General features: G+C 41.9%; 1 protein-coding gene across 1 annotated transcript; it reads right to left on the reverse strand.

Moving 5' to 3' along the window:
* Positions 1 to 18206: 18206 nt before the first annotated feature.
* LOC117544452 (anosmin-1) lies at positions 18207 to 60324 on the reverse strand. Its single transcript, XM_034213476.1, has 14 exons — positions 60069 to 60324; positions 53403 to 53450; positions 37807 to 37869; positions 37289 to 37511; positions 32843 to 33027; positions 32350 to 32479; positions 29953 to 30158; positions 27324 to 27468; positions 26208 to 26354; positions 23575 to 23663; positions 22282 to 22453; positions 21646 to 21866; positions 20809 to 20950; positions 18207 to 19415 (listed from the first exon to the last, which is right to left on the reverse strand). The coding sequence occupies exons 1-14, from the start codon at positions 60258 to 60260 to the stop codon at positions 19363 to 19365; spliced, it is 2016 nt and encodes a 671-aa protein (XP_034069367.1). The 5' UTR covers positions 60261 to 60324; the 3' UTR covers positions 18207 to 19362.
* Positions 60325 to 60948: the final 624 nt, after the last annotated feature.

The following is a 60948-nucleotide window of genomic DNA, read 5'->3' on the forward strand; positions in this document are numbered from 1 at the left end:
GCCCAGATATTACCCTTTGTACAATTATGGACCTCTGGATGGTATTGTTCCTGCAGTTCAAGTACAAACATGCTTCTCCTTCTAGACATCCTTGCATTTGTGCCAACCAATCCAGGACACCCTAATTATATAGTATGAAAAGATAAAAGTGGAATACACCTCTGAATCAGGTGTGGTGATGCATTATCCCTACATAGTAAACTTAAAGACACAATACACCGATACATATTTATTTGCTATTTATGTATCTAGAATATTTTGTAAGAGAGTGTTGAAGTAATCAGCCTAAGAAGTGTCTGCCTTATTTTGATTGTAATGGAACTAGATCACATTCTGCTTGTGGTGCTCCAAGTTAAAATAAGTTTGAAAACTCAACAGCAAAGTTTCCTTCCAGAAAATCATGAATTTTATGAAGGAACTATTTTCTTTCTGTCAAACACCCACCACCTGAAGGAAATGTGCGTCTACTCCTAGACTCCTAGAGGCTTGTGACAGCATGAGATGTAAACAGCCTCCTCTTTTACTGAGCTGTAACCTTAGCTAACTCAGGAGAGCCTCTCCTCCATGAGCAGATGCACGCTTCATTCTGCAGTGTGTTAAGATTGCCAGGTGTAGTTGGAAAGAAAATACATCCTACACTACATTATATTTCATTTAGCTGAAGCTTTTATCCAAACCAATACGTGCATTCATCATCACTCAAAAAACCAAAAATCCTGCAGGTACATTGGCTATCAATAAGTCATGTTAATTTACAGAAGAGCAATTTATTTTTATTTTTATTGGCCAAGGCGCTGTAGGAACCATTGGGTCACATCATGAAACTGCTCATTGGATCATCTTTAAAGATATATAATAACTTATAACTGGGTCATGATTCTCTCGATCTCTCTGTCTGTACACACAAACTGTAAGAGTGACAATAAAGTTGAGTTTGACTTTGAATTCTGGAAAGAGACATTTCTGTTCAGTTAAAAATATATATTTGTTTAGATTTGAGAACGACCATCTAAGTGCCATATAGGTTCATTATATTCAAGAGAAGACGGCACCAAAACAATCTTAATACATTGCACGACAGGTAAGAGGAAGAATATGTATTTTTGCTTAAGTGATGAACTGTCCCTTTATCCTGTAACTATGTTATATTTCATCGTACAAAGAGCTCCAGCTCTCCACAGTGACAGCCAGAAGCCTGCCACTGTTGCATCCAGAGAGCTGCCTCTTCTAGGCCAACAACAAAGCCCTAGCAGCTGCATCGACTGTCATAAGCTCATCCTGTTATTTATTTTATACAAATCACTTGCACATGTTTTGCGCTGGCTTGCCCTCAAGGTTAAAGCTCCCATCCGAGGAATGATGTTGAGAGGACAGTTGGCAGAGTGATAGACCTACTCTCAGCTGTAGCCACTACAACGTTGTTTCTCGTTTCCCATCCAGACCTCGCAGCGAGGTCCAGACGCTAAACAAATGAGTTCCAGAGATATGCATGTGAAACACTGCGTTGATTCTGGCCTGTTTGTGATCACACCGTTAGGCTCAGATTAAAGTCACATCAGAAGTAATCCGAGGGAGCACCTTCACATGGCAAACCATTACAATCAATGTCATTTGTCTGAGTTGAGCTGCCTGATGTGATGGGAAGTGAAGAGGTGACGAGTTGTGTTGTTTCCATATCAAAGGAAAACTGGTAGTTTGAGGATCACTGTACACCAACTGCATGTGGCGAAGGGTCTAGCTGATGAATGAAGAAACTAATTACAGGAAGTCGACCTGTGGTGCTACACGCCGGCAGAAGCTTGAGGTTCGGACATGTTACCAGGTTCGCAACATGGACCTGTCAAGACGCTCTGTGGTTGGTGCAGACGCTGGACGGACTGACATCATGCTCTACCCTACTCATGTGAGACGATGAAGGGAAAAAGTTATTCACATCCATCACAAGCCTTTTTAAAAGTCAGCACAGAAACTGCTGCATGCAATCAAAGGTGAATCTAAACAAAAATAGGTCACAACCTGGATTCAATTACAGTATAGAACTGTGCATTAGAAACTCTCCAGTATCTGGGCTGTGCTGTAGCTTCACTTGCGTCACTTTGGCCAGAGTGAAAGATCTATTTGTGTCTGCCTTTTGATATAATATAGGCCTACTAGGGTCATCTGAAGGAACTAAGGGTAACAAAGTCAATGACTCATGAACAATGACACAGACTCTGAATGAGAAATAACAAGATGTTTTTGATGCAATTCCAAGTTGCCTTCCAGGAAAAATGTTATGACATTTCAGGTCAATGGCACCGTTTGTTCGTGAACTTTTCATATTCAGGGAAATATATTGATACCAAAAGCCTTTCAGTGCAAAACGACCGGAACAGATTTCTCTCTTAAAGTGAAGCTGTTCCACTGGGAATGGCATATCCACAGGTTCCTTTCCTTGACATTCTCTTTTGCTTTTTAACAAGCTCTCAGAGACACATAAAGGCCTCTCCGTCTTTTTTCTTCCAAATGCAAATCAGATTGAACAAAAAATAGATCATGAGCTAACCATCATAGCATGGACAACAGCTTATAAAAGGATGTTTAACATTTATACAAACTGTGTGGGTTTAGACGGTAAACCTTGTTGTTATATGAAACAAGTATCTACTAAATACAGGCTTATTCATATTCCGTTGTATATCAAGTATCACTAAACCCTAAAGTTGTTGTTGTTCCTTCCTGTTTGAAGCTCATTTCCTCAGTGTAACATCATTCATAAACGCTGTACAGACTAGGATGTAATGATTACGATAAACACTTTGATGGTTTGCTTTTGTTTTGAAATAAAGATCTATTATAAATGGGCTCCTGACAAACAAACATATGCCTGGTTTCCCCCAGATGTCCTCAGAGGCTCGCACAGTTTAGACAGAAACAATGCCACAGCAATCATGAAACGGAATAGCAAATCCTCTGCATGTCATGTGCTCACTCACACCATATCCATCAGCTTGAAAGCGCTGCTTGAAAAAAGGGTGGACAAAATATACATATCCCCGGATTTGACATGGAATTATTTGAACCTCCGCTGGGACATAAATCCATCCTAATCCTGCGGTAACTCGTAAACAGTCTACTGCTCACATGACGTGCCTCATGCACGCTGAAGTCTTTTTCAGCGTCTCACAATATACTCATGTTTTTACAGTTAAATCTGCCACGAGATCATTTCAATTTGAAGACATAGAATTGTGGTTTTCATCCAAATATCTACAGAGCTTTCGTGCTGTGTGTCTCACAGTATCCGAGGTCCCTAAAGCCTGACTCAGAAAGTGATAGGTACTGTATAGTTGTCTAAATAGTGTCATGGATGGATTACTAAATGGACTATGGGTACAAGCTCAGGGGTGACCAGAAGCTCTGTATTAATTGACTGATATTTCTTGTTAGTAAATCAATTTCACATCTGCAGAGACATGCAAAATAATACACAACAATACTAAAAAAAGACATTAAACCACTAAATAGTGTTAAACTACTGAAGAGTAAAAGAGAGACATAAAACATCTAAAGGAGACATAAAATGACTCTCCAGTCCTTTTATGTCTTGAGAAACATTTATAATGATTAAAAAGACGTACACAATCTTGAGACATTAAAATGAGTAGCCTAATTACATTTAAAATGACTAAAGAGAAAAAGAACAACAACAACAAAAGTAAAAAGACTAAAGAGACCCAAACGACAACTGACGCAAAACAACCATTAAACTATTAAAATGGTAGTTTAATATAGCTAAGAACCTGGGTTTTGGATATGAGTCTGAACTACACTGAACAAAAATATAAACGCAACACTTTTGTTTTTGCTCCCATTTTTCATGAGATGAACTCAAAGATCTAAAACATTTTCTATATACACAAAATAACCATTTATCTCAAATATTGTTCACAAATCTGAAAAAATCTGTGATAGTGAGCACTTCTCCTTTGCCCAGATAATCCATCCCACCTCACAGGTGTGGCATATCAAGATGCTGATTAGACAGCATGATTATTGCACAGGTGTGCCTTAGGCTGGCCACAATAAAAGGCCACTCTGAAACGTGCAGTTTTGCTTTATTGGGGGGGTCTGGGGGTGTCCAAAAACCAGGCAGTATCTGGTGTGAGGGGTAGGGGTAGGGTTAGGGTTAGGGTTAGGGTTAGGGTTAGGGTTAGGGTTAGGGTTAGGGTTAGGGTTAGGGTTAGGGTTAGGGTTAGGGTTAGGGGTAAGGTTAGGGTTAGGGTAATGTTGTGAATCGAGTGGCCCATGGTGGTGGTGGGGTTATGGTATGGGCAGGCGTATGTAATGGACGACGAACACAGGCCACTCGATTCACAACATTACCCCTTGGGGTCTTACCTTGACTTGAAGATGAAGTCCATGCTTTCCTTCTGGACAACAATCTCTATTACTTTTTTGTAAAAGTCCTCCTTATCTTCCTCTAGTTTCAAAAGTCTAGTTTGTTGTTTGCGTCGCGTCTACCGCCATGGTCTACCCCGTCTCTACGTAGAATAACAGAAGCAACAAGAACCTGTGGGCTCACTTGCGCCCCCTTCAGTGCGGCAGAGGTTATGGCTGCCTCCCCTGGTGCTTTTTTCATTGCCGTTGTATGATGAGACCAGTGAGCCTAAATATCATACGTGAAATAAGTTATTTAGAGACTATGGATGGCGAGGATAAATGTAATAAAGGGATCTACAAACATTACATTGGTGACATACAGTGACTAGGCATGCGCGTAGGGCCTGCTTTCCAGCCAGTTTCTGTGGGGTGACGCATTCTGAGGTGAGGCAGAGCTCATCTGTGCCTCACCTTACCCCACAGTAACTGGCTTGAGCGCGCTCACAAAATAAGTGCCCGCGTTAAATTAGTGCCCGCGCTCCAGCCAGTTACTGTGGGCTTACGTGAGGCAGAGCTCGTCCCTGCCTCACTTCTCATCGCTACCCGTAGTTGTAGCGGAGGAGCTCTGCAAATTTGCTGATTTTGACTATAAAAAGCGATTGGAATCATACATAAATCACATTTACAAGTTACAACACAGATCAGTGGAGACATTTTATTATTATTACTATTTAGTTTTTCTTTAGTTGTTTTTCTGTTACATTGATTGGAGTATGACAGGTGAGGCTCTGCCTCCCCTGCCTCCCCTGACAGCACGTCGCTGCCCTACCCCTACCCCTACCCCTCACACCAGATACTGCCTGGTTTTCGGACACCCCCAGACCCCCCCAATAAAGCAAAAATGCACATTTTAGAGTGGCCTTTTATTGTGGCCATTCTAAGGCACACCTGTGCAATAATTATGCTGTCTAATCAGCATCTTGATATGCCACACCGGTGAGGTGGGATGGATTATCTCAGCAAAGGAGAAGTGCTCACGATCACAGATTTTTGCAGATTTTTGAACAATATTTGAGAGAAATGGTTATTTTGTGTATACAGAAAATGTTTTAGATCTTTGAGTTCACCTCATAAAAAATGGGAGCAAAAACAAAAGTGTTGCGTTTATATTTTTGTTCAGTGTAATTGTACTCATATTAAAATTAAGAACCTTTGCCTTCCATTCAGAATAATTCTAATCGCTGCTCTCTCACAGAAACAGGCTGCGCTGTGTCCAGACTCCTTGGCCCCGACCTTGGCCCCATTCATTTGAATCAGAAAGAGCCTTTCACTGGAGGATGTTGTAGTCACAGAGAAGCTGGACTCAACTGCCTTCTCTCTTCCCTTGGACTTAACAAAAACCCATCACCAAGGGACTTGTTCTTTTTTTTACTGCAAGTCTTATATAAGCTTGCGCTAGGATAAATGATTTTCTTGCAGAAGTTAATGTATGCCTGACTTTTATGATTTCATCTAATGCACATGTGGAGAACACCTACAATTATAAAGCCATAGCTTTAAAGTGAAACAAAGCGTGATGTTTATTTGTGTGGTCAAAGATACATATATCATATATTCAATGACGAACTCTTTTGCATTTGGCTTTGTTGAATCTCACATGTCTCAATCTCCACTGTCGATTCACGAGGGAAAACCTGTGTGTGTTTAGAAATGACGAAAGCACAATGTCTCTTCAGGCATGCCCCTTTTTCGAGAGTCCAAGTTCAGATCAGCTGCAGCGAATGACTCTTCCTCAGTATTGTACAGGCGTCATAGCACAGGCCCCTCTGCCCTCATAAACACATCCAGCAGGGAGTGATTATTTCTCAAGATGTGGAGATCGAGGACTTGCCAGTTCATGCCTCTTTATGAGTGTTTTTGCATGACGGCCTGTTCCGCTTCACAATGCTTTTGTTCTTCTTGTTAGAGGAGATGCTTACCCCACCCGCCCTGTGTCTCTGTCACCTTGAAATCAGCAACTGGGCGGAGAGAAACAGCGCTGTGGGTTTCTGTGTTTGTGTCTCCCTCTAATGAAATGCACCATATCAAGTGTCCCCAAATTAGTAACAGTATTGCAGGTCATAAAATGTGGCATCTCCTTTAATCCACAGTGACTCAACCATGCCTGCCTTCTCTCATGTTGCAACATCAGGAATGCATTTCCATCTGATGTGGGGCTCCTTAGCCATGTTCATGCATTTTTTAGGAGACCAATTTGTCCCCAGATTGTGAAATTTGAAGATGTAGTAAATCAGGACATTTCGCAGGGATATTATGAGTGGTTGAAGTGTGGGCTTTGGAAAAGGATGAAAAAAAGATCAGTCATAAGAAAGATTTTTATTTTCCCTTCCTTGGATAGGACCTCAGAATGAATGCCAAGAGGCAAGGTTGTTATTTAAAAGTCAAAGATAAGTGAGTCACTTCTTACAGCTCAACTCTGTACTTCATATTTTCCCCTTCAGATCTGCATTTAGTGATCCGATTGAATTGTCCTAATGCTTCCTACCCAACACAAAGAAAATGTCATATCTTTTTATTAGGCTTTATTTTTGAATTATTCCTTTATAAACACACCTGCAATGTATCATTTATATTCTCTTTATTGTGAATGGTGGAAAAACCTTGAGAACTGGCCATCTCCATCTGCTGATTATTATCATATTATATGATTTAAGGCTCCAAAACTTAGATTAAATGGACTTTGTTGAAATCATTTACAGATTTTAAAAGAAATATAACATTTCTGCTTCCAGTATGAGAATATCTTTGTGTTCCATTCATGCAATTTAAATTAAAACCTATAAGAAATCCATCAAATAAAGTTATATATTTGAAGTATCCCAGTGTTTATTCATCCTGTATGTCTGCGTGAGTCAACAACACTGAACAATAATCAAGACTCCTCAATACCTATCATTTTAATTACATTGTAGAAATCCAACTGGCTGTTTTCCCAGACCTATATGTACAGAGTCAGCCACACAAGATCAGGCTTGGTAAATGTTTATTTTTCCCAAATACTAAATAGGACCCTGGGGATATTATGCTTCATTCCACGTTGTCTCTCACTTCAAAGACACTGCTGGGAACTGACATATTTTACTCACTACATCTCATAACTACCAGAGGCAGATAAGAAAACATTATGTAACGTATCACTGAACCATTTTTTTTTTTAAACTGTAAATGAACAGTATAAATCCACACGCAACCCAATAATATATATATATATATATATATATATATATATAAGAAAAAAACATAATTATCTATTCTATTTATCCTTATTTCCCATGGCCAAGCATTATTCCCTTAGCATCAACATTAGGGAGGAATGTCCTGGCTCCATACCTACATACCTCATAAATTAAAACATGTAGACGAATTGCACATGAAAAAATTAGACTACAGAAATGTGAGCTGTGTGTTTAGCAACATGCTGTTTGACTCTCTGGCTCTCCAACAGAGCTTTTATTATTCTACTTCTTCCTGGTACTCCTCAAACAAACCCTCACACTCGCTTGATTAAATCTTCCAATGATAATGTGTTTGTGGAAAGAAAGAAGATATTTTGTGCTGAAAACACTTTGCAGACAATTCACAGCCCTTTGTTTTCCCAGAGAGGGCTGCACTTACCAGATTGTGTCTGTTTTTGTTGGTCGATAAGTGATTGAATGTATTTCCATCAGGCCTTTTTTTTAATCTTACATTGCTGTAAGATGACAGTCAAACTAATACCCAGCAATTCAAATACTCATCGAGGTTTAATTTCCTGACATTTTGATGGGATTTTATAACCCTAATAATGTAAACTTCTTTGGAAAAGGCTGATTGTTGGTTTGTTGGCAGCTCTCACCACCTCTAACTATTCATGTCTTCCAAATGGTTGTTTGTTTGAGCTAAGATGAAGTTTGTAATATTTCATCTGTTCCCAATACAGTGTATGTGATGGTTGTTTATGATCCACCTTGAGCTAGCACCTTACTTTGCAGAACATTAATATCTCTTCTCTGTCAAAATGATTTATCTCTACTTTCTAGCAGGACACGTCATCTGTCTTAGTTTACATTTAGCTTTCAAGTGGGCTGTTAATATGGTTTGGATGTCATCAAATGCTAATGCAGACTGAACAAATAATTGATGATAGCCACTTGATATGAAGATTAAAGGCATTCCTTCTGTATTATCATACTGGGGGCCTTCATCCAAGAGCAAGAACCCACAGACTAAATCACGCATAATGTTGCTTTCTTCCACATTTTATTGGTTTGGGACCATTTCAGCACAGCAGACTAGTGAGTCCACGGCAGTCTGTCATGTTGTAGCGGCGGGCCTGTTGTGATTGACACATCTCAAGTGGGATTTGGCGGGATTGAAAGACCATGAGTGCATTAGGAGTGGAGACACAGCGCCAAAGGCAACACCTGTAATACGAGTTGCATGTTTCAAACAAAGTAGCATTACAGTCACTTCCAATCTCCAAGAAAAGGAAGCATAGTGGGCAGTTCAAGAAATATAAACCTGCTAATGTTTTCCCATGCTTTGACACTATGTCACTTGTGTTTCTGGTCATTTTTTATTTACCAAAACGTTGAGATGATGGGCATTTTTCTTCATTCAATGCATTAAGGCTTGTCTTCAGAGGGAAAATACTGTATAGCCACTGTTAGTCGGAGTCCAGTTGGGTGGGGAGCAGGAATGCAGTATGGATGGTAGCTCTAAAAGTGTATTTACTGTAATGAGAAGCAGACAGGAGGACCTCTGAGCTGCTGTTGTTTCACACAGGTTTGCCCTGGATTCCCGTCTCACCCCTGCAGGGTAGAGGCTCATGAATATGTAAATAGAAAAGGGACTTCCTGTAAACATCAATCACAACTCTAGCTATTCAATTACTGGCATCAGATCTGAGATTCAGAGATTCAACAGCAGTTTATGATGAGAAGAAATTCTGCCTGTGGCAATGCACCGACCATGTGGACAATGACACAATTAAAAACAGAACCACAATAGCTGGCAGACCTTCAAGACAAAAGTCACTGAATGTAAACACTCAGTGACACTGAACTTGGAAGAAATTCATAAGAAGTTTAAGTCAAATGAAAGAGGATCAGAATGCAGCAGAACATCTCAGGAAAGAAATATAATTCCCTTTTCTTGAAAAGAAAAATACCTAGTATGAAAGTTTAACTCAATTCAATATGTTCTCATAAAGTATGTTGACAAGGCTCAAATTCAAAGGAGCACTCTCTCTGAACACATTTCATCCTTGATAAATGCCAGAGACCAACACTATACTTCTTTAGGAAAAGAGAAAGCAATAGAAAGCGGGTGTGTGGGGGTGTCTGTGAACGAGTGGACTCAGATACACAAACAGCAATCTAAAAGAAATATATGAAAAAGGAAAAACAACAGCTTTGGACACCTGTTCAAAGCTGTTTGCCATGAGAAAAAGATTACTCACACTGGCAGAGGATCAGGTGATTGGAATTGTGTCATTTAGCAACCTCGACATCTCTGTCAGTGAGCGATTGAAAACAGTCCCACGGTCATTTTCCACCACAACAACAACAACACGGCTCAGTCAGTGGAGAAGCTGTGCTTGACACAAACCTATCCTCCGCTAACAAGAGCCAGACACACATCAGCAGACTGCTGTTGTTGGCAGTCAGCACTATGAAAGACAGATCGTGCAGCGAGGCCAGAGGGCTACAAGAGGGATTTTACAGCGACCACTACAGTGGTTTGTTAATATAATGTTAGCTTTTTGTATTATCTTTACATATTGTGGTTTTCTTTCCTTGATTTGGTCATAATTATTGAGGTTATAAAGTATCAGAGCAATGTGCCCTGCAGGAAATGGTTGATTTACTCTTATTTTTACATCAAAAAAGTCATCAAACTTAAGAAAGCAAATACGCAGATTTAAAGAAATTAAGACACATTCCTGTTAAGGTTGTTTTCAGTCTGTCTCTGCATATGTGGTCAGTAGATCTCTTTGCCATACTCAGTGAATGTGGTTTCTCCAAAATATTTAAATATAAACATGGCTCCGTTAAATGCATTATTTGTGTTTTTTCGCCTGTAATATTGTTATAGTATATTAGTTTTATCCGAGCTTTACCTTTGAACTATTGATTTGAAATCCTACACTTTCTACTGTTTTCAATTCATGTCATTATTTCAGCACATATAGGAATATGAGCCATTCATTATGTCTACTTGGTTTGAAACAAAGTTTGCTTTTACGTAAGATTGATTGAAACTCAATCCAGAAATACACTCAAAAGATGGCAGTAAAATATTGTCAGGGCTGAAAGGAATCTGCAAAGCATTAGGAGCCTCGCTTGGAGGAGCAGATGAAAGGCACTACCCTTATATTAAAGGAACTGCTGGGGAGGTGAAGGATTCTCCTCAGGAGAAATCAGAAACACTCTTCTCCCATGTGGTGCGCTGACAATAACTCACCAGGCTGTCAATCCATTTTAATCAAATTACTGTGCTGATTCAAAAGGTCTATTTTAAAACTGGAATAACACAAGTCTTGCTAGTTTCACATCATGGAGGCTGTTTTCAATCAGATCTGCACAATATTTCATTGTCTTTGCAGCTTAGCTTGAAAGGCCTGCGAAGAGATGAGCACAGAGATGAGTTGTGTTGAGGGGGAGCTCGCAACTTTTACAGACGTGAGAAAAGAGAAGGCTTGCAGACACAGTACGCATCACATGAAGCAGTAAATCTTGTCTGAAATAAAAAGAGAAGAGTGTTTGTTTGTTTAAATAATTGAGCCTAAAGGGACCTATGAGGTTTTTCAGGAATCATCTCTCTTGAGGTGCTTCACTTCAGATAAATGACAGCTAATGTTTCATAAGAGAGAGCCCTTTGTGTAGAGTGATTAAACATCCAGCCATTACAAAAAAAATCAAATGTCGCAGCAGTCATCAGATAACAGGATAAAGGATGGAGAGGGAACTGAGTCTGGAAAATAAGCTGTAGGTTTCTTTCATGAGTGATGAAAAGCAGATTGTCCTCAGATAAGTAGCTGATAATGTCATTTATCCCAAAGGTGGACGTGGTTAACAGCCACTTACCATCAAAGCGGGGGGAAAGAGAAATCATCCCTCGTCTTGCCGTGCTGTGCAAACCTTCCTAACATGTATACCATATGTTTTTTCTACTCCTCTTGAGCGTCATAAACATGTTACAGGCTGCACGGGCACAGTGGCCTGTCCTGACACTGAATCACAGCATTCCCTCAGCTCACCTAAATCTCAGCTCCACTCAACACCTCAACACAAACGGAACTGTTTATGTTGCACACAGGCTGGAAAAGCACACTTGCCACGCTGCATTTAGTCAAGGGATTTATGAACAAGATGTACTGTTTTATTTTATATCTCTCTCTGTCACCTTTAACATTGTTTGAGGATATTAACACCTAATGTCCGGTTATAACCACTGCAGATATCCCTATTTTCCCGTCAATAATCAGTATTTTTTCTGTGCAATAGTATATCGACAAATGCTTCAGTGGTGTGACTGAGATTAATATATTCATCCTCATGTCTTCCTCACAAACAATACCAGGCTGTGCCTTAATGCTGCAGCAAAGGAAATGGTCCGCCATCACTGAGGTCATAAATTGAAGTCATGAAAGTATCAGAAGTAGCTTGTATAGTGTTTTTTTAATTCATTATAATGGTGTTAATGGCTATGGTTAATGGCTATGCATTAAAGAAATACAAAGGTCCTCTTTAAAATATATATTTTAAGCCTTTTAAGGACTTTTTTGGAGAGACCAGGTAAACAATAACAACAAATAACAGGAAACAACGGGAGAGTGAGATGAGTAATGACATGCAATATATACATCCCCAGCCAGAAGCAAACCGGAGACGTTTCAGTTCCTGGTTGGTGCATAACCTCTGTATGACCAGGGCGCCCTCGTGGGCTTCTTGATGAATTAAACTTAACTAAAGACAAAACAAGGTATGCTGTAAGATGATATGCTTAAGCCCGCAGGGTATTTCAACAATTTAGGTCTGTCATGGTCACTCACCTGTCTTTACAAATTGATTAATGATTTATTTCCTCCACAAAAGTGATCTAAACACTTAAATATTAAATAAAGCAGTATTTACATTGAAATAGAATGGAATAAAATATAAAATATGTGCAGTAAAAAAAACATATATTGTCAACATTATAATATTATTTTGAAAATGGCAACCATTTGACAGATATGTGAAATCACACACTATGAATGACGTGTTTACAAAGAATAAAAATGCGTTCAGTGTGGGTAATGCTTTATATAGGGCAATATGTTTAAATTGTACAATCACGATGTACACACTTCCTTTTTTAAATTATTTTCAGGACATAACTGAAGTCCATCAGGCTGAACGGCTATCAGCACGGATGGCGTTCGCAGAGAGACACCGGCGACCAGAGATGGAGAGCGGTTGACTTTCACCAGCAAGGCCCTCTGTTTGACATCATGTTTTGTTAATGAGAGCCAGCTGCCCGCAACATCAGCATTCAACTTCATACCAGCATACAAAAACATGAAAGTTAGTGCTTTAAACATGTCCAGATTCCTCTGTACGCCACAGGCAGAACTAGCCTGCTCGTCAGCATTACAATCAATGGTGCCTGTGATCATCAAGGGTGGAAATGAGCTCTTAGCCTTTGAGAGCACACACACACACACACACACACACACACACACACACACACACACACACACACACACACACACACACACACACACACACACACACACACACACACACACACACACACACACACACACACACACACACACACACACACACACAATACTGCATATTCATTATATAAACATTGTGGTTGGCTGAGCCATGTGCCAGCTTTGTTTTTAATGTATTTGGATCAACGTCTTTAAAAATAAAAACAAGAACATCATATTATCCCGGTTAATTTATTTGTGGAGTTAATTGCTGCGCCGTGTTTTCGGGGGCCTGTAAAAGCTTTTGTGATTGCGCATATAAGCTGCTCTTTTACACTGTAATTGATTTCATGCTCCCTTTTCAGCTCATGCCTCATATTGATTTTGTCAGGAAGTCTAAAGGACTTAATAATATTTTGGAAAAACATCCAGTGAATTGATGTGTCCAATAATTACCTCTGATGTGTCCTATATATGTAAACAAACAGGGACATTTATTGTTTTGGGTATGTACCAGAGGTTGATTCATTGCAGTCCTTTCACAGCAGACAGACAAATGGATTGCCTGTTTATAAAAAATTGTCTGCGCCAATCCAGAACAATCAAGATGGAGACAGAGCTGATTTTCCTATGAGAAACATCTGTATAAAAAATGAGCAACTACATTTGAACTGAAGTGAGAATCTTTTGTTTATTTTAGAAAGACTGCATGGATCCCTCAGAACACATTATTCACAGCTCTTTCTTCTATCACGCAGGTTTATATCAACACACCGAGGAAGCAGAGGTGCTAAAGCGTAGTGTTTGCACATCAAATTATCGTATCGTCGTAATTTCGTCTTTTACGGTAACAGGCACAGCCACTTTGGATGGAAGATGCATCATCTTATTAACACCTCTGAAATAGTGCAAAGGGCTACTGATGTGTTTACAGTCTCCGATGCTGTTCCTGTGTGTCTTCAGCGGCACGCCAGCAGGAAAAGTGAAGGAAGCTCTGTTCTCCCCTGACAATATCTATTTCCTCTGTGTGGATTCCATCTGAACTCAACCCCTGACCTCTCCCCTTGTCCCCGAGCCGGGCCCACGCCGACCTCTGACCTCTGCCTCGCCTCTGAGGCCCCGGCTACCGACCCCAAACACCGACTTCACAGGAGAAAAAGAACACAAGACGGAAAGTTGCCTCTCATTGCTAGTCACGCCTGGGGGGTGTATTGTATTGTGAAAAAAGCCCACACCAGCCAGCAATCCCAATTTGAAAGTGTCAGCGGTTGTATTTTGAGTTATTACCTACAGTATATCGTTAAACGCTTCAATATGAGCTCATGTAACAGTGGATTGACCACAGTGAATAGATGATAGCATTCCAAACTTCATTAATTAGGAGCGGGTCACTTGGGTCAACATGTGTTTATTCTCAGGAAGGAGCATTAAGGGGATTAACACTAATCAGAGGGGATTATAGACAGCTATTTCCCAGCTGGATGGTACTTTCCTCAAAAGATCTCGCCACTTTGTACGCCTGTGGAGGAGGATGTTTGCTTTGGAAAGAGGGATCTGGATAACTATTCCTCTGGTGACAATTTCTTTGTAAACACAAACACGCTGGACCTCTTGCTTACCTTTGACCCAACCTCCAGAGAGGGGCAAGTCCTTTGAACAGTGTGTGTTTCAGCTCACGTTGGTTTATTGTGAAGCTCTTCATGTTTAGATAGTTGACACCGTTTCAAAGAGGTGTTGATTCAACTGTGTGCTATTCTTTAGCCTTGTTGTTGTATTATATTACATTTAACTGTATTCAGTGGTGAAAAGGACTACATTAATCCTTGTCACGTAACCTTTTGGTATTTTGTACCACTTTATACTTCTACTCCACTACATTTCAGTAATCATTATTGTCCTTTTTACTCTTATCTGACAACATGGTTACGATGATAGATTAATATTTCACATGGAACACGTATAATTGGTTTAATATGGTATAAAGCATTGTTATAAATCAAAAACCAAACATTTTCAACATTTAAAATGAGCTCAACCTCAACCAGATGTTCATAGCTTAATGAAATAAAAATATTCAAGATGTATATACACATCTTCTCATTCTTTCTTTTTACATACTTTGTAGACATTGCTGATAATGATTCTGTTATTTTTACTCAACTTTTAAGTCAATTATGTATACATATCTTGTAGGATATTTCAACATTGCAATACTGATACTTTTACTTTAAATAATTGCAGTCCATTGTACATCACTGGTAATACTGAAAGGTCATTTATTATGTTGCTGTCTACAACACATCTCTCTACAGTAGTCCAATATATCTCCAATAAAACGGCCTCAAGAGAGCTGAACCAACAGCTTTTTGACACAGTGTCAACAAACAGGACCATAATTGGATTGATGTTATTGGAGAGCTTTAGTATCGGGCTGCATTTTGGTTTGCAGAGGTTCACTTTATAAGCTGACAACTGTGTTTATACGAAATTATTTTTGTTTGGGTATCATTATAGCAGCTCAGCCGCTTGCAGAATTGGAAATGATATTCCCTGCGGAGACACAGAAGCAAAGGAAGTTGTAGATAAAATGAAAGGCAAAGAAAACAAACACATTATCTGTCTGGCCTCGGATGTGTTTGTACATCAGTGTCGTGGTAGAACTGCTTTTTAATCACAGCTCACACATGCTTATCAAGCTTCTCACTTTGTCAGCGTTTAGGGAACAGGAGGCGAATGCTAAGCTTGTCAACAGCGCTGTAGCTCTTGTGCTTGTGTAACGTGTGGCATGTTCTCAGGTCTGCCCATGTGTTCTGGACTTCATTAGACTTAGACTGAACATCTTTTGCTGCCTGTCAGCGAGATCCTTTCATGTGTCCCCTGCCTGGTCCCACTCACCAGAGCCTAACCAGAAACATGCCACTGCCCAGGGCAAGGTCAGATTTCTCACCATGCATTGAAGCAACATTGCCTTTCCTAATGGAGGGGAAAAATACCCTGGTTATTTTTCATCAATCTTACGGACAATATATTCCATCTCATCATATTTAAACCAGTACAAATGGATGTCGTCCATGTGGAAGTAATCTGGAGGGAATGCATGGCTCTGTTCGATGATCTCACTGACCTGAAACTCACATGAGAGTAACGTTTGCCTTCAAATCGTTCAGGTTACGATCAGTGTCATCTCAAAGGCAGGGTAAGGTCCATCAATTTTTTGCCTCATACTTCAAAGTCATACTTGCATCATCAAAACTTTAAATCCACCCATCCTTTAAAGAGTAATGGTACAGTTGCTCAGTCAACTACCGTAGTAGGATGACCCATAAAAGTAGCTCATATTTGACAAACAGTAATGCATGGCTCATTGCAATGTTAATCTGCAGAACGGATGCAAGGGGGTCACAGGAAATGTGTGGGAGAAACAGCCTATCTATGTTGCCCTCTGCTGAATGGTCTCACTGTTTTATTCTCAATGCGAATAAAACCAGGGTTAATGTCAACCAGCAAACGGAAATATTTAATTTACCTGGATTATTCGAAGAGTCAAATGAATAATATTGTTTCAGAAATATGTGTTCAAATGTGAAAGCGATATCCCCCGCCTGACTCTCACAATAGGGATGTAATGTCATGCAAAGTGAATAAGCCCTTACTGGCCTTGTACCATCAGAGACAAAGCGTTTGTACTGACGACTGGCCCATTATTTAGTTGTTGCAGTTTTTTCCTTTCTTTTATGTCCTCGGAGACTTGGACGTCTTGCAACATGCCTCAAAAGAGGCTAGAGGCCCTTTTGTTTTGAGGTTTTCACACTTGAGGGCCATGGTATTTGGTGTGTGTAGAGAGGGGCTGTGACAGGCTGAAAGAGAGAGGGGCTGGGCTGGCTCACACAGAAAGGAGCCTGGGCTCAACACTGGCCCTGCTCCCAGAGAGAGAGAGAGGGAGGGATTAGCGTGCACAGACCAAGAGGAACTAATCTCCTGCGACATAATAGAACTGTACATAAACAACATCCCTGAGAAGTGAGCGACGAAGCATTGACTGACTGAAGAGGCTGAGTGTGTGAAAACAAGAGGCCAGAATAATTTGTTGCTCAATGTGGAAAATGGTGAGAAGAGACTTCTAATCAAAACAGCTGGACAGAAAACACTCTTCACAAACATTCAGTTGTTAAAGTAAATTAGAATTGACCCCGATTAACCTCCAACAGCAGAAGAGGTCATTTTACAGTTACCTTTGTGGCAATTCTTTAAATGTAATCGAATCTTGGAACTTTTGTTTTATTCTATTTCCTAATTTTTTCTCAATAAAATTCAATACTAGATGTTGCCATAATACAATAAACTGAAAAGTATGTCCTGAAGTCCATGATAAGTTTAGCAGATGCAGTGGTTTGTCATCTCAACAGATGAGGATACAGATATCCATTAGCAAGATTTTGTTCCATTGGAGGATGATTGCACTTCTAAGTTACTAAGTCAAAATGAATGAATGTAATGAAAATGACCACATATACAGTATGTCATTCAAGTACCCTTTATAAGAATGTCATGTGAACTTGCCTGAATACACATGATAAAACATTTAAATGGTATACACTTTTAACAATTTTCTGCATGCACTCCCTTCAAGATGAATGTGTGTGTCCTAAAAGTGGCTTTCATCCGACATACAGAAGTAACTCAGCTTGTTGTTTTAAACACAGAAAACATACTCCGCACTTATAGGATGAACTATCACATGTCACGCCTAGCTTTATTTTCTTGTAAACATTTCCACTTTTCATTTTATGGGGCGAAAGGTTGCCGAGCATGGGAGGGTTTAATGCTTTTCAAACACACAAGTGCTCTGAGAAGCTGTTGAGAGGTGCCCGACCTCAGCGATGGTAAATTCGCTGTGGCTGTTGAGCTAGATGACCTGTTTATTTGGACTTGCCTGTCTCAGGCTTCTGGACCGATCAGTGAATATGTTGTACACAGTCAGCCATGATGGCTTCTACAGCCAAAATAAGCAACAGTAACTGCCAAACGGCTGAGCACTGGGAGGAGAAGCCTGTCTATTTACTGCTCGCAGGAACCTCAATTAAACAAACAGCCAAAGTAACTGGTTAAGGATTATTTTATTACTTAGGATTTTGTACAGTTTCTACCATGGAAAAATAACATGTAACATAAGACTGTATTTACAATTCCATTTTTACAAAATGTCTTTACAAGATTTTTTCGCCGGTTCAAAAACTTGAGACTAGAACACACGAAACATTCACATTCACACACATCCAAACCAAACTTTGTAATACACACATAAATAAATATAGACATTCACTGACTGTTCCACGACAAATATTTCTACAGCCAAGAACATGTACAATTCATCATTTCCACACAAGTTATAATTTCATTAATAAACATTACGTATTACTCCCAATATAATTCTTTGTTAATCTGTTAATGAAATATTGCTAACATAGTGAAAAGAGGTAACACAGACATTATTTCATGCCAACAGAATGCTAACGGTTGTCATGCAAAACCATTACAAGCTTTCAATTTAAAGCAAGTAATTCATTTACAGTTCAAAAATCAAATGTACTACATGCAACATACTATGTGAAATATTCTGGGTTAGACAACAATGACTTTAGTTACATTATCCATCAGTACTGACTGTTTGCCTAAGCGCCTCTTTAATGGGTAACACAAAATAAATAGATGAATTTTTACTTTTCTTTCTTCATGAATAAACAATTGTTTTACAGTTTCGGGCATTTCCTACCATTCATCTTCAACCATCTTCAATCAAGTATGTGTTTCTTCAAACCATGACATAATTTCTTGTTATTTATCAACCTTTTGTATTGAAATGTTGTTTATATAATTTACAGCTGTGTACGATTACAGCTGGATCACTATTGGGTCTTAACTATTACCTGGAATTTATAACTTCCTGATGAAATGGGCATGTGTTTAGGGAGCTGTGTACTGAAGAACACAGAATATGAGACCTTGCTGTATGAATTTCACTGTACAGACCAACCCGTCCGCTGACATGCATCAGTCGAGGGAGAGGGCTTCAGAAGGAATAGCTGATGTGTTGTAGAGCCTGGAAAAGATGGACCCATATTTCACAAGCAGGGGGGGTCAGTTCATGGTCTGGTGCGCTGTGTTTCTGTTTGGTTCCACACATTCCTTCCCCGATGCACAGGAGCAGAGAGCCACCGGAGCTTCTCTCTATTGGGTTTTCCTCGGCCTGCAGCTCAGTGCCTCTCTACTGATGGCTTCTGGTGGTGAGGGTGCCGGAGTCTGGGTCCTAAAGGAACACATGTAGGAGAGTCAGATCTTGGTAATATTTTACTTTAAAAAGGTCCCCTATTATACTCTTTTTCATCAATATGTTATAGTTCTCAGTTATATACAAAACATGTCTGTGAAGTGTTTGGCTCCAAATACCAAACAGATCATGCATTGTAGCATCCCATAATCCCCTCTGTTTCAGCCCTGTTTCAAAAGAGCTGATTCTGTGTCTGTTACTTTAGATGAAAACAAGGAGCCACTCCCCACGCCCCTCTGAGAGATATTTGGTTAAAAAGAACACAATGGTGCTCTAGGAGGAGATGCAGGTGATAAGGGGGGTGTTACCTTGGTTGGTTATTGGCTAATGGTTACACAAGCCAAAACATCATTATGATAAATCACAAAGTGGCCAACATTTGATCAGCTCATTTTCAGACAGGTTTTTATATAAATGGATCAGGACAAGTTTCAGAATCTCTTTACACATGTTGATGTATAAAAGACATGGAAAAGTGGATTTTGCATAATAGGTGACCTTTAATTTCATGAAGTAAACATATGGTAGTTTTGCTCCTTGCTCTTGCTGAGACATTTTTTCAACCTGATATCTAGGTCATAAATACTTTTAATCTGCGGGGCTAAAAACCCAGCTTTTATCTTTTCTGTAAAAACAATGCCTAAATGATTACACAAAGTGATGCAATGAAAGCACAGCATCTATTCTTATAACTGCAGTGTAAACATTGAAATAGTATCCCTTTATAAATGTGATGTGTTCAACAGTCGCATTTCTGGAAACCTGATGAATGTAAGATCAATATCTAATCTCCTTTTTAGCTCTGTTTTGCTTTCCACCAAGCCATGAGGGACCTTTTTAGCCACTAAATGCTCCACTGTGTTCCGTAGTTAGGCATGATTTTGTTGTATTGAAAAATGATGCAGGCAATAAAACCAAAAGAGGTTAGCTGAAATATGCCAAAATGCTTTGTAGAGCCGAGGCAGACTGCTGTAATTCTGTGTGGGTTCATCACTATGAACGACCCCTCTTACACTCAAGTAGACGTGTGATCCTTGTGGTTATTCAATAATATATTGATCATACTTTAAAGAATAGTTTGACACTATGGGAACTACACTTTTTTGCTTTCTGGTGAATGATTATATGTGCCGGTTTATTTATTGGCTCTTGCCTGACAGCCCGTTAATGGACTAGCTTTGAAGGTACAGATGGATTGATCTTGTAAACGTTGGACAGAGCCAAATTCAAAATTTAAACTAAAAAAACATTACTTTAAGAAGAGATTAAAGATCTACAGTCTACTCTTAGCACCACTGAATGAAACAAAAACAAAATCACATTCGTGGATAGGATGTAGCACAAAAGACAGTTGCAGTTATTTAGTACTTACGGTGTTGAATGACTGGTAATGTGTTGGGGGTCTGGAAAGTCTTGACAGTGGCAGGACCTTCCCCCCCAGTTGTTATGACCTGCACCTCCAGTCTGTAGTAGGTGGATGCTCGCAGGTTGGACACCACAAGCAAGTTATGATCCTGTCAGGTGAAGGAGGAGAGCAGCAGAAAACAGAAGATGCAATCAGTGAGATACGACAGAACATGCCTTTGAATGAGACAGGACTTGAATTGGCCGTATATCAGGGGAGTATCAGCTGCGGAGCTATCAAGCACAAGCCACAGACGAAAACAAAGACTTTGTTTTCATAAGGCTCGCTGTCTCCCCTTTCTTTTGCAGCCAGCTTGATAAAGAGTGCGGTGGGTGGTTTTATTTATAGACAAGCTCCAGAGGCTGGGAGGTGCAGATAGGCGGAACGTGTTGTTGATTGAGCAGATTATGTCAAAGCGCTGCTTTTTCGAAGCTCTCACGGAGGATAAAAGAGGAAGACGTGAAGGCAGATGAAAACAGAGGAGGAGAACTTCCAGCAGGACACAACACTTCCTCAGATCTCTCCATGTGCCTGTCTACACACCATCGCTTAACACAAGATTCATGCAAAGAGGCCACATCAGTGTTATCCTCAAATCACCCTCACCTCTGACATGCTGTGAAACAAAGTGCTGCAAATAGAACATATCTTTCTACTACAGGGGACATTTACAGATTATATATGACAGCATTATCCAGTGGGATATGGACACATATTCAATCTGAAAACAGCCCATACTCTATGGCTGTATCGCGACTCAACATTAGATAAACAGCAATCCAGTTTTAATAAAAATAGACTTACAGGAGGCAGGATCTGGGACTGGGAGATGATGCTGTTGGGCAGGCTGTTTTGCCGGCTTTCAGTGGTGATCTCGGCCCAGGTGACCTGGAAGCCTGTGATTCGCTGATTGGGAGCCACCCTGGACACACGCCACAAGAAGTTGCCGGTAATATTTCCCTCGATGATGGAAAAAGAGGCCGTCAGGTTCTCTGGCTTAGCCAAAACCTTTGGAAGCCCTGGAGCTGTTACGAGAAAGGTGGTTTAAGTCACAGTGTTGATAGTGAAGGAGTAGCTGGGTTATAAACAAAATTAGCTTTCTTGCCGAGAGTAAGATGAAAAGATGGATTCCACTCTCATATCTGCAGCTAGTGAGCCTTTGTTACCTTTGGAGTCAGGTTAGCTGTTTCCAGTCATGTGCTAAGCTAAGCTAACTTGCTTCTGGCGGTATCTTCATATTTACTGTACAGACAGTGGCATCTACCTTTCGATCTAACTTTGGCAAGAAAGTGAATAGGTATATTTCCCTTAAACAGTGTATAGGCCTACATGTATTCCACTAATATGATAACAATATGCTCACGTGTCTGATTACTGTGTCCACACTTAAACACATCGATTTCAATATGCCCCTTACAAATCAAAAGGCTGAAGACTCACCTCCCTCCCCAGGGCAGGGGATGTGTTTGTGAGTCTTGCTGCGGATGGTAGCACAGGACGGTGTGAGGAAGGTGGTGCTCTCGTCCTTGGAGCGTCTCTTGGACTTCAACATGTGAACGGTGACTTTGTACTTGCAGGAGAACAGCAGGCCCGGGAGGTTGATGTAGTTCTCCTGAGCCAAGAAACACATTATTCAGCCATGATGACTTTGACATGTCACCCAGGTCAGGTCCCATGGAGCTTCAGAGATAATTAAATACACAGCGGCGGGGCAGATCACATTCCCGCTCATGCCTCAGGAACATCACAGGAACACTTTGAACACTCACATGGTAGAGGTTAAACCACTATCCTTTTATTCAACTTACGATACAAATATGTTTATATAGCTTCCACATGTGGCACAAACACGACTTAATTAAGAAACAGTAACCAACGTGGATTTATGGGTAACTTCTAATAAAAAGGAACCGCACGTAAATCTATCTTAATTAATTCTGTGCTACACTCATATAGAACTTGGATCATTTATTGATCCTAACCAAAACAAGAAAAGCGCAGTTCTCATCGCATTTGAGGAAACAAAAAAAATCCTGCTGACTAGTGTATTTGGATCTTGCATTTGTAATAAAGAGGCTCTATATTAATAGGCAGTCGCTCCCCAGAGAGAGGGTGTGTGTATATTCTCTCTGATATGAAACAGCTTTGATTAAAAGTGAATGAGGCGCTGCGCTCACATAAAAGCAAAAGCCTGGAATCCTTCCCAGTGATCTATAGAAAATTGATGTATATTTCCTAGCAACGTGAGCGCTGGTCCCCAAAGAATGTGTTGATTGCCAGGCCTCTGCCATCCTGTATCAGCCTGAGCCCAGGCAGTTAACCCCCCCACCCACCCACCCCACCCCCAGACTCGACATACCCCTACCCAGCAGACCCTGCACTCCACAAGAAAGCCCTACGCATGCAGAATGCAGGAATAATGGCGGTGAATGATCTCCCATTCCGGGAAACATTGTTTAAGTAAATGTGTTTTATTGGCCAACATGCCTGACCACACGACTGACTCATAATATTCAAAACAAAAGCCAGAGATTTGCCCAGTGCATGTCCGTCACAACAGGGCTTCAGGCTCACTCAGTGGAGTTGTTTTCTTTAGCGGAGCGGCTCTTTCTAAGCATCAGACAAAAGGTTAGGCGCGTGCTTTGCATAGCGTGGAGCTGCTGATCCAAACATCGCTCTGCACTCCAGGACCCCGCACTTTGAAGGTGTGTGAAGCAGCTTCTGGAGACTAACCTGTGTGACAGATTTCTCTGGTCCTCGGGTCTCGTTGTGGGCGCAGTACTCCGGCATCCACTGGACATGGTAGCGACTTACAGCGGGGTCTGAAACAAAGGGAGGAGGTCACATAACAACAAAGACATAACATAGTATCCAGATTTTCAGAGCAATAAAGACTAATCTTTGAATATATTCGCTCCTTTTATTAAACATAAAAGGAGCAGTGCTTTGAAAGCGTTGAATTGCTCTTGTCAGTGTTTTATTGTATAGTTAATAGTGTCAAAGTCATATAAACACAAAATCTACTGACAACATTTTTTATATGCGATGACGTTTTATTTGATTCTTTCAAAAAGGAAAATGGCAAATATTTATTGGTTTCATATATTTATTGGTTTCATATTCTCAAATGTTTTTTTAGCTTGTAACAAATTGGGCATTTGATTAATCGCCTTCAAAACAAGCTGCCTCTAGACGGGTATTTCTTTCTACGTTATAAAATCAAATTATCATATTCAAAATAACCCTTTAGCAAGACACTGATGTCTAATCTGCTCTCTAGTACTGAATGTATTTGCATAAAAGTGTAATTGCTTTAGACTAAAGCATCGAATGATTACGATGGTCAAATAAAAGCCAAGTAAAACTATAACATATTGTGGGAATAAAGTATAGAGTAGTCTTAGATATCCTGAAGAGCGTAATTTACATAATTTACATAACTATGGTAATTTACAGTTGCGTTATGTAACTGCACCCACTGTACATTCATTTGGATATCAAAAGTCAATCCGACAGGCTGAGCTGATTAACTGATGAGTATCTCACATATTACAACTCTCCCTTTCTGAGATCTGATATCACTCTTTCCATTATTGATGATCACGATAAAATAACTTCCTTCTCTATCCCTGCATTAGTTTATTAACATGATTTTTCTGTTTCCTTAACCTTCCCTTTTGTTCCCTGAAAGGCTCAGTTCTCAATCCAAACGTTCCTGCTTCTCCTTAAATGTTTCTCTTTCTCATTAGTTGAGTACTTGGTCATGCTGGGACACTGCAGTCCCGTTTTGCTTCATTACTGTACAGTAGCTCCTCATGAGCTCATTGGCAGTGTTTATCGGCCTCATCTTGTGTTACTAGATTTATTTTTCATTCAACTGTGTCGCTTGGATATGTGAAATACTTCTCCGATTAATAATTGAGTTATGCTATGTTCGCCCCTCGGCGGGGGCCTGGGTTGTGGTGGGGGAGATAAAAGGGGGCCTTTGAAGGCTTCGACACAGATCTGGCACTTGGAGCCCCTGAGCTCTTTGGAAGCAGAAGAGAGGAATTACAGGGAACCGGGAAATCGGGAAAAAAATAAACAAGATATGCTTAGCCCGCTTTGACAGAGAGGGGATGTGGTATGTAAAACAAGAAATCGGACATGGAAATCAGGTAGAGAACAGAACCTCAGCAGTGTTCGATAAATCATGTCTGGAAGCGAGCCTCAGAAGTGCCGCCACTGCTGGACTGCTGTCTATTGTCTGGGTGTTGGGCAGACAGTGATAAATTATCTGAGCCGGTGTACAGTAAGGTTCACTTTCACTGCTTGAGAAAGCCCAGAAGCCGGGCTGCTTTGGATCACAGAGACAATGAGTGAGGGTTTAATCACGGTTCAGTTAACCTGTCCCTTCTTTCTGTCACACAAACCAGATGTCCAGAGACTACAACTCTCCAGGCCATCTGTACGTCCGCGTGTTTACAGTAGTGGAACACAGGTTGTCAGAGTCAAAGCCAGGGTCATACCTCAGACTAATGAGGGGCAGTGACACGCACACACTGCAAACAACACACAGAAAAAAGAAGCTGGACTAGGATTAGCACTGCACTGCAACACTGTGATTCCCAAGCCACGCTTGATCCCCGTCAGCATCACTCAGCCCTCTGAGTCCAAGCCAAGCTCGCTAACAGCTCTGGGCCAACTATATCTTCTCCCTCTCCCTCTCTCTCTCTGATTCAGCAGTTGGTGTCTCATCAGGCCTCTGCTACACCAGGGTTTGCATTCTTGACTCTCAGATGTGGAGTTTGGCTTAGGCGATGACATATATTAGTAACATAACATAGACCAGTGAATGGGACTTGACAGGTTACCCTGAGAGCATGGCTTTCAAGGTTTCCATATTTCCACTCTGGTATTAACAGAAGGGCTGGGGAATGGCCGCCGCTGGGACAGGCATTCCTATAGGCTTTAACCCCTTGCGGAGCTGCATCCCACGACCGTTTCTGTTCCCCATGACATCAGGTCTTGTAAAACAAAATGGAGCGCTCCAGCACTAATGCGAGGCTGAGGATCTATTAAATACAGCTGTCCATAAATCCCATTGCACCGCTCTGGCTCTGTGTGTTTATTGTTCTTTACTAAACGGTGGATCAGCTCTACCAGTCCGTGGGCAGGTTCACACCAATTTGCCCTGCATTCACATTACTGAGCTCTCACAATGACACATTTTTTCACTTATTTCATTTACACCATTTTATACCACATAACTGAGAATCAGTAATAACACTTTATTATGGTTTACATGAGTCATAGTGATTGATGGGGATGATGGGGTGCTAATTAGATTCTAACAAAGCTGTAAATCAGTGCAGTGGAGTACGTACCTCCCCGGTTTTTCCAGTAGACACGAACCTGCAGCTGGCCATCCTGGTAGAAGGGCGTACCGACCTCGAGAGGGCCAGAGGGGCGTTTGGCCAAGGTCGAACCGAGAGAGGATATCTCCTCCTTCTTTGACTTGATCACTGATTTTACTGGGAAGAGAAAGTAGAAAGGTTGGCTGCTGTAGCTAAGACAGTGACTATTGTTGTGGCAGACTCTCCAGCATTGTAACAGAAACATTCCTTTGTAATATAACAGCCGTTACAGCACCTTCTTTATGGATTAATGTGACGTCACTCGATGGGCACACATAGTTCTGCATAACACTGCCAAGGTTAGAGGTTCAGTTCCCCCTAGGCCACACATGCTCAAAATGCACACACGCATAGTGCTGAGGTTTGGTCTGCTAAACACGCAGGAGCTTCAAATGAATGCAGATGTGCTGTAAGCACACCTTGGCCATTCCTGCTTTTTGCAATTCGCATGATGATTGTTTGCCTGAAGAAAGGTTCGCATAGCCAGATCTATCTCCACACTTTGTTTTATTGCAGAGCCAGCACTGAGGCCTGGAGACTCTCAGTAATTTAGAAAATTGGAATCGTCAAGAAAACAAACAAACAAAAAGCAAAGTGGATTCTTCTTGATTGCAGATAAAGGATTGGATTAACCAAACACAAACACTCGGGTCCTTCCAGGTTTTTATTTGTATTTCAGACACTGTATGTTTCTCTAAATTGCACCTACTCATGATTTGGTTCTTACAAAGAGTCCGATTTTGGTCCAACCCTTGTAAAAACAAAGTTGCTTTTGCTAAAAGCACAAACTACAGGTGAGGATGGTGGCATTTGGTATAGTTATGGCAGGGGGTAGGTCATAAATTGGACAATCCTGAGAGGGACATGGGTTTCTGTCACATATTTGTTCAATTTCAAAGATCCATCCAGAAGCTGTCTATTTACATTTCCTCATAATATCATTTTAGTGGTAGAGCTAAATTAGATGAACAGCAATGTCATAAGTGTTCATTTAGTTTGGAGTATGAATATCTCTCCAAAATCTCTTGGTAATCTCTCCAATCGTCTGACAGTTCAACAAGACAGGAAATTAGCACCAATGTGTACCTGAGTCATTATTCTGGGAGGTGCTGAAGTGGAGGGAAGCCTTGGAGCCCTTCAGGCGCACCTGTCCCCAGTACGTGACGGCCTGCAGCTCTACAGTGTAGCTGCTGTTCTGCTGCAGTCCCTCTAGATCTACCCAGCTCTGAGCCTGCGAAAACAGAAAACACTTGTATGTTAGCACACTGACACCTGAGGCTCCTTTCAAAGCCCTGTCACTGTCCCAGTCCTCACTCAGCCTGGGCCCACCCGGGCCTGTGGGAAAGCCCTATTTATTAAGAACACATGTGGAGCAGAGCAAGGTATCGTGGCGAGGAGATAGCCTTCAGGACTTTGTGAGGGAGCCGTGTTATCAGAGCCTCCCAGGGCTTCCTCACAGTGTTTGACTCGCAGCATTCCACCATCAGCGTGAGCTTCATGAATTCTTGTTATTGACTGTGCGTGTTTTGACATTCCTCTGCCAGCAGGCTGCTTTTAAAGCCCTGAGGTGCCAAAGTGGAAACCAGTAGTACATGTGTCAATGGGTGTCTGGTATCTCCCACCTCTATCTCCTCTGTGCCACATCTGCTATGCATTTCATACACTAATTTAGAAGAAGACTCACTATAGAGGTGTGTGTGTTGACTGTCTAGACATTCTGTCTATCTGCTCGAGTCTGTAATGAAATGTCACAGATACTGAGCCACAGGTATCAGGTCACATGGTACTGGATGTAGTGTGCAAAGGACTCACAACATGTTGATTTATCTCTAAGGTCAACTTATGTGCTGAGAGACCCTTTTTTTCAATTTGTGGCAGTATCATCAAAATTTGCTTACAGAATTATGACATTTTTACACTGAACAAAAATATAAACGCAACACTTTTGTTTTTGCTCCCATTTTTCATGAGATGAACACAAAGATCTAAATAAAAAAATTCTATATACACAAAATAACCATTTATCTCAAATATTGTTCACAAATCTGAAACAATCTGTGATAGTGAGCACTTCTCCTTCGCCGAGATAATCCATCTCACCTCACAGGTGTGGCATATCAAGATGCTGATTAGACAGCATGATTATTGCACAGGTGTGCCTTAGGCTGGCCACAATAAAAGGCCACTCTGAAACGTGCATTTTTGCTTTATTGGGGGGGTCTGGGGGGGTCCGAAAACCAGTCAGTATCTGGTGTGAGGGATAGGGTTAGGGTTAGGGTAATGTTGTGAATCGAGTGGCCTGTGTTCGTCATCCATAACATACGCCTGCCCATACCATAACCCCACCACGGGCCACTCGATTCACACCATTACCCTAACCCTAACCCTACCCCTCACACCAGATACTGACTGGTTTTCGGACCCCCCCAAATCCCCCCAATAAAGCAAAACTGCACGTTTCAGAGTGGCCTTTTATTGTGGCCAGCCTAAGGCACACCTGTGCAATAATCATGCTGTCTAATCAGCATCTTGATATGCCACACCTGTGAGGTGGGATGGATTATCTCGGCAAATGAGAAGTGCTCACTATCACAGATTTGTTCAGATTTGTGAACAATATTTGAGAGAAATGGTTATTTTGTGTATATAGAAAATGTTTTAGATCTTTGTGTTCATCTCATGAAAAATGGGAGCAAAAACAAAAGTGTTGCGTTTATATTTTTGTTCAGTGTATCTAGAAGCAAGAACAATTTTGTAATACTTTCAAAATATTTCTGTGTGGCTTTCTGAGTTGTCCAAGCCAGGAAGTTTTATTATGTCAGCTCTTAACTTGGCTGTTTATTTAAGCTTTTATAACAAAATTGGCTTTGTCTTGTTGACATACGAGACAAAGGGCCATGAAAGCTCTTCATTCTGGATGGACCAAATAGTTGAGAATGCTCCAGTATGCAAACTAAATTGTTTCAACGCATTAACAGTAGGAAATCAATAGTATTTTCATTTTAAAATGATATTGACACCTTATTAGAGGATGTTTCATGTATATTTCTATCAGATCGGTCCTGTTTTACTGAGTTTTCCCCACAGTTTTAACACAATGTAGGAATTATTGTAACACATAATAATAGGGTAGTAAGTGTGAGTATCCTTATATACCAAAGGGACCTTGAAACTACTGAGATAAAAGATAAAAATAAGACAAATAAATAAATCAAGCCGTGTTCCTCTCCAGAAATGAATAGCTGAATTACACAATCAAAAGCGTGGGTAGAAAGAGAGTGGGAGAAAAGCTCACAAAAAGCTCTAAAATACCAAAATCAGAAAAAGTGAATAATACAAATTGAGATATTAAAGAAACAGACTTTTGAGATTGTGATTTATCACTATAAATACACCCATTCATCACAGTTAATGTGTTTTCTTTTAAAGCTTAACAGCCCATTGAACGGTTCTTTCATCAGTATACATAAGGCATTAAAACAATGAAGAACACATTGCATCAATCTGTGTGTGATTGATAGCTTTGCACATCTATATAAATAACTTCCATTCCATGTTTATTCTTTCTTCTACTGCAGGCCTGCATGGAAAATATTTACAGAGATGTGTTGAGGCCAGAGGAGAAGATGCTGAGATAATCCTGGAAAAGACCCTGTCGTCTTAGAGAGAAGAAAAGGGAGAAAAAGAACACATTGAGAAAGGCTGGGAAGATTACCCCGTTGGTGGTCTTTCTCCTCTTTTTCTTGGATGGCACTATCGACTTGGAGGGCACAGTCCAGCTCCAGAACACTTTGTAGTGATGTATGGGAATATCGGGCTCCTCTGGCAGGGTCCAGTTCAGACGGGCTGTCACCAGACCGTCCTCGCCCACCGTCACGTTGCTCACGCGCAAACTGGCTGGCCTGGGAGGGGCGGATGGATCTAAAGCAACAACAAGAAAAAACAGTCAGCGCCAACAGATTTCAGTACAGCTGTAGACATTTAGAGCAGAGGACGAAGAGGGCCTCTTATTCTTGTATGTGACAAATCTTGAGCCAAGTATAATTTCAGGTTCTAATTCATTTCAGGCCAAGACGCCTTTCACTACTTGTGGATCAGCATAGCAGTGAAGGAGGGGGACTGGTATAACACTGTGTAAGGTAATTAGTCCTCCGCTGACAATATGCCATTAGATGTTATGACAGGTGTCATGTCACATCCATGACGGCGTTCAGCAGGACGGGGAGTGCAAGTCAGGGGTTAACAAACACATGCTGCTCTACACTCAGCATTCCTGTACTCTAGCTGATGTGTGAGTGTGAGTGTAAAGCTGGTTCTGAACATCATGTGTATGCACTGTGACCCAGCTGATGTCAGGAGGAGAAGCGAGGCCACATGCCAGACCAGAGAAAATCTCCCCGTAATGAGAAAATGATTCACGCCACAGCTCTGTTCCTCTCCCACCTGAAACACATTTAATCCACTCCAAAAACACCATCGGACACATCGGTTCACTATACCAGCTAATGTCGGCTGCATAAGATGAATAAGCAGTCAGTTCTTACAAATTGCCCTAGCAAAGTATGGTAGTGCAAAATTGCAATCAGATGATATGGCCGTGCTATAAAAATAACAATGGCATGACAGAATGGCCAGGAGCTCATCAAACCCATGACAGCCCCCATCAATCTATCAGCGTTTTGGCACTGATTGGCCCGATTGAAGATCGGTTTCCATCCCTGCAGCAAATCTTATTCCCACCTGGTGTCTGGATCTGTCTGACAGCCACCCAGAACGCTCCGGGGAGTAAATGTATGACGAAGGATTGACAGGGCAGGTCAAGACACACGCCACCAAAACACACTAATACTTTTTGTAATTTGCACAGGTTTTCAGAATTTGGCAGAACATGGACGTACTCGGGATGTCTGCAGTGTTTCGCTGCTAAACATCTTTAAATCTATTATTGATTAAGTAACAAGTTTGATAAAGAATGTGCACGGTACGTTAGACTGCGTGTTGAATACATGCAAGTGATGCAGATACTTTTTTACATGGCAGACAATGAACTCTGCATAGGGCTTATCTGGCAGGCACATGTATCTGCCTCTGCATGTCAAACAAACAAGTGTATTTAATTTGGATTAGATTAAATCTCAACACATTATATTTAGAATCTGTAATCCCTGGGAACCACATAACAATTGGCCATTGCTCTAACAAATGCCATCTGCAGCACAACACTGCGATTTAGTGTCATTAAACTCTGAAAGTGCAGGGCTACAGGAGCAGAGCAGCCGCACAGGAAGCCATCAGAGCTTGTCTGTGGCAAAGATCTGAAGTGCATCTAGGTTACGTCAAACCCTCTAGGAGCAAGACAACACTTGCATTCATTTAAAACCTGCAATATCCTGACTGATACAGACATATTACAGTTTATATGACTGTAAAGAGGGGGGAAGCCCTCCTTTGAAGTCATAAATGAAGATCTAGTTACAAGACAAGAAGAAAAGTGTTGTGCACCACAGTCTCTCCTCATTACCAGCACTCTACCTGGCATCGGCATGAATTACCCTTTCCACGTAACTCGCTGTGTAAATGTGTAAAAAGCTGTGGTGGGGGAACACTTATTTACAATTCAAATGTACAGGGTAAACTAACAAATAGAAAGGTTTAATACCTGAATACAGTTTTAAATAAACATATCCAAACAGTGTGAACACCATCAGTGAAAAGTGGTCAATATATAATTGATGTTATCATATTACAGTAAATGCATATTACAGTCTTGTGTCGCTGTATGAAGCCTTGGGGATCAACTTAGGACACACTTCTGTTGTCACTAAACATATTTATCTTTTAGTCCTCTTAAAAGATGCTATGTTCAAAGTAAAGATGAGATCAGATATTTTAAAGACAAACCAAATGCAGAATTTGCTTAAGTCGGTGATAAAGAAAGCATCACCACTTACTCCTAAGTGAGTGGTGGAGTTTGTATGTTCAGATAAGATCTCTTCTCAAAAGCTCCACCTGTTCCAAGGTCTTAACCATAACAAATGGAGGGCAGTGGGTGTCAAACAGGAACTTAAGGCCACACACACACACATGCATAAATACACACACACACACAGACCTCTGGAGGAGCGGAAGTGTTTGCTGGGTGCAGTGAAGCCGCGGGTCCCGTGGACATTGACTGCAGCAACTCTGAACTGGTACCATCTGCTGGCTCTGATGTCGGCCAGTTGGACGCGCTCCTCTGCAGTCTGAGGGACAGATGGGGGAGAGAAAACCACAGGGGTCAGAGTTCATGTGGGGTCACAGCCCCATGTGAGTTTGCTACCACATCAGTCATCTGTGTGTTTCTCTTTTCCAAACTTTCAAAGACACTGCGACTGAGGAATGTGCAACAGTGTGCAACAGTCTGTCAGCACGCTGCAGCACTTTCACAGCTGTAGCATGTGGCATGCTGGGACATGTCAAACTGACATTGCTTAGTGATATAAATCCCAAATGTGTGATCAAAAGAATCACTCCCATAACATCAATTGATGAGATATTAAGCGGAAAACCTTTTCATCTCACTGACAGGCTTCAATATTTTGAACGTATGGTATTCAGATCCCTACCTGTGCAACAGTCTGCCACTCTGTGGCATCGTCCTCGCTGGGGTGGATGCCATAATTCCAGCGGCGCTGCACCACATAGAGGACGGGCTCCACAGAAATGTTGAACTTGGAGGACCAGCGGATCTCCAGCTGACCTGACGGCTGCTCCAAAAACACCAGCTCTTTCCTCGGCTTGAGAGGAACTCCTAAAAGCACAAAGGAGAGAGATGATAGCGTGACAGGAGTTACTAACACCTCCACTGAGAGCACATTTGTAGGTGAACGTCAACAAGAAGTGTGTTGTTTTCCCAGCAAAGATAAATGACACCATCATACTTGGACAGCTACATATTTAAAAAATGAGGCATGATCTCACTGCAATAGATTTAATACAGGGTCAGCAGCATGATCTTTCTACTGTAACAGGTTGTGACATTTCCTGGCCAGTGGCCACAGTGATTAAGAGTGTTTAAGAAACTTCTTAGTAATGACACACACTATTGGATATAGGTATTTCAGATGACAGGTTTTAACGTCTGCCATTCCAGCAGACACAAGATACACCAGTGCAAACATACACACAGGCATGTAAAGTTCATTTGCATCATGGCACTTCAGCCTTTTACACAAAGCCTATGTGGTCACATGCAATAAATTAGAGATGTATTAAGTGCAGGACTGGCCCAAGTGCTCAGCCAAGTCAGACGGAGTCTCTCAAGTAAATGTATTGCAGCGGAGACATAGTGAGTTGTTGATTGAGCATTGGGCACATAATGAGATGGAGATTGGAAAAGCAAGTTTGAAATACAGGAGAATAATACATCTCGCAGTTCTCAATAAATCACCTAGCATTTCAGACCCTTACGCTGTGGCTCTGTCTCTGCAGAGCGGCCCACCACTGCTCTGCATTTATAAACAGCATCAACATGCGCTCAAGGCTACCGTGCGGCGTGTTGGTAAACAACATAATCAAGACTGTACGCAGAGCGCTCGGATCTACTTATATCACTATTCAGTCTTCATACAGGGCATGTAAATGGGATTGATTGGTGCGTATCAAATACTGGAAGATAGAGGAGGTCCTTGAGCCGCATGCATATGGAGTTAGTACTTTGTTTTGTCCCGCTGATCACAGCTCTCTGCTCACTAACAGCTGGGGGTCATTGTGCTGTGGTTTCACAGCTCCACAGTCAAGTGTGTGTGTCTGTGTGTGCGCCAAAAAACGTGTCACATTTCCTGCGCAACACTGAACACCAATGTAACCACAGCATTCCTACTTCTCCCTCTGTCTTAGCTCATCTTCCCACCAAATCACATAGGAACTCCTGCAAAGCACAAACCACACACAAATACACACACACACACACACACACACACACACACATATAACCTCTCTCTTCCACAATAGGTGGGAGGGCAACAAATGTACTTTCTCACTCCCTTTGCTCTTTCCAAAGATAACTTTTGGTCAGGTCTGGTCCAAGAATCATACACCGTTCATTTTTCAAGTGCTGCATGCTTCCTCCAAACTGTGATGTAACTGCCGCTGAAGCAAGAGTACAGCATCCATTCATGTCTTAATCATGCCGGCAGTTACACTCCAGCAATATAATTCTCAATACTCACGCACATACTGTCATAATGACTGCTCCAATTACAGGGGTTGAAGAAAAGACTACTAATACTGCGTGTAGCACGAGGACATAGCTCACATAAAGTGAGGATGGCAGATGGGGCGATGGACTCACTGACTTGCTGTGACAGTGTGGAGATGACTCTTGCTGAATTCAATTTCTTTCTGACATGTTCATTTTCCAATTTTTTACTTTTACCACCCATCAAGCTTTCTTTGCCAGCTTCACAGAATAGTGTAAAACTATGTGCCGTTTCGACACACTTGGAGTTAATCAGATAGGGTGCTATTTTTCGCGAGAAAAACATAAACATGAAAGAAAAAGAGTTGTGTTAACAGAGGCACATCAAATACTTATTTGACTACATTACAAGGCAGTGGATGAGATTGAAGCATCAGGCTGAGTTGATAGTAAAAAAATAAATAAATAGAAGAAATATAAATTAGAAGCTTTGTTACTCAGCACAGTAGGGGTCCAGTCCTGAACATTGACATTTCTCTTCATCATACACGTGTGGTACTGGTACACACACACCTCTGAGAGTAACACACACACACCTCTGAGAGTGATCTCGGTGGGGGAAACGCTTCATTTCTCCCCGCTTGTGTTTGCTAATGGCTTCCAGCATCACAGCTCATCATGGCTAAGACCACACACACCACACACACACACACACACACACACACACACACACACACACACACACACACACACACACACACACACACACACACACACACACACACACACACACACACACACACACACACACACACACACACACACACACACACACACACACACACACACACACACACACACACACACACACACACACACACACACACACACACACACACACACACACACACACACACACACACACACACACACACACACACACACACACACACACACACACACACACACCACACACACACACACACACACACACACACACACACACACACACACACACACACACACACACACACACACACACACACACACACACACACACACACACACACACACACACACACACACACACACACACACACACACACACACACACACACACACACACACACACACACACACACACACCTAATTAGACCTTTAACACTGAGGACCCGGACAGGAATTCCATCTGGACTTTCACCAAAACGCTCAGTGTAATTCAGTGTAAATGCAGCGCTGACGGCGACCCATCATCATGAGCTCAGTGTTTGACTAAAAATCTGCGTGCAGGCTGCTTGATTTGAAGGTCTCGCAGTGTGATGAATGCTTTTCATTGTCCGGGTCACTGTATTGAAATGTTCAAGGTTACGCCTGCTTTAATCTTTTCCCCGAATAACGTGCTGTTCACCTTTTAAACATAACATCCACCATGAATCCCTCGGGACTTTATCAAATCGAATATAAATACTAGCATGCTCTTCTGTGTGCATAAGCTCAAAATCGCATGATCTCGCCTCTCTCAACTTTACACAGTAAAACTTGCTTACACAGACTGCAGTGTGATTCAAAGCATACACAGTCGATTACAGCTCTGGTTCAAAGCTTGATTTAGACTTCCACTGCTCTTGCTTCAACATCTCCTCAACTTTGTTATGGCCTCAGGCTGCCAGCAATTGTGTGCTGAAAATGTAGTTCCAGCTTCCATCTCCAAGTTCAGAGGCTCTGGTTTGCTCACATAACAACTCTGCACCCTCAGAACATCAGGCCGCCTTGGGCAGCGCTATTAAACTGTTTCAGTAGAGCAAAGACTCTTGGGTACAGCTGTGTCTGTCAAACCCTCGAGCTTATGCAGCAAACCCAAGGCTGAAGATGCTTTCCAATTTACTACAGGAATGGAATGAAGGATTTGTGGGCGAGGTGCAACACAAAGAGATGAAATAAAGATTTATGATTCGAAACAAGTTGTCAAAAATTGTTCAAATTAAATCAGCAATTTGTGTCATTGAGATTGGAAATTAATGTTTGGCAGAAAGGGATTAATTGGTTCAACACTGTTTGTGAAAATTATGCAAACTGCAACAGTTAATCACATTAAAAACATGATGATCACATTGGACCATAACCAGAGATTAAACATCATTTATTGAGAAGAATAAATAGAGAGGGAGGAAATATCCATTATTCAGCTGATGAACCGTATAAATCCGGTCCCTCCTGGAATCAGTAATGAACAATGATTGAATGAAGAGATGAGTTGCTGACTAACGCAGTCTAACGTTAAGTCATTGAGTGCATCCTAGTCTGTCAACTTGTCACACTCCCTTATTCTTAAAGCTACGTCACAGAATCAGTCCCTGCAAAAACAGGGCTGGAGTACAGCAAATAGAGCGAAATGAGGCATGGCTAAAATGCAGGATCTGTTTGGTATTTTGAAAAAAAAACTTCACAGACATGTTTTATATAGGTATGGCCCTACAATATATTGTTGAAATATAGCATGATAGGTCCACTTTAAGTTGGTATTAACTTAAAAGATATATCAATGTTGAGTTGTATGCAAAACTTGTTATCAAACAGTTGCTTTTAACAGTAACAGAGCAACATTCAAATTCATAAATCACTCTCTTTTTAGCTTAAAAAAAAACTATTCATCAGCTTGTCGCTAAGGGGAGTTGCATTTCAAGTCGCTAATTATGTGTAGATTTGTCACCATGAGCGACCTCTCTAATGATGTCTCCATATTTCTATTTGTTAAATGAATATTATAATAAGAAGATTGATGATAGCCCAGGACTTGCATCCTAAGCACTATAACTTTAAAGAAAATTCAATTTATTGTAATGCAATGTGGAGTTTTGACCTTTAGAATTACCTTTGTAGAGGTTCTTCGGCAGCTGGCAGGTGTGACCACAGCCGTTGGAGCAGCACTTTTTCACGGCTGAACATTCTCCATCTTCCTCACAGCTCTCCACGCAGGCTGCTGCGAAACCACTGGCCTTCTCGGGGGCAGGACAGTCACCTTGTTTCCCTCCCTCTACTGACTTTAGGAACTCACAGCTCGTCAGACACTCGTAGTGCTTCTTGGGAAAGAGCGGCTGAGGAGTGGGGGAGGGATGAGGAGGAGGAAAAGGAAAATATACGTCAGATTCCTTTTTAATTCCAACCTGGCTGTAAACAGGCAGCTGTGAACTAACAGGGATTGTCCTGTTTACTTTTCAGATTATGACTCACCGTAGCAGTGGGTACATTTACTTTGACTCACAGAATGTCATTACAGAGAGTTACTTCACACACCTCTCAAACTTTCCTCTTATTGAATTTTCCCACTAAGTATGAAAAGCTCAAACACTTGAGTCTGAGGCGACGACAGTAGTTGTGGTAGTGACATACCTCGCATAAATCCTGGCATTGGTTTTCCTTCAGGTCCCAGGATTCCTTGCAGGGCTCCAGGCACTGTGAAAATGAGAGAATGGTGTCAGTTCTTCAAAGAGCCAGCCACATCAAAGCGCCAATGCTGCGGAGATGCTTTCTGTGCTTGAGCGCCTCACTCAGCCACTTCCCCTGCACATTCACAACAACCAGTCACACCTCTTTTTGTTACAGAAGCCTGGCATACCTTCAAAGCGCATAAACAATCTTCAACAAAAGCAAGCATTAGGCAAAGGGGGGGGGGGGGGGGGGGGGAGTCCATTATGAGACAGACACACCCTAACTGTGTATAGAAATGTTCTGATGCTTGGATCTAGTGTGCCCAAGCAGATTCTTTCTTAAATACTATTAGCCTCCCATACTGTCTACGCCTCATTCTCGTCCCCCCACTTATCATGCCTGTGTCTGAGCCTTATACACTCTGGCACTGGTACCCAACTTTGTTTCTTTTACCACGCTGAACGGAGAGTGCTTAATAAATGGTACACTTGGTTTAATGTTCTTGGGATTCCCTTTTCAACACGTGGAACACATTTACTGAATGGTTGGCATAGGCATGGGATAAAAGCAAAACCTCAGCGAGAGTGCAGCTCAAAGTCATTTTGCCAAACATAATGGGATGGTAAACTTTCATTTGAAAGTTTACCAATCTAGTCATACTTCTTTTGCTTTAAATACTATGACCGACCCTGGATGAATCAACTTCAATAAAAGCAAGAGGAATGTTCAATAGAATCGGGCAGATGCTGCTGCAGGAAAGGGAATACGTTCAGACGGGACAGAGAGAAGCGAGAGTTTGATATGCTCCCGTTGCTCACCACGGACAGCTGGTGTGAAAGAGAAGAGCAGGCTCAGTCAAACAGTCAAACCACTGCCAGGCTGCTTCTATGCTGCACTGGGAGCAGCCCAAACCACACCAACTAGAGACCTGCCAAAGTCACTCATTCAACTCCATTTAATGTATACTCCTGCCCCCGCTACAGTAATAAGACAGGGCACAGCAGTGAGTTTTTCAACACATTCACCTCCATTCTATGTTGGTAAATGGGAGATGGAGATATTGTACAGTAGATATGGAGATCTGCCATCAGCGGATGTACACTTTTAGCCCAGTTTCCCTAAAAAGACAGTAAGTACCGTATCACCTATAAACTCCTTCTTCTGACTTACAAATCCCTCCATGCCCTCGCCCCCCAATACCTGTCTGACCTTCTCCGCTACCACACTCCATCCCGGAAGCTAAGATCATCTGGACAGGATCTCCTCTCCACCCCCCGCACCAGGTTGCGGACTTTTGGTGACAGAGCCTTCAGTGTGGCATCCCCCACCCTCTGGAACTCTCTCCCCGATTTCCCCGAAATCCGCAGCACCCCAACCCTGGACATTTTCAAAAAAGCCCTCAAAACGCACCTTTTTACCAAGGCTTTCGCCACTGTATAGTTAGTTTAATAGGTTTATTTTTCCGCTACTTCCGCCCCCCCCCCCCCCCCTTAACCTGTCTGCCTTTTTTCCCCTACTCCCCCCCCCCCCCCTACCCGACTTGTAAAGCGACCTTGGGTTTCCTGAAAGGCGCTATAAAAATATTATATATTATTATTATTATTATGTAAGGTACTGTACAAAGCAGTGGTTAAATGAGGGCACCTACTGTAGAAAGTGTATTTTAAGTTGATTTAAAAAAATTCACATTGCAGGCAGGGGGCACAGTTTTATTTATGACTCTTTAATTCACTCATTAGCGAACTCTGTCATTATTATGCCTTTGCCAGTGCAAAGTGTATTTGCTTTTTATGGAGTGCGGTGGACAAGCGCATGATGAAACATAAACCTTGCTTCTGGAGGAACATGGTGCAATCAGGGAACACGCACACGTCTGCCAGCGCTCAATTACACTCACCCAAACGAGAAGCCCTGTGTGGACGGTTTGTTAAGTGTTGAGCAGCCAACTCCAGAGGGCGGAGGAGGCAGGGAGGGAAGGTATTTTCTTAATGACTTTATATAGCAATAAAGACATCCCCGTAATGATGATATAAAGCCTATAGTACTGCCAGAAGGATTATTGAACATCTTGGAGGGAGAGCGCATAGAGGAGCTCCAAAAGAAACTAATGTGGTTCCTACAAAGCTGATTGGGTGAAACCACTGCAACACCTCAGAGATTTAAGATGACTTACGAGCTTGAGTGCACTGTCCAAGTTATGTCTCACTGTCCAGAGAGTCTATCGATGCAGTTTTATCATCATCTGCTATTAATATTATGGTGACCTTATATCATTAATTCTGTTTTCAATTGTGTCCTCTGAGGGTAGAGGCGAAGACGCGCAGTAGCAGCAGCCTCAGCATCCCAGCCTCACACAGGCACCAGGAACAATGAGGTGTTGAGGCCATAACTGCGTGCCGCACCAGTGTCTAAAGGACATTCTGCCAGTAGACGCACATGTTAAAGCCCCCAAATCCCTCCTACAAATCACTGAACATACACTCATAAGCCAGGGGATCAAGCTCATTTTACTCATTGAAAGATCTTGTGTGCACGGACTGAATGCATTCCATGGGCTGTTCATGTGGATGAATCTTTTTCTGGTTCACCACAATCACAACTATACAAGTGAAAATAGAATCATCGTTACTTCGAGATGCTCGGGCTTGCGTGCCAAGAAGCATGAATTAACAGCACATTGCATACCAAGGATTTTGCAACACTTATCAGAAAGCTGGCTGTGTGTTTAGTGTTATATCTCACCCTAAGAGTTCCAGTTTTTTCCTTTTAACTCTTTGAGGGAATAGTAAGTAACAACAAATGCTGAATTCTGAGAGGAAATTATATTCAAAAACAATTATGGCAGTTATTTTTGCTGAATGAATCGGAAATGGTACTCTTATAAAAGATAAGCATTTGTGTCGAGGCACTGAGAGCTCCTTGCAGGTGTGCTGAAACCTGACAATCTGTCAGCAATCCTACCCAGCCACACCCACAACCTGACATTTAAGGAGGGAAGAGGAGGGCCGACGACAGATGTCTTGCCAAAGCAAATGGGACGGCTGTATATAATTACAAAGGTGCTCTCATCAATCAAATGCCTGAATCCTATTTACACAGTTTGGTGCTCCATCTAAAACCATAGAACTGATGCCGCCAAAAGCATGCTTGGGAGAGTGCCATCAAAGATTTTGTGCAATTTTTTTTTATTTTGATGGGTGGGGGGAACCACCTTCACCTGATCACATACAAATACACACCCTTATTGCCCTGAAAACTTCCCTCCTGTTTTTACATGCTGAAAAAGGCAGAACCGCTAAATTGAAACAAATTACAACAAACCAATATATGCTTTATCACTTCCAAACCTAATTTAAAGCTTTATTAATGTATGAATGGCACATGAAACTTTTCTATTAATGAGATCTCATATCTGTGGTCCAGCTGTCAGTAATACTGAGTCTAGAAGCTTGGAGCCTTTCAAACATCTACACAGATACGCCGTTGATAGCTGTGCTAGTGTTTGACTTCTGAGATCTAATCTTGAAAAACACTCCATGGAGTTGGAGTAGGAGACATAATTGAGCTGGACAAAGTGTATCTGCTGGGTATGGATGCCAACGTCTGGGTCTCCCTGAAGCAAATCTCTCCAGCTGGCAACACGGCTACCATCTGTTTGAGTAGCGTAAGGAATGCATGTAGTCATCCAATGTGATGTTAACATATTTCTGTACAAATTTCACCTAAAAAGACACAAATTTACTCTGGGATGTAAACAAGGGCATGGGCTTGTTTCTATGGACTTGCGCTGTTAGTCCTAACAAAAGCATTTGAGCGGCTGATTTCCCCTTTGTCCTCTTATATTCCCATCCAACAGTGACACATTCTGCATGGTTAAGTAGGAACATCCATAGCGCTCTTTCACTCCCCATTTCACGCTGTAATAAAACGCAGCAGTTGTTACTCTGGGGGACCCTGAAAGGCATTCTGTGGGGCCGATGAGAGAGTCAGGCTGAATGGCAGCCAATGCCACAGCCCATCTTCACTTTGTCATGGCTGGGACGAGGCGGAGGGGAGGTGGAGGGAGTGAAGAGGGGGGGAAATGGGGGAGGAGAGGGAAGTGAGAAAGATTGGGGGGGTCGGTTCTTGTGCATAGAAGTGCCTTTCTTCGTCATTGGAGCATGGTTATCTCCACCCATCATAAAAATGCTTACAGCCTCAAGTGAGTGACTGAAATAACATAAACTATGAAAAAGTGCATATGGAAAATGTCACGCAAGTGTTTTGTTTTAGTTAATGAAGCATGAACTGCTACCAGTCGAGATTGCCCCCGGCTTAACAATACACAGTGTATACAAAACAAAGATGGGTAATAAATAATTCATACTGATGGAGATGACATTTAGCAATTTCGCCAGAGCATATTTGTACACTCATAGCAGGGCGATGAGTGAGAGAGCTATGACTGTTCCTATTTTGTAAATAAGATATAGCACACGCTAAACCACGCACCAGTACATGTGGGTTCCTGTGCGTTCCCTGAATCTAAAATATGGACTTCCCTTATCTCTGTGTGTTACCGAGCTAAACGTAATGTTTCCAGCACTGGTGGTCGGTGTGAAGCTTGAATGGTGTCAACAGATATTTACAAGGTGCCTTTGCAGCCCCTCGGGACGGAGCAGCTGTCTTCTTCCCTGGGAGACTCAGATATGGAGGAATCTCTGTTGTTGATCACACACATTGTAAATCTCACCTCCAATCTCATTGAGTTATGGCTATTTTCTGCTGCCCCGGCGCTTTTCACACTCCCAGGGACCGGACTCAATTATTCCAGCAGCCATCAGCCCTCTGCTCATATCTATCGACCCGTCCAGAAGCAAATCACCGGGGTTCTGCTCTCCCCTCTATTGAAACAGGCACTTACTCCACATATTCACTCACTTCTCACTCTATTTCACTTTTATTTGGCCGCCGTCTCTATCATGAATTTCCCAGTTTCTTCTCGGCTCTTTTCTTATCTGCCTTTCATTCATACCACGTCCGCTCTAATCCAGATACATTTTAAAACTAATCTTTTCTCTCTCTGTTTTGGCCTTCCATCTGCACTAACTAAGCCAGCGAGATCCTGCTCAGAAAAGGGATGTTTTCCAAAACTCTTTATGAAGTAGATCATTTGAAAACACCAGCCACACGTCGCAGCATGGTCAGAGAATGAGCTTTTTATCATGTGATATATCGTTCACATGACTAATGCACTTTCACTTGCCAGAAATGTTATTGGGCCATGTTTGAGTTGCCTCCAACTTTTTCCAATCCTCATTTTCTGTGTGATTTCTAAGCCAATAGCCAACTTCACAATACAGGAGATGTCACTGACGCATGTGGTTTATGTATGTTGCAAGACAACAGCAAAAACCTATCAGTCTGCTGATAATGTAGAGACATTTTGGAGTCTGGTTTTGAGTTTACCAAATGGTTTCAAAGAACCTTTTACTGAGGATGGCTGGGAGAATTTCATCTTTTGAAGTGCCATTTACCTAACGCTGTCTATGCAGAACGCACTGCATGTCTGAATAAGAGCTGCTTTTACAGTTAGCCTTGAACAGCACACAACCTTTATGGCAAAGTCTCTTTTTATACTGCACTTGTGTATTTATCAAATACAGAATGAAATAAAGATGTTCACAGACAAGATAGAAAATGGAACATAGAAGGTAAAAATTTGCCTGCCTTTTAGAACTTATGAAGGATTAAGATGTTCGACATTGGAATTATAATGCACATGACTCCTCGCTCTTTGTCTGTCTGACATTTGTTCCTTTTCACATCCTCGTTAAGTGGAAAGCCATAAAGAGGAGCATTATCTCAATAGTTTTTATGCTTTCTCCTGTATTCTCATTCATGACACAGGCCCTTTTCAAGCTATCTTTTAGAATTCAAAGTCAGCTTACTTTCCATTTAAAAGTGGAGGTCTTTTTTGAAAGGCAAAAAAGAAGAAGCATGCCTAAAATCTCTAAATGTAGTTGCTTTTCAGATGATGCCCATGGAGACTATGATTATAGGTTAAGCAGACTGAAACATATGTCATCAAGTGCTGGAGCCGTGATCTGACTGACTGTGAAATCATAAGCTAGAAAGGCTTTTCAATCATCTCTTACGTGCCATTAAGTTCCAAAGGACTGTAAAAATATGGCGAGTAAATCAGGAAGAAGATATCCCCGTCCTGAGCTGTTATGAAGTCTAGACACGCCATGTCCTCAACCTTGCGCGACCTTATAGTGTGTTAAGTCCATGAGATATCGAGTATTTAATTTCGTGGCTGCTGTAAATCAGCATGTGTTGAGCAGACAGTGGAGTGGATCAAAAAGATTAACCTTGCTGACTTGAGATGGGAGACTGCAACTCAATATGCAGCAAGCTCACGTGGCTGCTGATACATATGAATTAAATATTTTCCAATGACCGCTGGGTTGCTTATCTTAATTCCACGTATTCCTTTAGTAAATGTAATAGGGCTGCTGGAAGGATTCCTAGTCAATGTTGATGTTTTATGTGCAACTTTAACTAACAGTAAAAGCAGTGTGTGTCAATGAAAGTGCGTCTTGAATATTCATTAAAAGCTTTGGTCGGATATTTCAGAGGGTGCAAGGATAAAATTATAACGCAGTGGTTGCTGTGGGGTTTCTATTCTTCAATTACATAATCATCTGCAAACTAACAGGAAATCCAAATGTCTCTGCTGTATTCAGAGCTAGAAAAGACCACAAAGTTGCATGATGCCTGTATGGGGTGCCAGGTATTCTACTATGTGTGTGGAGCAAATTGGTTGCCGTCTCCAGTGTCTCCCTAAGGGTGCAAGTGTCAAAATTGAATGGAAATCTGGCATTAGGTGCACTGGGTGTATGTCAACTCTGTATCTGTTTAACACTTCTGTCATAGCTGGTCTAAGGATGCAGGATAACGTTGCCACTGGCCAGATCCTGCACTATCCAAACACCTAAAATAAAGAAAAAGGTGAGGAGAAACAAAAAATTTAATTTATATATTTATTTAGTTAGCTCTGCTTGTTAATTCAAGTTTTGCGCTGTGCCAACCTGAATACAGTTATGCAGGGATGCCGGTAACAGCAACTCACTGACTACATTTGTTTTTATTAATAAGTAATGTAAGAATCAGGTATTATGACTATGCCAGTTTATTCACACCAATATTGATACGGACTTTAACACTTTAATGACACATTTTCCAAATCTTCAAGTGTTTTAAAGCCCTGAGACGGTCATATGCTGTGAACGATTCCAGAATCATAATTCCTTCATATTTACAACCAAGTGAACACTGTAGTATTCCAGCTCTACTGGGGATGAGCTCAGACGTACACAGATCGCAACTTTCTGTTTTGTTTCTCAAAACTAGGCTCTGCGACGGTGAGTAACCTAGTAGGTGGTGTCGCAGACATTCTCTGAGCATCACTTTAATTATTAATTTAAATGCAGTTGAGGGTGCAGACAACAAAGAGCTGAAAAGGAATAGCTTGGCAGAAAGTGAGAAGGAAAAGAGGAGGAGCAGGAGGGGCAGTGCATGAATTATACATTTAGCCCACAATCAGAGGTGCCTGCCTTATTTATGAGCAAAAAAGCCCACACAGCTTAGCCAGAATTGTGCTTTGTCTGCTGTGGAATGCAATAGCAGTTCACTTAATACTTAATGACTCTGAAGTTTCACCCAGACACACACAGACCGATGCCCCCCTCCTCTATGAGGGCTCCTTCTCTTGCCATCTTATGTTGTTATGTGGCGCAGTGGCAGGAGTCAAACTTACAGTGGCTGTAACCAGAGCTTCAGCTATCATCTACCTCTGAGCTCAGTTTACATTTCATGACAATTAGACTCAACAGGAAGCATCCATCATGTGGGGTCAGATTGGTGATAAAGGAGGCCTCTCGGTGACGTGGCATGGGAAAGCCAAACCCTTTTCCCTAGTTCTCAGAAGACCCATGTCAGACCTGCCCTAACACATGATTTACTGTATTTGCTCCCACACCACCACACTGACTAATGTTATGATGACAGATGCTAGGAGTGGAGTTGAAAATGCGATCATATGATAAAACACTTCCTCATTGCCAGAGCCATTTATTTTAACCGTCTATAGAGTTCATTTACAGCAACGATAATGAACTCGCAGAGGATGAAAAATACATTTCTGTCATTGCAGATTGAGGAGACAGTAAACAACATGAAAGGATGTCAGTGACCACTCAAGCCGTCTCAATCCCCTCCCCATCTCAAATGAACTGAGACTTCTCTCGATATAGGCCAACAACATGTAAAACAAAACACGCCTTTGAGGGGAGTAAAGCCGTCCCATAATCCCGTGCTGCAGTCACATTCCACCACTATCTCCACTTGTTTATTTGGGTCTCTGCAACACTTGAAATTCACTAATCCCACTTGCCCTCTCCAGCCTCCACTAACAGCCCCTCACACCAGCGCAGACTGATAAACAATGTGCCGGCCAACAACAGTGATATAAGGCTTTCTATTTCTCGGATGTGATGATTGATTTCTCTTTTATGAGCATTTCAAAAGCTAAGAACAAAGACTGTTCAAAAAGAGGGTAAACCTGGGTGGGAAGACTTTTGGAAACAAATTGAAAACAAACAAAAGAACCAATGAAGGCGTTTTTTCCATTGCTGATCTGTCAGGAAATCTGAAGTAAAAATCACTCTGCTGAAGGAGTCGTGTCCAGGGTAAAGGTAAAGAGAGCTGTCGATCATCATCTCTTGACACACATTCTTGTTTTTAAATCGTCCTGAAACTGTCACAAACAATCTATGGGATTTATCTGCAGGACGCAGCAGATCTGACTGGAGCTGGAATAAATTGATAAGCCCCCATCCACTAAGTACATCAGCTTTAAGATTCTTACATTTTAATCTTCTGTCCGTCAATGTGACCATTGCCATGATTAGTTCTGTAACGATATATTAACAGAGACCATAAATATAGCTGCGGATAATTTCTTGCTGTAGCACCTCTAAACATGTGATCTTTGGAGTTAAATGACAGCGAAGTCAACATGAAAGTTATATTGTAATCTACGATATTTAGCCAATACATCCTCAGTAAGAGAAAAAACACTTAGATGACAGCAGATTGTCACACTGGTCATTACTTTTAAAAGAGGATTTCACAGCCGCTTTTATTACATTAATCCTTCAAATGGAATGAAATCCCGTCTGACAGGGAGAACATGTGAAATCAGGCTATCTGTGAGAGGTTGATTAACTCGAAAAGGCTCTGCGGGATCAATATAAACACAGGTTGGTGAGTGTAATTCTTCATGGAGGATTTCCTGGAGTGCTCATCACTCAGATACAGGCAGTGTAGCAGAGAGCGGCTTTAGATGTGAGCTTTCACTGCTGGGGAAATACAAACTGCAGTTCCTCTGCCTCCTCGCCTCTTCTCCTGTGGCCACGTCTTTGGTTTTCTGCTGTGGGGGTTCATTCTCTGCCACCCACCATGTGAATAATGAGCTCCACAGATAGCAGCCAATGAAGCGACCCCCCCATTAGCCAATGAAACTTAACAACCATGTCCAGATCAGGTCCTTCCTGCTGGGACTGACCAGCCCTGCTTCACACTCCTCCGCCACCCACACACACTAACACTCACACTGCCTCAAACTAGATAAAATATAACAAAAAAAGGCCTCAGAGAAAGTACAGCGACAGCAGGATTTCCACAGCAGAAATCTTTCACATATACAGTGGGGCAAAAAAGTATTTAGTCAGCCAGCAATTGTGCAAGTTCTCCCACTTAAAAAGATGAGAGGCCTGTAATTTTCATCCTAGGTACACTTCAACTATGAGAGACAGAATGGGGGAAAGAATCCAGGAAATCACATTGTAGGATTTTTAATGAATTAATTGGTAAATTCCTCAGTAAAATAAGTATTTGGTCACCTACAAACAAACAAGATTTCTGGCTCTCACAGACCTGTAACTTCTTCTTTAAGAGCCTCCTCTGTCCTCCACTTGTTAACTGTATTAATGGCACCTCTTTGAACTCGTTATCAGTATAAAAGACACCTGTCCACAACCTCAAACAGTCACACTCCAAACTCCACTATGGCCAAGACCAAAAAGCTGTCAAAGGACACCAGAAACTAAATTGTAGACCTGCACCAGGCTGGGAAGACTGAATCTGCAATAGGTAAGCAGCTTGGTGTGAAGAAATCAACTGTGGGAGCAATTATTAGAAAATGGAAGACATACAAGACCACTGATAATCTCCCTCGATCTGGGGCTCCACGCAAGATCTCACCCCGTGGGGTCAAAATGATCACAAGAACGGTGAGCAAAAATCCCAGAACCACACGGGGGGACCTAGTCAATGACCTGCAGAGAGCTGGGACCAAAGTAACAAAGGCTACCATCAGTAACACACTACGCCGCCAGGGACTCAAATCCTGCAGTGGCAGACGTGTCCCCCTGCTTAAGCTAGTACATGTCCAGGCCCGTCTGAAGTTTGCTAGAGAGCATTTAGATGATCCAGAAGAGGATTGGGAGAATGTCATATGGTCAGATGAAACCAAAATAGAACTTTTTGGTAAAAACTCAACTAGACGTGTTTGGAGGAGAAAGAATGCTGAGTTGCATCCAAAGAACACCTACTGTGAAACATGGGGGTGGAACGGCCCGTCCACACAGCGGCGTGCGTTGAAGCTTCCAACGCTTCTGCCCATTCACTTTGAATGGGGTGACGTCACTTTTAGCCGAACTGCATCGTGGGAAGCGACGCGGAGCGTTGCTGGCGTGGCTCGCTGCAAAAGTTGAGCAATGTTCAACTTTTGACGCCTCGGCAGAAGCGTCAGCCAATCGAATCATATGCCAGTACAAGCTCTAGCCAATCAAACCGCTGTTTGTGTGTCAGGGGCGGGAGATTCATGTGATTGGTTGTTGGTCGAGTGTCAGACACGCCCGCCGGCAAGCGTCAACGCACGCCACTGTGTGGACGGGCTGGAAACATCATGCTTTGGGGCTGTTTTTCTGCAAAGGGACCAGGACGACTGATCCGTGTAAAGGAACGAATGAATGGGGCCATGTATCGTGAGATTTTGAGTGACAACCTCCTTCCATCAGCAAGGGCATTGAAGATGAAACGTGGCTGGGTCTTTCAGCATGACAATGATCCCAAACACACCGCCCGGGCAACGAAGGAGTGGCTTCGTAAGAAGCATTTCAAGGTCCTGGAGTGGCCTAGCCAGTCTCCAGATCTCAACCCCATAGAAAATCTTTGGAGGGAGTTGAAAGTCCGTGTTGCCCAGCGACAGCCCCAAAACATCACTGCTCTAGAGGAGATCTGCATGGAGGAATGGGCCAAAATACCAGCAACAGTGTGTGAAAACCTTGTGAAGACTTACAGAAAACGTTTGACCTCTGTCATTGCCAACAAAAGGTATATAAAGTATTGAGATGAACTTTTGTTATTGACCAAATACTTATTTTCCACCATAATTTGCAAATAAATTCTTTAACAATCAGACAATGTGATTTTCTGGATTTTTTTTTTTCTCATTTTGTCTCTCATAGTTGAGGTATACCTAGGATGACAATTACAGGCCTCTCTCGTCTTTTTAAGTGGGAGAACTTGCACAATTGGTGGCTGACTAAATACTTTTTTGCCCCACTGTATATGCAATTATAACATCTATTAAGTCAAACTGGCATAGACTGTTTCTTAAATTCCTCCCTCTGCTTAGCAGTTCCTCTGACAGGCATCCAGACACACTGCCCTCTTGACAGATTGATTTCTGGTCCAGCTTGCTTTGAGGTGTTGGTGCTGGTAATGTGGCTAACACAGGGAGGTGAGACCAACGTCTGGCCTCAGCATGACCAAAAGGTGCTTTGAAGTCTTTCTAAGCACCTAACAACTCCAGCCATGCCTAGCTGTAAACCAGCACCTAATTTATTTAATCTTTTCAAAAACACACTACCTACCGCCGAAAAAAAGATGAACACACAAAAGACTAGTAAATAGCATTGACACACTTGCAAAGCTTCAAGTGAGAGTGACCGTTCTCCAAAGTATGCACTGTTGTTTGTGTTTTTAATGAAGATTCATATAAACTTAAGAATAAGGCGGCGCTTCTGAGTTCTTTATATATGTTCATCTGACCCTGAAAAAAGAACAACTGATGGGAAGTTTGACCACTTTATTTTGGCGTGAGAAAATGTGGGGTTTGGGAGAGGGGGGTTTGACAAGAAAGACACTTTTGAATGAGACATAGTAGCATTCCAGTGATTGTTATTCAAGCAAACGGCTCCAAAGCTTCCGACATGACGAGGGTGCATGTATTCCAAAAGAGTAAACACTTCTTATTCTTGCTCTGGTATGCACAGCTCAGGGTGTGATTGTTGGGAAAAAGCGCTCAAAAGAGCCACCTGGGAAATGTGAAACGTCTATGAAAGACGTGCAGGACAGACAATGATGCTTTCTAAAGCTTTTCCCTGTCGAAAGTCTTTTTAAATAAAGGGCAGGGATGTGGCAGGTTTAGAGAAATATAAGGCAAAGTAAACATCTCTGTGCTAAAATATGTTTTATCACAGTCCAGTGTTTTAATTCTCTTCTGCTCAGTAATCCCCACTCTATATAACTCATTGAGAAATCAGTCTCAAAGGATGAAAAATAAAACTGATTTAAAAAAAAAAAATTCAGGATGTTCGTGTGTGTTTACAAGAAAAATATGACACTTTTCTTCCTCAGGAATTATAACTGTTGGCCACGTTCCAATTGCTCAGCAAAGGCCAACTTATCCGAGCATAATGCACATGTCCTTTCTGTCTTCCTTCCCGGAGAGAAGTTTGAGTAATGAAGCGCACCGCTTTGTTGTAGCCCGGCCTTTAGCTGCCTTAAATCAATCCTAGCATTTGATTTGGAGCCTGGATCACACCCATGGGGGAAAAGCAAAAACCCTGCTAACATCAGACATGCTCTGAATGTGGAAAGCTTCTTGGCCGCATCCGCACACTCTCCCATGCACACGCACAAAACCTATTTTCTTTGCACCAGCAGAAAAAAGAGAAAACCCTGGAGTTTTGAAAACTTTCAGGGAACACGTCCAAACTTCTCTAGTGGGGAAGCTCTAACAGTAGGCAGACAAAATGACAATAGCCCACATAAAATGCCTGCTGTCTGTTCTCCAGTGTTATGGCATGATAATGACTCCCCGGCTCTCCAAATGCCACTTCGCTTTGCTCTGGAGAGAGGGCATGCAGGTTAATTACCATGACAATGGGGACACTGAGAGCGGGGCCGGCTCTGGACACTGCATAGGAGATGACCGGGATGACTTTGTCTACACAAATGGAAGCGGGGGGCTTTGATTTCCTAAAACGCAGACAGATGGACGAGGTCACCTCATCTTTGTCTGAATTATTAGGCAGTCCTTCCCCGCATTTTCCTCACAGGCGGGGAGCTCTGTGAGGGTCTTTAACAGAGCTCTGGTGGACAGGCCTTCTGCCCTAACGCACACCCCGGGAGCCACTGCCTTTGTCTCTCTGTTTGACTGTGTGCTGTTCATGAAGTGAAGAGGCTAATCAGCGGCTGTAGAGCTATTCACAGGGAACCACTGTACAGCATGGGCCCATTTGCTACAATTGTTAAAGTGGCAACAATGGCTCAGTGTTTTGACACACTACACACAGACCCTGAATGTGCACTCGAGTCATTGATGTGGATGTGAAGTGTGGTGGTGTTTGCTTCCACAATATTGACTTCTGGCCGCAAATTAAACTTCAGCACCATGCCGTGGCCTGCATGTTGAATGGCTGAACTTAAAGCTAGGATACAATTCAACTAATTAAATTCAGAGAACCCTTGAAACGATCTCAAGAGTGGCCGAGCACCACATTTATATAGCAGTAACACAAGCATGTCATTATTTTTTAGTGCTTACATCCAATTGAGCCTCATTTATTTACGGCCTACCAGTAGGATGAATGAGTGCTAACTGACATGCTTGTTCGAGCAAGCAGAACAAGAAGTCCATTAAAAGAGTTTTTGGGACATTTGCAGAGTCTGAGCAATGTAAGCTGGTTGATTATGAAAACAGTATGCTGTGTTTGGACTCACAGCCAGCAAAAGCCTTCTTCAAACATAAAACCCCGAACGACAGGGGAATGACTAGAGCCAAGAGGCAATGTTGGCCATCACAGTGGAAAGGAAAGAAACAAGTTTCACAGTATTAGTGAAAACAAAAGAGGCTTGACTTTTCAAATGCCTTTACATTCATTTTTTGAATTGTCACAGAATTATTATCACTCGTTATCTAGTTAATTGTGCTTTGCCTTACTTAAGTTGCTTAAATCCCTTCATTGAGCCCAATAGTCAAACTTAATCATTAAAAGAAACACAATATAACAACAGCTTACAATTTACACGCAGATTAGGACACAGTGAGTGATATGATAATGTTTGTAAGAGAAGTTGGTTAAGAGAAGTCACTATACACTTGCTGATGTAGTAGGAAGCACAAGGAACAATAGCACTGCTGTATCCCAGGCAAATGCAAATTGCCAAGGAAACCATTTGAAATTCAAAAGAGGAATTTAAAAATCAAACACAAAGGGTCATTTTGTGAGGCAACTGATACTAGACACTGATTGTGATTTATATGTACACCAAATGCAAGACTGTGTTAAATAAGCATGAGAAAAAAAGTCAGCTTTTTCCTGTATTTCCAATTAATGTGACTGCCCCCAAATTCTTAACATGCATTCCTTTATTAGTACACGTTTGGTGGACTTTTGAGAGAAAACTATAAATTCATACAAGCAGTACATCTAAAATGTCATCACCCCCACAATAACATGCTTCCTGTATTCTATCTAAGCTATGTGTACGTGTTGTCTATCTCACTTTACGTCCTCACGGGCAAACCGCAATGAATCCTGGTTTCACGGTCTGTGTGTGAGGAGATGAGAGCCTCTGACAGCTACACAGAGCATTGTTCACATTTCTCCTTTGCTAGCATATCATCCTCCTTATTTCAGCTCCATAGTGTTCTCTGACTACAGTCTATACGGCACATCTCTGAGGGCCTTGTCAACAGCGCAGGGAGAGTCTGATAGAATATGTCAGCGCCATCTTTTCAGAGGAGCTGTCAACACCAGCTTTGTATCAACCTTCTTTGGGACAGGGCACGAAACACAAACAAGCCCTGCGGGAGGTGCGGTGTAAAGCATCCTTCTGAAATTCCAAATGAGACGAGAAGGAATAACAATCACGGTTTGCTTTCATAAATCAACACCCATTTAAGCGTACCAAATCTTATTTAATTGTCTCCCGTTTACAATAGCAAATGAGTTTCAGTGAAAGCAGAATTAAGGACTAGATGAAAAGAAAATCCTTTTTCTCATCGTAGTCTATGTCAACAGCTCTCGGATTGATTCCTGCAGGCATGACAAAACTAGTCCTGTCGTGACTCGCACACTTTATGTGGCATTATCCTCCGATAAATAGCCATGTACTTGGCATGTGTTTCATTCATGAAAGAAGGGAAACCACAGTACCTTGGAGCACTGCTTGTGATTCTGGCACCAAACCAAGGATCCGTTATTCTGTGAAAGAGAAAGAAAATGTCATCAGTCATCAGAGGAATACACCCACAATGATCAAATGTAACTCTCCTATCGCAGTATATCTTCAAACCACTTTCCTTAAGTCAAGGCCTTTTTGAGTAACACATTAAAGCTAGACACATTTCAAGGACTCAGCTTTGCATACAGAGTGCCTGTAACACAAGCAGGGAAGTGGGGTCAGTCACCAGGGCCAGGGCAAACCTCTGGCCAGTTTCAGCAGAGCATGGTGACCTCAGATCTTCTGACACTGTTTGATCTCTCAACATACGTACCCAAGGTCACTGAGGCGAGAACTGATGTCAGCACTCCTGTGCAGACTGCAGATACTGCCAATTTCCTCTAATTGCCGTGGAAGTGCCAACTTCTGCGCTTCAGCAAGGCAAACATTTGGTCCTAATAGTGCAGTGTATTTATAAATCCTCCACGTGTAAATATGGGGAGTTGTCAAGCGAAGGACCAGTGGGGGTAAATGGCTTGTGCAAGTGGTCATTTCCTGAATGCCATTAGGGGGAGGAATTATGCTGTCATCCTCTGCAAACATAATTGAGCTTTGATGGCAAGTGCAAGGCTAGTGCTTTCGGAATAAACGACCAGTAAGTCAACATGAAAGAGACAAAGTGTTTGAACGTGACGTGTATCAGAAATATGTGACACTTGGAAAAACTTTAGAAAAACACTGAAATAAGATTTAAGATAATCTGTTTTCTACACCTGGGAATAAATGATAAAAAATAAAATGCAGTTTCTTTAATTAAATCCATTGTAGTCGATGACCTGAATCTGAGCTTCAGTTTTGGCTGTTCCCTGCGCGTCTGTGTGAAAGCAATGCGGCAGGCAGATACAGCCAAACTTTCAGGGTCTGCAGGCAAAAAGTCTGTTTAAGTTCAATGTCAAGTTCAAAGCCTTTTTCCCACAATGTAATCCAAAATAAATTTCCCATGAGACCTTAGGAGAGAACTTATCATTAAAGGGTTTAATTTGACATCCAGTACCAGTAAGTGCTCTGCTTTTAGTGTCAAGGATAATGGTCAAATGGCTTCAAAGGCATCTGTGATTGTTTGGCCATGTCTTGGGAGAATATCTTCAACAAAAAAAACTGCAGATAGCGATGAAAAATGGATGAGTCTGAGCGCTAAGGAGACCAATAATTGTGTTTTAATTTTGATACAAAATGAAGCAGTAATGAGCGTCAACTTGGCTAAGGAGTGCTCAGCCATTTTTCCTTCCTTTTTCTGATTAATAGAACACACAAATAATGAAAAAATGAAAATACATGATTAAAATCCTTGTAGACTTTTCTAATTTATATAAAATTATCAATCAAACAAGGCAAACCGCCCTGTCGGGGACACGCCGTAAATAAGACCGTGACATTTACACTGGCAGCCAGTTCCTCTGGATAATTTCTTCAGATTGTCACAACTCCAGACCATGTTCTAAATCACCAATCCGGTTTTTGACACCTTTCTTTGCCCATCTATCAGCGGCGACAGGGCCCGGTCCACAGAGGAGCTAATTTTGCTCTGTGACAGCATCCCTATAGTAGAGAAGCTCAGCAGGATGTTGCCCCAGCTGTCCAGGCCTGACCCCACCATGTCAGGGACCAACGGGGGAATAATTATAGGTCAGAACTTCATCCCTCTGACTCACCATGACATTCCTCTGCAGTTTGAACATTATGCAGTGCTGAGGACTGTCAAGGTCTCCAATAAATGAATGCTTTCCAGATATCCTCCTGTGTGATGGGGTCGAGGAGAGGAGACCAGACAGGGTATGAGTGTGGCAGAGGCAAACTCCTCGCTTTGTTAGTGACACCGGTGCAGTCATGTAAACAGGGGATTTATCACAGAGATACATTATGGCTGTTGTCAACTGAGAAGACAAGGCAGGTGGCCAGGGGCGTGTTGTATTGTCTAGACAACTGGGGGGGAATATGGACAAAAACCCCTTTTATCTTTGAGGATAGCATTCCACCTTTTGAAAATGGAAATCTTTTGTTTCCTATGAGCCTCTGATTTGAATTAAAAGGATCTCCGATTACACTGACGATTTGTGTTTGAATTCTATGTAGTCTTGCCTTTATGTCTGACACTAGAACATACTGTGGGTCTTTGAGACCTTGTACACTCCTGGCTAAGTCAACAGGAGACAGTACTTCAAAGGACAGCCCGGTGTCTCTGTGTCCTTTGACAGCACAGGGGTCTTCAGGCAACACCAAAATAACTGATCCTTAAGGGCACATATGCAGCACTAAAATAAAGGGCTTCAAGATTTAGGCTCAGACTTGAGTGGGTGTGAGGGCTGTGGTCTTTCGGCTCATCAATTATTCACTTAAACTGAATTATTTGTCAGGATCTCTGAAAGTGAGCTAATGTGTCCAGCGCACATCCAATGTTAACATTAAAGGGAGTTTCAGAAATCTGAAGCAACACTGGTGTAAAGTTGTCCATACTTAGGAATGAAGGCTATTTGTCAAATGAGGTAGCTCAGGGTGTAGCAGAGGTGGAGGCTGAGATTTACAGACAGGACTGTCAGAGTTTAAAAGCGTTTACAGAGAGGTGAGGCCAAGCAACATAGACCTCTATTCATCCGCTGTCTTCGCTAATGAAAAACTCCACACATGAGACAAGCACTGGCTGAGGTTTGATTCCACCGCAGGTTATTTAATATCAAAGGCCAAAATAAGGGGACACGGAAAAACTACTTTACTTGTGTTGTTTCTTCTATTTGCTTACTGTTAAACACACAGCCTTTAAGTTATATGATAATACCTTACTGTGCAGCACATTATAAATGAATGACTGAATTTAAAACGTTTTTATTGCTTTGAATGTAATAACAAGACCTGGACACACCTTGTTTTTGGCTTCACAGGTCCCCACATAAATAATCCACTACAAGGTTGATGCTTTCAGAATACATTATTGCACAGGGCTCCCCGCTCGCTCTTAATGTTTTAAAGTGTCCGAGGCTAATATTTATGGTTGGGTGTTCCCCTCTGTCTATTGTACTGGGGTGACAAGTTCTCCAAATGTGGAGTAAAATGTCCATAAATCTACATTTGGAAACACTATTACATACATCAATAAATCTACATTTGGAAACACTATTACATACATCAATAAATCTACAGTTGCTATAAATCTGTCAACCAATGGACGACCAGTGGGTTTCCTAACTCTGCAACTCCATGCTTGTTTCCATTTCACACCAATTCATTATTTGCTACGATTAAAACAAAGTCTCTGATTTGCCATCCGATTCAGCCACATAAAAAGGAAAGACACATGGGTGTTCGTAACATCTGCAAGTGCTAAATTCTCCAAGTATCATTCCAGTATTCACAGAATGATCATATTAAAGCTGAAATGAAAAACAGAGTTTTAAATTCCAGCCGCAAAATGTGTTAAGAGTGCAATTTGTCTCTTGTACCCTGACCAAAATAAGTAGTGGTCCGTATAGATTACTACATATTGAGTTGATACAGTAAAATGTGAAGGAACGGTAGGCGAAAGTCACAGCTTTGACATACAGCCCAGGCATTTCATTTCCATTAAAATGGAAAGTGTTGCTTGTCTTGGTTTTCCTATCGAGTATTAAATGACCCCTGAAGGATGTCCGAGTTGAATTAAGAGGTCTGTCGTATCAATCACTGGAGTGGAGCTGTCGGCCCGGTGCTGTAATAAGATCTGGCCGAGGAAAAAGATCCACCTGTAGGTTGTGCTGACTGAGCATGCTCCAGTGTTGTGGCAACGGTATATTAGAGCTTATCACATTTAGCACAATTGGGCGCAAGCATTTAGCAGGAAGGTGACCTCGGAGGAGCGGCATCGGTAGCTCCATGTATCCTCCTCTGCATGCCTATGAGGTGTGATGCTGGCATTTATTGGCAGGGCCAGGGGGTAGAGGGCAGGGGGGAGGAAAGCCATATGTTTTTGCAGCTGACCAGACCCCCCATTTTCACATGAAAGGACTGTTGAGAACACAGTGCATATAAGACAGTCCTTGCAGATTATCAACAATTGCCTTCTATTCTTAGACCTAAAAGCTTGCTCAAGCAACCTTGCTTATCACTAACCACAAAAATGCTCCTCTCTTTAGACAAATACCTCCCTCTCATTTTCTCCTCACTGAAAAAAGGCTGCCTCAGACTCAGAGGCTCTGCAGTCAATTATATAGACTATTAGCTGTTCATTAGAGGTGAGACTTCCACCAGTTATTTGACTTCTCTGTCAGCTGGTGACTAATTTAATTCCCAAACTTTGCAACCCAGAGCAGCAATATACCCAGTGGCGTTTTCTCCCGGAGGCCAAGGGAAGCCAGGCTTCCCCTGTTTTTTCGGATTGTAGTTATAATTTAAATAAATAAATACAAACACTTTGTTTTGTTTCGATAATTCTCCTTTGCTGTGTGTTGCTGCCGGCCCGTCTCTCCCCCATTCTCATTGAGTATTTTACAAAGAGTGAAACAAACAGCGCCCCTCTAGATGTTATGGTGAAACAGTAGATTGCACTCACTGTTGCGAGAGGAGGCCAGCCGAATCTAGCTTCCCTTGGTGAAAAAAAATGGAGGGATTGACCAATCAGATGAGGCCCACGTGATGCCCCTGCCAACCTATGATTGGTCAGGGCCATGCCAAGGGAAGCTAGCCGCCTCTTGCTTCCCTTCAGAGGCGGCTGGCGGCTGGCGATTTGATTGGACACTGCCATCCAATCAAATCACATCAACATCAGTTTTAATACTGTAACTGTCATCACCGCCGTTAGAAATTATCAAGCAAATGAAGCATTATGGAGGGTGGAGATTTGGCGTACTTAATCAAACATAACTTTACTAAACTTCCGCTACAGCAGCAACTACAAATTAAATCAGATGACAGGCAAATGCCCGCACTCGAGCTGTGTGTACACAGAGGAAAAAGGGAGAGAATCGGACGTTCAATGAGGACAATTATGTCCGCACGGAGTGGCTAACTGGAAGCGCTAAACTTCAGCGTCTAATTTGCTGGCCATGTCTTCTTTTTGACAAGGATTCGTGCTCCCTGAACAATCCTTGGGCAACTTCAGGATTCATCGACTTTGCCAACCTGTCACGGGCAATTGAGAGGCACGGTAAATCCAAAAATCACATAGATTGTGTGATTGTCTGCATACATTAATAAGTAAAATGCTTAAATTAATAAGGAGAGAGTTTCAGCTGGAGAGTGCGTGCGGACCTGTCGGTTAGATAACAGGCGTGTGCAAGTCCTGCATCTGTGTGATACAAATGTGTGTAAAATGATACCGGGCGCTGTAATCACTCATCTGGTTACGTTATTGACCACCCCCCGACCCAAAAAATGGGCTTCCCCTACATTTTTCCCCACGCCACGCTACTGAATATACCCTTGGATTATTTTCAAAACAAATCCTTCCACACTTGCCAAGTGAATTAAGAAACACTGTTTTAAATATGTCCTTTGGATGCACAGCACTGTTGTTTTATGTCCTACCAGGATGTTAATTGCAGTAAAGTGTATTCATCCCTCACCCCCCGGTGTATATGCCCCATTGCCCCCTTACTAAAATTGCCATAATTAACTGCAGTAGGTCTCTCGGTCTCACAGACATGCTTTGAGAACTACCACACCAGATCAATAATTGCTTTCAAAGTTAAGTTAATTGGTGACAAAGAAACAAGCAATGCACTCTGTTGATTCATTAGACCTAATGACAAATTGCTCCACAGTGTTTCCTGACAATTACTGTTTCATTAATGCACCTTGAGAAATACAAGCCTTGCAAATGCAAATGAAGAGAGTATAAAGGCGGTCACCAGATAGATAGCTGGTGAAAAGGAGCAAAGGGGAGAAGGATCAGTGACCAGTCATTTTCTCTTGGAAGTCCAGGGAGAGAACAGTGTGTCCAGTGAGGGTGAAAAACAACTTCTGACAACATACAAAGAATACAGCTAATTTGGATGAGCTTCTTCTGCACCACAACATGCTTCTTAGGGACACTCGTGTAAAATGCTCACTCTGAACTTGAATTAAAAGGCAGTGTTTTCCTCATATGAGATGCCATATAAATAGATGGGCAACCAAGTAAGTAACACTGTAGAGTCAGAGGAGTTAAGTCCCATTTGCACTGGCAGAAAAGGGTGTCTCATTTTCCAAAAATTAGCAACTAATGAATGGAAACTGGCTCAACTGATAGGCTTCCATCACCCTTCAGTCCCAGAAATACCGCAATGTGTGGGGCTAATGAGATATATTTCAAAGCGTCCCACTCTACACGGTCAAATATTCACTGCATGTGGCAACTTTACAAGCAACTCAAAGCTTCATGCAAATGCGTAAATGTGCTGGTGTTTTTAGGTTGCTGACACTTGTCGTCAGAAAAGGTTTAATTTCCTTGTCAGTGGGAGAAAAAGTGAGAAAGTAATTCAGCACCATTAGTGACCTGATCCTGTTAAAATATGCTCAAGAGAAACAGGTTTGACTTGTGTGGGAAGGATTAATCTAGCACATTCTCATTCATTTAATAATTGCTACAACAGCGCGTGTATTCATAATTTCCAACGCCAGAAGTTTAAGGGTCTGTGTCCACATGCTCGTACCTGGGAGTGCTTGAAAAAAGCGGAGATGCGAGTGATGTGCAGACTGAGGCATCTCGAGGCGCATCTTGCTCGGTAAATACTGCCAGTGAAGAAAGAGTCGTCCTGCTTCCTCGCAGACACACTTCCCGGGCTCATTAACGCTGTAATCCACAAACATAGGGTCAGACACACGTTCAGGCTCCTAGAAAACATGGTCCCGCAGATGTGTATTTAATCCCTCCACGGATCGGACAATACTGCGTGCAGGCTCCGCCGGAGAAACTAAAGAAACTTCAATTATACACTGGGGAGGAGTCAAGGGCTCACGCGCCCTGTGATTGGATGATGCTGCGGTAACTGACAGACACGAGGAGCGTTAAAGCAGGTAGCTGCTGCAGAGTCCTGCACACTGAGCACCGTTTGTGTTCACTGCATGGCCAGGGTGATCAGAGAGGGGCTGCAAGCAGAAATAATGGAAATCAAGATCTAAAATCATGACTTGTAATAGGTAATGGTCTTGACAGCAGTATACATACAAATAAGTTATAATTTTGTTAATTATTTAATAATTAATAATTCAATCTTATCTGAACAAAATCAACCCATAACCTTTTTTTAAAGTTCACAATCAATTTGGATTACAAATATGCAGGTTTTTTTATTGGTGGACTTTTTGACTGGTGTTTTTTTCCAGTGTCACTTACACCTGCTAATTGTGTATTGTTTATTGTTTTGTTCAAACCCAATGTATCTATGTATCTATCCATCTAATAGTTGGGAAATCTCATTCTGTTATGTAGCCTACTGCTGCAATGTTTTATTGTAGATCAATTTAGATGGGGGAATTAGAATCATAATGTGTCTCATCAGTAGCATACTCAAGTAGAAGTAGAAATAGAAG

The sequence above is a fragment of the Gymnodraco acuticeps genome, unplaced genomic scaffold, assembly GCF_902827175.1.
Source record: "Gymnodraco acuticeps unplaced genomic scaffold, fGymAcu1.1, whole genome shotgun sequence".
Lineage (NCBI taxonomy): Eukaryota > Metazoa > Chordata > Actinopteri > Perciformes > Bathydraconidae > Gymnodraco > Gymnodraco acuticeps.

Bases quoted from the DNA above. Each gene is read 5' to 3' on its own strand.
- LOC117544452 (XM_034213476.1), bottom strand. From the start codon at position 60,260: ATGTTTTCTAGGAGCCTGAACGTGTGTCTGACCCTATGTTTGTGGATT. The intron at 30,159-32,349 runs GTCTGTGTGTGT...TTGTTGCTTTAG, and splicing joins ACACTTCCGCTCCTCCAGAG to ATCCATCCGCCCCTCCCAGG. The intron at 27,469-29,952 runs GTAATCTTCCCA...CTGTTTTCGCAG, and splicing joins GGAGAAAGACCACCAACGGG to GCTCAGAGCTGGGTAGATCT.